At 38.1% G+C, this 72089-nt stretch overlaps 2 protein-coding genes across 8 annotated transcripts; both read right to left on the bottom strand.

Annotated features, from left to right (window-relative positions):
* Positions 1-13378: 13378 nt before the first annotated feature.
* LOC133788693 (nuclear cap-binding protein subunit 1) lies at positions 13379-39984 on the bottom strand. 7 transcript variants are annotated; one of them, XR_009873343.1, is made up of 20 exons: positions 39808-39984; positions 39562-39621; positions 39367-39423; positions 37909-37980; positions 37393-37455; positions 36669-36845; positions 36047-36178; positions 34767-34833; positions 21067-21266; positions 20532-20602; positions 18737-18821; positions 17844-17912; positions 17583-17701; positions 16876-17014; positions 15666-16157; positions 15256-15555; positions 14665-14843; positions 14463-14583; positions 13912-14027; positions 13691-13829 (listed from the first exon to the last, which is right to left on the bottom strand). XR_009873343.1 is itself a non-coding variant. In XM_062226256.1 (19 exons), exons 1-19 carry the CDS (start codon positions 39889-39891, stop codon positions 13716-13718), a joined length of 2601 nt encoding a protein of 866 aa, XP_062082240.1. In that variant the 5' UTR covers positions 39892-39983; the 3' UTR covers positions 13379-13715. The 7 variants fall into 7 exon arrangements, 5 of the variants coding, with proteins under 5 accessions (XP_062082240.1, XP_062082241.1, XP_062082242.1 ...); XR_009873344.1 differs by having other exon boundaries at positions 14463-14574; positions 39808-39983; XM_062226256.1 differs by lacking the exon at positions 13912-14027 and having other exon boundaries at positions 13379-13829; positions 39808-39983.
* A 29759-nt stretch (positions 39985-69743) lies between these two features.
* On the bottom strand, positions 69744-70064 carry LOC133792264 (uncharacterized). The gene has a single exon (XM_062230173.1). The coding sequence runs from the start codon at positions 70062-70064 to the stop codon at positions 69744-69746; it is 321 nt and encodes a 106-aa protein (XP_062086157.1).
* Between the last annotated feature and the right edge of the window lie 2025 nt (positions 70065-72089).

Below are 72089 nucleotides of genomic sequence, written 5' to 3'. Positions count from 1 at the left end.
AAATGGATTTCAATAACTTACACACCTTTTGATCTTCCCCATTCTTGATGAACATTTCTGGTTGTGCCATATAGATACTTTCATCAAGATATCCATTTAGAAGGATGTCTTGACGTACATTTGTCATGTCTCATAGTCATAGGTGGTAGTTATGGATAGGAGGATGCAAATGGATTTAAGCAAGGCCACAGGAGAAAATGTTTCTTCATAATCAACACCTTCTCTCTGAGTGTAGCCTTTGGCTACTAGCCTTGCTTCGAAAGTCTCCACTTTCCCATCTACACCTCTTTTTTTCTTGTATATCCATTTGCACCCAATGGGCGTGACATCTTCAGGTGGATCTACAAGTTCCTATACATAATTGGAATACATAGATTCCATTTCTTGGTTCATGGTTTCTTTCCATTTCTCCTTTTTAGGATCATCCATTGCCTCTTTCAAGGCTAATGGATCATCCTTGTTTATATCAGAAACAAGTACATGTGCCTCATGTTCGTAGCGAACAAGTTGTCTCACAATCCTCCCACTACGACGTTGCACTGGGATTTCCTTTTCAGGAATAGTGGTTTCCTCGATTTGTCGTTTATCATTTGATGATGAAGATGATGGTGATGGAATCTTATAAGCTGTGAGTACCTCCAATACTACCTTGCTCTGAGGTTTATAGTTATCCATATAGTCGTGTTCACGGAAGGTTTCATTTGTTGAAATAAATACATTTTGGTCCTTGGGACTATAGAAGTAACTGCCTCTTGTTTTTGGAGCATAGCCCACAAAAATGCACACTTCAAACCTTGAATCAAGTTTCCCTGATTTAGGTCTAAGAACATGAGCAGGACAGCCCCAAATGCAGAAATGGTGCAAACTAGGTTTGTTTCCATTCCACAGTTCCAGTGGCATTTTGTTTATGGTGTTAGATGGGACTACATTCAAAATGTAAGTCATTGTTTCAAGTTCATATCCCTAGAATGAGAGAGGAAATGAAGAGTATTTTAACATAGACCTGGCCATGTCTAACAAATTCATGTTTCTTCTTTCAGAAACACCATTTTGTTGTGGCGTTCCTAGTGTTGTGAGTTGGGATTGAATACCATGTTCCAGCAAGAAATCTTTGAATTCTAAATCCAAATATTCTCCACCTCATCAGATCGCACTGTCTTAAGAGTCTTACCTAATTTCTTTTCAACCTCAACTTTGAATTCTTGAAACTTACCAAAGGTTTCAGATTTCCTAAGCATTAAGTAAGTATGACAAAATCTTGAGTAATCGTCAATAAAAGCTACGAAGTACTCATACCCATCTCTTGCTTGTACATTGATTGGACCACATACATCATTGTGTACATGTTCCAAAGGTTCTTTAGCTCCATTTCCTTTCGTTGAGAAAAGGTGTTTGGTCATTTTTCCTTCTAGACAAGATTCACAAACCAGAAGAGTTCCAACTCCTAGTTCTCTCAAAGGTCCATCTTTTGCTAACCGGATTATCCTATCTAAACCTCTATGACCAAGTCTAAGATGCCAAAGATATGTGTCATCCTCATTTGAAACTTTTTGTCTTTTGTTTCCTTGCGGTTTTGATACTTTAAATAATTCTGAGTAATTAAGTGTTCGTTCATTAGGTTTGAGGATACACAGTCTGTTTGTATGTTCTCCTTGAAAAAATTTGAAACCATTCTTCGAAATAACAATCGCATTATTATTAAAAGAAATATCAAAAGATTGTTCATGCAACATAGATAAAGATACTAAATTTCTAGAAAATCCCATAATAAAATAAACATTGTTCAAAACAAGATAATTGTTCCCAAAATGTAAACAGATTATTCCTTTTGCCCAAGTTGAAACGAGCGATCCATTTCCAACTCACATGGTCACCTTGCCATCAGCCAGCTCCCCTGATGACTCAAGTATCTGGATAGAAGAACAAACATGATTAGTGGCTCCTGAATCTAAAACCCAAGATAACATATCGTCTTCCACTACACAGGTTCAAGTACAAGTAAATCATATTTACCTTTCTTTTTCAGCTCCGAGAGATACTTTTTATAGTTTTTCTTCCAATGACCTTCAACTCCACGGTGGAAAATTTTTCCTTTTGGTTCTTTCTTCTTGGAGTTATTGTCATTCTTATTCTCCTTGGCTTTTGGTGTCTTCTTGCTTTTCATTGACATCTTGCCCTTTCCTTTGTCCTTATCATTGTTCTACTTTCTCTTCTTGGATTTATCCTCAAAGGTTGAAGGTTTCTCCTCTACCACATTTGTCTCGGCCTCTTTTGTAATGGCTTTGTTAAGAGACTAAAATGTCTGCAGTTCATTCAACAGCTGGGTCATGTTGAATTCCAACTTATTCCTAATATAGTTGGTGGTGAACGCATAAAAGGCAGGAGTGAGCTATTCAAGTATGATGCTTACTTGTGTACGCTCATTAATGATGGCCCCATGTATTTCTACTTCATGCATCATGTTAATCATGCTCAAGACATATTCACGTACAGAAATACTTTTCTTCATCTTAGTAGTCACGTAGGTTCTAGTAGCCTCATGTCTACTTTGATCAGACTGCTGCCCAAACATGGCCTGCAGAGAATCCATTATCTCAAACGCAGTTTCCATGGGTTCATGCTTTGTTCTCAGAACATCATTCATGCGTTCATGCTCACAAGCATGTAACACTTTTCCTTGTTGTTGGATTGAATCCAGGCATCATACTTGTCCCAAACATTCTTCGGAGAAGTGGCAGCGGGCTCTTCAGGACATTCCTCAGTTAGGACAAATTTAAATTATCACCATTAAATTTTTCAAGTGAAAGTAATGTTGTTATAGGATTGTCACCATTCGACATTACTGAAAGAAATAAAATACAATAATATTACTATTGAAAAATATCAAATATTCGGAAAGTAAATATGATGCATGAATGCAACAATTAAAACACATAAATAAGCATTTACTATTCCACGATAAAACTACCCAACAAATAAAGTGTCGCCTTAGGGTCGGTCAAGTTAAATTGAGATAGATTATAAGACAATCTTATCTTTATAATTTAAAACTCAAAATAACTCTTTATTTTCTCTTTTAAAAATAAAGTACCGCTTATTTGGTCAAGATGCAATTATCTACTGCAAAAGCTTAATTGCATCTTTGTAAGTGTAACCCATTATTTCATAATTCATGACTTAACTTAGAGAGTGTCGCCTTAGGGTCGGTTAATCCTAAAATCCATCACTTCTTCCTATCTTCGTAAGAAGCCAACCTTAGTATTATTATGTCTACAAACCTTCCTTAGGGGGACAGAAACAAAGTTGCCTCGAGGCCCTATTCATATCTCACGGTGTTGTATTAATAATGGAGACCATAGGTCACATTGAGATGTTAACCTTCTCCCACTTACTATTTTAGAAATAATGTGTTTTATTAAAATAATCAATTAATTCCAAATTAATTACTAGTTTATTAATAACCTATGAATGTAATTAATTACAAAATATATTTAATTATAAAAGAGCATATTTCTACAATTAATTTTATCTAGATAATTACCCATTACATTCATCTACCTTGACTAAAAACACTTTTAAAATAAAGTCGATTATCTTAAAGGCCTATAAAAATTATTGTCTTTATTATGGTTTGAGTTACTAAGTTTTAACTAATTTAATACTTAGTAGTTTACATGCAATTGAATTTTCCAAAATAATTCACATAAACAATTAGGACAATCCTAAATAATCATGTTTCTAAAAGATGCTTGATTAATGAAAACTGTGTCGGGTTTCATGAATGGCATGTAATTGATTAATGCGTGATCATGTTATCAATAAACATTAATTAACATTTATTTAAATAAATCCAATTAATAAATAAACAATAAATGATTAACCGAGTACTATTGGGTATTTCTAAATTTACAACCCTTGAAAAAATAGAAATAAAATTTCAAAATAGCATTTAACTTGTTTTCAAGACTCCAAGAATGATTCTCCTCTCTTTTAGGCTATCTTGCTAATCTTTAGGAATTTAGTTATGTCCAACCAATTAATTAGAAACTAACTTTCTAACTAATTCATTTAATTAAAACTATCTTTTAATTAAATAACCATTTTGTCATCTTTTTAGTTTAATTGAATTTAAATAATTAAATAATCAAATTTAAATAATTAAATAATCAAATTCAAATAATTATTTAAACTTAACATAAAATCTTAACCAACTAAAAGATATTTTATTTTTCTAACAAAAATAAAATAAGATAATTAATCTTTTAAATTCAAACAATTTAAAAATTAATTAAATAAAAGATTAATTGCACAAAAAAAGGATCTACCTTTGGGCACCAAGATGGTGCCCTAGACCACTAGGGTCGGCGGCACCATGGAGCCTCAAGGGCTTGAGTTGGTGGCTGTCGCAGGCAGTGAGCACGGCACCTTGGGTACGCACTGCAGTGGCGCACGCAGTAGGAGCAGGGGCGCGGGCTCGCAGGTGCATGGGCACTGGTACGCAGGCATGGGCTCTCAAGCGCACGAGCGCAGGCTCGCAGGCGTGCGTGCGGTGTGCAAAGAGTCGCAACTCAAGTTGGTGTGTGCGGCTAGGGCTCGGGCCACAAGCTTGGGTCTTTCTTTCTTATTTGTGTACAGATTTTTAAAATACATATTTCAAAAATAAAATTTTACAAAAATCCTATGCCCTTTATGGCTTACACAAGATCTAGAAATTCAAATTCCTAACCCAATAGCACCATATAATTAACGATCCATCATTCAACCATACATTCAAAAAGCATATTCATCCATTCAATATTCATATCAACATACATATAACAAATGCAAAAAACTCACACAGCATTAAATATATATATAAATATATATGTAGCCTGCTCTGGTACCAATTTTCGGTATTAAAAGAGCAAATCAAAGATACGTAGCAGAGAATGGGCCATTTGAATAGTTATTAATACCAGCCAAGATCACACACACACACACACACACACACACACACACACACACACACATATATATATATATATATTAAATCACATACAATCAGATTAGAGATTACCTCTCATAGCGTCCTTGAATCTTTTTGTATAAAGTCAATGATCTTCCTATCCAAGTTTTGAAAGCTCACAACTTGATATTCCAGACCAATCCTCAAACACACAAGAACGTGTGTGGGAACGTAGCATTCAAAAGGTTGATTTATGACTCTCTAGATGTACTCAACACATGAGATTTAGAGAGGTTTGATATAGAGAAGAGGATTTGAATAGTTTTCAGGTTTAGGAAAACTATCGCTTCTTTTAAGAGAGAGAGACTCGAGAGAGAGAGAGAGAGAGAGTCTGACATTCTATGAAAATAATAAATTTTTTAAAAGTATCGCTTCTTTTCAGGTTTATAAAGATAATTAACTAATTTAATTAATCTTTATTTTATTAAAATAACACTAATCAGTTACAACCTTATTTAATTATTTAATTTAAATCATATTTAAAAATAATAATTAGATATAAATAATTAAATAAAACAAATTATTTGAAATTCAAAATTCAAATCCTGGGGATAGAAAATCCCTGTGTGTGGCACCACACTCACCATACAATGAGTGTGTCGACCACACCTGTAACGACTCAAATTCACTAATTAGGCTTAAGGGCCTTGATTAGTGTGCCTGGAGGGCATAATGGGAACTATGTGTGACTTCAATGATTAAGATGCATGACTATGATTTAAAGCATGTTATATGACTATGTGTATTATGTTATGTGATAATTATGCTATGTGATTTGTACCACGTGGGTGTGGTGATATCAATATGATGCACGTGCCGAGACGGTCCTAGAAAGCTAGATAATGGTAACTGGTGATTTGGTAACCTGTGTAGCTGTTAGTAACCATAGAGAGTAACAGGCTTTATTGGAAAAGTGGTAGAATTGTAATGTTAGTAAAAGGACAAGTGTGCCCTTGAGGTTTAGTTAGAAAGGGATATTTATGGAGGGATTAAGTGGTCTTTTGGCAGTGAATAGGTGAGTTTCAGCTGAAGGGAAATACAATTACGTATAACACTTTGGGAAATTAGTTTATGCTGAATTTTGGAGACCTAGAAATAGAGCAAAAGAAAGATAGAAGAGGGCAGCTGAATTTGGCTCTTGCAAGGAGAATCAAGGGGGTTTGAAGTTAGCAATCAAGCCTAGGCCAAGAATACTCAGAGGTAAGGATTTATCTATGATTTGTCTAAGTTTCAAGTCTAGTTTTAGAGGATAAGCATGAATTGAAACAAGTTGGTGGCTGGTTTTGTATGAATTCAGAATTGGAATAATCAAACGAGAAGGTGGTTTGAAGCTAGAGGTTGGACTCTCCATTCAAGGTAAGGATTCTGTGTAATTGTAAAGCTTATTTCTGTTATGGATTAGGGAATTTGAAGTGTGGGTTTGGGTTTAAGTTTTTAACTTTCTAGTTTGAGTTACTAAGGCATGGAACTCAAGAGTGAATTTTGGGAATGATTGTGTAATTAAGCTAGGGTATGATGTTCTAAGTTGTTGTGAGGTCTATTAGGGGTTTTGGGTTGGTTTTGGGGCTTAGGTATGAGTTTGGAATGATTTGGAATGGTTTGGGTTCGGGAAAAACGTAAGAGAAAACCCAGAATTCTGGGCTCGCGAAGGAGCGCCGCGGCGCTGTTCTTGCGCGCCGCGGCGCAAGGCTGTTTCTGGGCAAAGTGTGTTCTCTGACTTGCTGGGCGTCGCGGCGCTAGGCCAATTTCAGGACATGGGATTTTGGCAATTTTGAGCCTTTGCTCCGGGGGTTTGGGGGATGCCTTCGGTGCATTGTTTTAGGGATTTGGGGGTTCCGAGAGTGTGGGATTGGTTCCGGAAAGTAGTTTTGGATTGGTTAATGACAAAGGATGTTTCATTTATGTTGTGATTAGGTCTTTGGAGAGGCTCGGGGTAGTGGACCGTGCTCACGGCTTCGTGGCATCAGAAATTAGTGTATTGAAAGGTAAGAAAACTGCACCCGGTTGTATAGTTGTGATGGGACTAAGTGCTCCCGAAGGTTATATCGTGTCAACGTTGGTATTACGCCATGGGACATGTCATAACGGTCTAAGAGTGTCGTACATGAATTTAGCGCACAGGGCGCAGACTGGCCACTGGGAGCCAAGAACAAAGGGATAACAGAGGGAGCAGCCCTGGTTATCGTTTGTGAATTGTGTGTTATTGTGAACTGAAATGCCTAGTATGTGGAATACTTGATCGTACTGACTGATGATATATCTGAGTTTATGTGAAGCTATGTGAGATGTTGATTTGTTTGTTAGTTGTTCATGCTCTGCTGTTGTTATGTTTCTTGCTGGGCCTTGGCTCGCGGGTGCTACGTGGTGCAGGTAAAGGCAAGGGCAAGTTGGACCAAGCCTGAGGTGGAGAGCTCCGAGGTGGAATGTACATAGCCAGCGGTTCGACCACCACAGTCGAGGAGTGGACCAGGACAGGGATCTCCTAACTATTAGTTTTGCCTTAGCATGGCCGGTTGTTGTATATAAACCTTGAGTCTTTTGTAAACGGTCTTTAAACTTAATATTTTTGGGATCCCATGTAACAGATGATACTTTTTAATGAAAATGTGGCTTTTGAGACCAAAACGCTTTTAACCCTAGTTCCTTTATAGTTTCAATGACACGATTTTATTTAAATGACTTGATTAGTAAGTCTGGCACTTTATAAACACTCAGTGTAATGGTCTTGGCTAACCAGGGTGTTACAACACCATTAGGGTTACTCCTAATTTTCTCATTTGTTTACTTAATTAATATTTAAGACAATACATTTATCCCAAAATATCAGTTAATTCAAAATTAACTTTATCTTAAAATATCAGTTTTAAATAAATAAATATCTTATTCTAAATAAAATAATTATTAATAGTTAAATAATTAATTAATTCATAATTAATCAATTTCCTATAATTATCACATAATTATTTACTTGCCCTGGAAAATAAATTCTTTTGCAATTAAGGAATTCTCTCTACAAATCTTTATTTTGACATCCATACCCTTGATAGTGTATGACAAAGGTGATCCGGGGACTATGGACCAATAATACAAAGCTCCAATAAACCAGATTATTAATTAAACTCTTTAATCCAATGATCTTATTTATTAATTCCATGATTACTCTACTATAAATATGGAATTGCACTCTAAGTATTTATAGAATTATATTTACAGTTTTCTCTTGTAGTCCATTGATATAATCAATAAATGTAGTTTTGTCCTCCATTTATTGGTTCGTTAATTAGAGCTGGTCAAGATTACCGTTTTACCCTTCTAATTACCTCTTGATCCTTAATTACCATTAATTCATTAACGAATAATTAATCTATAATCAAATTATAGATTTAAGCTCAATAACTATTCAGTTCCAGAATTAACCCGTAAGGGAACCAATATTCGATTCGTTAGGAAATTATATGGATTCCATTATTGTAATTCATGTTCACAGTCATTCATGATATTGAATCTCATAAATAAAAGTCATTAGCCTCATTATACTAAGAAACCTTAACGAGTGAATCAAAAGATCCAATAAACACAAACAGGGTTTCATGAATACTCATGATTTATACTAATCTATAAATGATCATCTATTATGATAAGAAATAAATTTTATTATCAAACGGAAAGTTTATAAAGATAATTAATTCTTATCGGTCCAGTCATATATAATCTCTATTATATACAGCACATTTACTAAGATGTCTATCCACATTAGTAATCTGAATCTAGATCACTTGCATCTCATATGCTTAGTAAACTACACTAGTAACCATTCATTAAAGATTCCATACTTTAATATGTTACTAACTATTTTATTCATTATATATGATCTTAATTCTCTCGTACTAAAGCAAGATCATATTCTCATGAATGAATAAGGAATTTTCTTAATATTATCATATAATTAATTCAAACAATAATTATAATATTCAAATATAATAAAATTATTCTTTTATTTAATTCAATAAAATGTCTTTACATGTTTTTAGGACATTAATCCTTACAAATTATAATCCTCATATCACATAACCTTGATTCTAAACACACATATATCAACATAAACTCGAAGTTCACCATTAAACCCCATGAAAGCTATAAACTAAAGAAAACTCATTCTTGCCTTGTATGTAGAAATCCTAGTGATAAAAATGGTCTGAATGACTAACCCTAAGCAATAATATTATATTTATAGTTAATCCTCAAGACCACAATTACTAATATGCTCTCTTAATTCAATCCATGCTTCCTTAACCAAAGCCATTAATGGCTGTTTACAATCAAATTAGTAACCTCAACTAAATAATCAATAAATTCAATTAATCTGATCATTTTTAATGATTAACTTACCTGAGCCTTTAGTTATTGCTCGTTTAACTTATACTTAAGGGTATCCATGAGAGGCTTAAACTTTTAATTTCATTTAAACCATAGAATTAGCATTTCACATAAATAACATTAATGAATCATGATCATTAAAAAAAACAAAGACAAAAATAAAACTTATAGAGAAATTACCAAAACATCCTTTCAAAAAAATTACCATAATACCTTTATACAACGATGGGTATTACATCTCGTCATGTGAGTTCACAATGAGTAAGTGACTTTTAATGTATTCATTCCTATACACTCCCTAGAATGGTTCATCCAATCCAATCCACACTATTTTGCTCATAATCAATATGATATGCATTAACTGTGGATTATATATTTTGAATCCAATTCAATCCACACAACAACTCAAATCCAATCAAATCTGCAATAATAAGAATTGAGTTAATTATTTTAGATCGGTTACATTTTTAATATAAACTATTTAATAATTTTCACTAAAATTCATATTTTTTTTTTCTCATTACCAAAATTATTGACATAAACAATAACAACCATAATCCACATATTTGTCATAACAACAATATCAACAATAAGTTAAGCTCCAATGTCACATAACAACAAGCTTCTTGATTATCCAACAAAAAAAAAAGCAAGGTCCTAAGTCTTCAACAACTCAAATAAACAAAATCAGCAAGTTCTTAAATATCCACAACACAACAACAAACTCCATATTGTAATTTTATTAGATTTTGATTTTGTTTCTTTATTTTTTTTTTATTAATTTCATATGTCATATTTACAAAAAAGAGGTTTTAAGTTTATTATAATTGAAAATCTTATTCTTTAAAAAAAAAAAAATTAAATGTTAAAATATTAAGTTTATACATTTATAATTTTTTTAAAATATATATAAATGGGTGCGAATTGAATTGGATCGGTTACTTTTATGAATAAAAGTGTATCTAATTTGCACAAGTTCATATATCGGCGCTTTGCATATTAGATTTGAATGGAACGTGCATATTAGATTGAATCGGATTTTTTCTAAACACCCCTAACACTCCCCAAAGAAGGAAGTTTCCACTTGTTCATTCAAGTGTGCCTAATGATATTTCTTACTCTATTTTGTCCATCAATGACAAGTTAATTAGTGATTTCAATTTTGGAAAGATTAGAGTTTGTGGATTGTGTTTGAATGATACAGGTGCATGATTATTGTTAGATTGTGTTTAATGAATGGTATATAAATAAGTTATTTTCCTTGTCTCCTTCAGGCAAATTTGTTCTTAAATTATAATTGGCATAAGAATATGTTTAATTAGGTAAGAGAGCCCATATCATTAATAATTTGAAAAAAAAAAAAAATCTTATGAATAGATCTATAATTTTGGTTAACTCTAGGAATTTCGCTAAAACAATCTTGTAGCATTTCATGACAAATTTATGACTTAGGGGATTATTCTTACCTTAATTTTTAATTGAAATTCATTACAATTTTATTTCATCATTTTTAATTGTTTTGTAATTGATTTTTGCAACTAATTTCTAAATCACAATCACTGACGAGACGATAATCTATCTATTATTATATTACTTATGTTTGATCGTGTACACTTGCACATTTGAAATTACCACACCAAACATTTGCTTCTTCATAAATCTAGTTGATCCATTTTTGTTGGCACACAATTTGAACATGTGAAACTAAAAAAGACAATATAAATAGCAGTATGTCTAAAGCACAAAAAGGCATTGAAAGTTATCAAAATTACTATATGTTACAAATGAATGTTGATTGAAACACCATCAAATTAGCATAAGGAACATCAAAAAAATTATATGGCTTATTAGAAGTTATCACCGATAGTCATCAAATAAGCATCAAGGATCATTGGAATTTTTCATGCACATCATCAAAAGGGGAAAAAAAAAACCATTAAACACATCAATCATCGTCAAAATTCAAAACCCTAGAAAAATATCGAAACTAGATCATTATTGTATCATAAAATTTTACCAAGCTCTATTGAATTTACTATCAAAATTTATCGAATTGTATTGAAAATGTGTTTTACAAACAAACGTAACCAAAACTTAAATTTGATAAAATTTTAATAAATAAAATAGTCGCAATTAACACAAAAGTATGGACAAAACTACTCAAATTACATATATTTATACTTCAAAGCTATTCCCAAAACTACATCAAGTCGGTAAGAACTTACTCGTGATTTTGCTCTTTCAAACTTGAAATGTTGATATTTTCATCGGTTGAATGTTATAAACCTTTGCATTATTGAGGAAATGAGTGAGATTTAGAGTTGTGGATGAGAGAAGGATTTTGTGAGAGATGATGAGAATAAAAAATGAATGAGGGTAATTATGGTAAGAGTTATGGTCCAAAATCAAATTGTAAGCATAATTTCAAATTTTGGATACAGAGTAGCCTCATAAGTGAGGGCCTCTTGAAGTATAAAAGCTGAAAACCCCATTTGCAAAAAAGTGACCAAGAAGTTATAATTAAATTGGTTTAAGGAAAATTACTAGAGAAATTATAGGAAATGCCCCAAAACAATAGCATCAAGAAGCTATTGTCCTCATTTTTAAAATTGTTGAGAAATGATCATTTTACATTGTTGATTAACTAAATTGTCATTTCTATAATTTTTATTTATTTATTTATTTAGAAGCTAATGATTTTAATATAGTAGTATATGTATACTAGTTTTGTTTAATTTGTTTTTATTTTAAAGATATATTGATTTTTTAAGTTTTATGAGTTGTTGGTATATTATTTTGCAACTAGTGTATATGTTTTTTATGGTATGGTATATCATTTTTTTATGATATTTAGTTTCTATCTTATTATACATAGTGGTAGTATATAATTTTGTATCATGGTATATACATTTTAATGGTTGTATATAATTTTGTAAGCATAATATATATATTTTTTGGTAATAATTTTGTAAGTTTTGTTGGTATATTATTTGTCAACTCAGTTTATGTATTTTGTAGTATGATGTAGTATATTATTCAACAACCCACAAAAAAAAATTAAAATAACTTTAAAATAATAACTAATTAACAAAACTAATATACATATACCATAATATTAAAATATTTAAAATAAAATAGTAATTTGCTAAATGACTTATTTGATAATATGTAATATTAAAAAGGTAGTTAGGTTATTTTAATACAAAATTAAAATTATAGACATTTATTTCCACACATCATTAAGAGTTATTTTGTACCAAGTCCCAAATTAGAATGGCATAGAAAGACTAAGAGTCGATATAATATAGAATTAAGCAACCAAGGTCATTTTCTAAAGGAAAATTTGCGATGAAAATCAATAAGTAGTCTAAAAATTTGTCCTTAAGTCGCTAAATAGTTTTTTTTCAGCAAAAATCAGAAAATAATCTAAAATGTTGCACTTAAATCACTAAGTAATTTTTTTCTAGCTGAAATTAATAAATAGTCTGACATGTTACACTTAAATCACTTAATTTTTTGATTGCAAAAGCTATATTTTACATTAATTTTGTCTTAATTTTAATTAATTAATAAAAACCTAAAAATGTATATATTTCTAATATTAAAAAATTATTTGAAATTTATTCTAATTATTTAAATTTGAATAATTTTTTCATGTTAAACAGTTTTAAATTATTTTTTATTTTTAAAATAGATTTCAAATAATTTTTTTAAGTTAGAATTGTACTCTTTTTAGATTTTTATTAATTAATTAAAATTAAAATTAAATTAATATAAAATATAATTTTTACAACTAAAAATATACTTAGGACTTAAATATAACATTTCAAGCGCAAAAAGAACACAAGTATAACAATTTATACAACTTACCAAAAATAATACTTAGTAATTTATGTAAATTACCATTTTCTAAATCATTTTTTCTTCAAAATTATACAAGGAATTTTTTAAATGTCATTTTTATAAAGACTTCGTACCATGTGATTATGACAATCGAGAGCAATATCCCAAGTGGCGAGCAATTTAACATTGTAGAAAATAGCAAACGTTTCACATCTCTCGTTAAAAGAAAAAATTGTCACTTCTTGCCTAAAAATAAATGTCTTTTTTTTTCTAGAACTAAAAATAAATGTGTCTAGAGGTTAAGTTTACATAAGATACTGATCCTCACATAATTAACATGGTTACATATCGACAAGGTTGTACACTAAGGTGACAATATGGTTCCCATGTCGATTTATACACTCCCGCAGCTAACCTCAATTTTCACTACCTAATTTACATTTGACAGGAACCAGAAATTAACTTCAGGTCATCACAAAATCAGCAAAACTTACACCACGGCACTGATTGGACTACGCAATCCGCAATAAATTGCTTTACGAATAAGGGGATGCACATTTTCTGTTAGTACCTCTGCCTCCAATTTCTCAATGTGAAGCCATATCTGTGCAAGTTTAATCATAAAAATATATTAATATTGCCTAGTGCACCCTAATGGTAATAGATTTACAAAATTGCAAACGTACACTAAAAAGGGATATATGATTTTGCTGCATCCCACAAATACTATTCGGCCTTTGAAAAATTAATCTGGAACATCCTCCAACCTTACTTTGATTTTGAGTAAAATCACTATGATTACCTAGCACACATGTGATGCATACATGTACATAATTAGCTACCTAACTACATGCATACAAACATATCTATTATACTCTAGAATATGCAAGAACCCAAACCAAAGGAGAAACAATAACAATAATAAAAATAAAAAACTCTGTGTACATAAGTATGCCACTTTTAAAATTTACTATAGCCAGCCACATGAATTTCTGTACTCAGGTACTCCTTAGCCTGCCTGCATCAATTTACTTGTCACTTTATTTTTTTTTTAATTTTTATAAGAATCGAAACTACAATATCTATTAATAAAAAACCTTAAATTGACAAAGATCAGAAAAAGCAGGAACCCCTCCCACACAAAATGCAACCCCAAACCCCAACTTGAATATTTTTGACAGCAACCTAATTGAGAAAGTTGGATCACAGAAGTGTCAGGAGCTTCAAAAAAATTTACCTCAGAAGCATATTGCCTTGAAAAGGCCTTGAGATAACCCAAAGTTGATAAACACCATTGCTCTTTTTCGCCTATATTATATGCATTGCTTTTCGTCTCACCATTCAGTCGACTGCCAAAACTAACACACTTTTAATTGTGACATAGTTACAACTTAGAAAATAGCGAGCAACTTTTCTTTCTTATGTGATGGGTTAAAAACCTTGTTTTAGGCCTTCCATTTTCATCATCCACCTCCATTGTTGCTGATTCTTCAAGGTCAACAGCCATGGAATCTGCAGACATAGACTTCAGTTCCTGCAATGTTCTAACTCTGGATGCATCTGGCAGACGCTCCATTAGCAAACTGGAGAAGTTTTGATACAAAGAGAGGAACAATGCCTGGACATGCCAACAATAGTCAAGATGGAAAAACTAAAGGAACAACAAGGAAATGAAGAAACAAGACAACAATACTTGACTGAAGAACAAGAAAATCTAAATGAAAAACTGACAGGGGAAAAGAGAAGAAAAGCAAAATGCTAGCATGGAAAACGTTTACACTAGATAAAAAGACTTTTTTCAAAGATCTGAGCACCTCTGCCTCACAACCAAGGGAAATTTTAATTACATACGAAATATAGTAATGGTGAATATTAGTACAAACATTACTTCTATATATTCATAATAACATATAAATGCACACATATAGATACAGGTATGCATGCATATGCATTTGCATACATGCTTAGAGAGAGAAAAGGAAAGAGTGTTCAGAATCATTTTTTTACTTATTGACACAAAAAAAATGTACCTCAATTTCATCAAGAGCTCGAGCCAGAAGAGCCTCCTTAGCCTCTAAAGACTCACGAATTGACACTTCCTCCTCTTTAGCCTTCTCAGCATATGATTTTAAACGCTTTAACTTCATTGGGTTATCTCCAAGAACAGGTTCACCATCCACAAGTGTAAGCTTTGACTCAGCAGTCTCCAATTCTGCTTTCGCCTTCACTGCTGTTTCTTCTGCTGATACAATAGTCTTCTTCAGAGATAATATCTCTTTCCTCAGATCACAGATACGGTTGTACGTCTTGCTAACTGCATTTCTTAAGACCTACATGAACATCCATATTTATAACATTCTAAAATATCTTTATGAAACATCACTGCACAATTGGTATGTTTTTTTTTAAATAAAAAAAAATACATAGCATAGTACCGTACCTCCCATGGACGATCTGAAGTGTGAAATTGATCAATATTTTCTGGAGAGAATACCCATCTTACAATGGATAAATTAGATAAAAGCCGGTAACCCATCATTCTATCAATTGATATAGCTGTCATTTGCGCATTGTTCTTCCAGTAAGAACCTATTTCTGTGATTAACATGAGTTGCCTATCTTGATCAGGACAAAGTTTTGCAATAACTTGCCCATATCTCTCCAGAACCGTAATCAAATGAGTAAAACTTTTAGATCCTACATCAAGTAGAGTTTGCACCACCACTTTGAGAGTAACCTCCAATCCATGAACAGGAAAAATATTTTCTTCTATCCATAAAATCATTTCACGAGCGGTTGCTCTCCCTTTCACCAAGTTTTTTAGGTCTGCAGAAAGTCCGGATTTTTCACTACTTTCGTCAACTCTAAAATCAAAGTTTGGCCCCCCCTTGAGAGGAAGCAACTCTTCTAAACCAGGGGCATTATCAACACTCTAAACAAATAGTAAGGAAGAAACATGAGATCAGCAAAAACATGTCAGCAACAAGTTTGGAAGGAGATCAGAAAAATAAAGCTTTGATGGACCTCCTGCCATCGTATAAATATACAGTAAAATCTCTATAGTATTGGGACCAAACTAATTTTATTAGTATAAAGAGATTACGAGTTAATGGAGATGCGTTTATGTTAGCAAGTTGTTATCTACTCACAAATTTAAAGATTTGATAACAATTCTAAATAATAAATCAATGTCTAAAACAATTTGAGATCAATAATTTATTTTATCTTAAACTTTTAAGGTAGCATGACATATTATTTTACAATTTTCAGATAATTACTACTATGTGGAGGCGATTTTGTTAACATGGGACTTGAAAAAAAAACTTAGTATAATGTGGAGTTTATTCTTATTTATATCTGGCCCCAAGTTGGAACTAAAAAAATTTATGACTAAATGGAAGTTATTCCAATATAGAGTTATGCACGGCACCACTATACATAGGAAAGAAACAAACAAATGAAGCTGGATGTATGCAGAAAAGGACGGCAATTTCAGTTAGTGATACTGATGGTAGAAAACTGATTCTGCTTGCAGAAATGAAGGCTAAAAATTCACTATCAATGTTATTAATACTAATAACAATGCTGCTCTGGAAAACCAACCGACTATTTTATGCATGGAAACCAATTGACTTCAACATGATTCTTACCTGCTTAATTTTGTCCCAGTATGATAAACGAACTTCTCTTTCCAAAATTTCCTGAACAAACACACGTTGAGGGGCCCATTTTGGCAGGTCTAAAACATAAGCCCACTCTTCCCAGTGCCAAATGAACTGAAAGTTTGATCTGCATGGTCAGGAATCCATTACTAGATGCAGTTTACCAAACAACCAACCTTTCTTTACCAGAAAGATCAATCATGCAGATAACAAGATTAAAATATTTTACTCCTGTCTAAATTTTGACACCTGACACCTCATATTATCCAGATAAAACATATCAAAAAAAAAAAAAAACTACTGCATGCAAGGAAAAGTAAAAGTATGTCCTCTCCCAAGCAAAGCTGACATTGATATGCATCTGCCCACATTTCCAAATATAGCCAACTACTCCAATAAAAAAGAAATCAAAACAACGAAGTACATATAGTACGATAACTTGCCTAGATAAAAATATGAAATTCCAAAACTGCATTATAAAAAATAAAAACTGACTTTTTTGTTCTGAAGCACATCTCATACTTACTCTGAAACTCATACAAAATCTTTTCTTCTGAAAATATGTAAAGTCAGCACTGAATATTCATTTATCCTTTATTCTCGTAAACTTTATGTCATCTCTTAGTCTAGAAGATTTTTCAGTCCAAACTCCAGTTAAAGTTATAAGCAAGTAACTATATGCTGCTGGTACTTACAAATGGTGAGAAAACCAGAGAATTAGTCGGGTCCGACATTCCATATCTAAATCAGCTATTTTTTCAAAAAGAGCACGAACAGCACCAGCTACTACTGCAGGAAAGGCCCCAGGGAGAGCCTGAAAGTATAGCCATTTAATCAGAATCCTTAAAATTACAACAGGATTGGACTTGTTATTGTAGCTGTGTATTACTCCTAGAGGAATATAAGTAAACAGAAGATATTGACACATATTCTCTACCAATAAATTTTGATGTTACCTTGCAAAGGTCGATGATAACCAGTGTGTAGTATGTTGGCTTGAATGGAGGTTCTGGTAGCATAAGCAACTGGAAAAAGATGTAAATATATCTTTGTGAAAGGAAAAAAAAAAGTAACAAATCCAACAGCCAAAATAATTCAAGCAATATAGTTATTCTAAAGAACAATTGGGATCTTTCATTATAAAATTTTACTAGATAAAAGTAGACTTCACAGTATAAGTTAGGTGGAATTCCAGCAAATCTACAACCTTGTTGAACTCAGTGTGTTGACCACCAAATTCCAGCAACTCAAGTGGTTGGGTGTGTGTGAGGGGGGGGGTGGTTCAGTCACATAAATGTATCTTTTAAAAATAAAAAACTACTATGTTTCAACAATAAAAATGAAAAATATAATTTGAACAATACACAATTTTAAAGGCAACACTAAAATGGCAAGAGGTTTCTCTAGTCACCCAAAAAAGAAAAGGCATCACCAGAGATCCCCAACTCCAGATATAGTGGGACCATTTAAATTGTCACAGCTAGTTCCCTGTCTATTTAAATTGATTTACAGTGCATAATCATTAATCTGTTTATGGATTGTAATCTTATTTGTGATTGTGCTTTCTCTTCAAGTGGATTTTATTTTTATTACTCAAAAATCCTGCAAACTCGCTTTACATACCCAGGTTTGAAACTAGTGCTCTCTGTCTAACCTTACAATATTTGGAAAGTAGAAAATTATAGTACCAGTAGGGACTCAAAGCTCGAAACCTTGTGAAAGCAAACCATAGACCTAATGTCTGAGCCATCACTCTTTGGTGAGTATATGTTTTTTCTTAATAATACAAGTTTAGTTTCCTATCACATTAAAGCTTATACATGGAATTGAGGCTTCATAAAATATATACCTGAGAAAAAATAGTCTCTGCCATAATATACTCGTATCTGAAGGGCACGGGCAGACCAGCCATGAATGAAGCACATTCTTTACGACTAGCTTTGCATGAATGAAGAAACAAAAGGGAGGAAACATATTAAGATTAATAAGAAATGAAAATTTCGGATAATGTAAATTGATGAAGATCATAAAGAATGTAAATATGTACTTGGCAAAACAAAATATTTAACAAATAAACTGGATGAGAAATATCATATATTACACTATATCAAAACATTTTTCGTTTGAATCCAGTCAGAAGCCTCTTAAATATGCTGCCTAGCTAGCTAGTTACAAAGTTTCACATGGACATATCGTTAAAGCTTACACGGACAATTGTGTAGTTAATATACTAATTAATCTTCCTATTTCCCTCGCCTCACTTTTCCTTCCCCTTCTCTCTCCTTCTCCATCATCTTCCTTGTTCTTATTTGTCTGCGGTCAGTAAGATTCTAGTGACTTTCTGTGACTCTACCATACTTTTGAAGAATTACAGTCAAGAATTTTTATTACCCAAACATGCCCAAGGATTCAAGAAACACTAGTTATGGCTGTCTTCCCGAGAGTTTAATAAAAGAATAAATAATATTTTTGCCCCCCCCCCGAACTATAACACAATTATATGATCGTGCACCTGAATGATTCGCAATGTTAAAAATTTGCCCCAAACTATGCACGTTACTGAACTATGGAACTTCTGTTAGATTTCGTCCCAAGTGGCTAGCGGATTAATGACGTGGCATTTTGTCTATTGATGTGGCACTGCCATGTGTAGAATAATTAGCAATTTGCTCCCCGAACTTTGACTGCTACCAAATAATACCCCTTTAATTAAAAAAATCTAATTTTTTTTCTAAAAATAATAATTAAATCCTTAATAAATTAAAATTTTAATTAATAACAAATAACAATTTTTTACTTTTATTTTCTCTTTTCTTTTATAATGTAAAATAAATCTATTTTATAATGAAAATTTAAAATAAATATTAAAACAAAGAAAAAATATTTAATTAAAGAGGCGGACGAATGATGAAGGGCTTAAATAAAAAAAAAATTTAATTTAAGAGGAGAATGAAGGGGAACAAATTTTGTTTTAGAATTTAATTTCAATTTTTATTTTAAGATATATTTATTTTATATATTAAAAGAAAAGAAAAAGTAAAAAAAAATATTTGTTATTAATTAGATTTTTAATTTTTGAGTATTTGAAAATTTATTTAATTAATTTGAAACTTTTAGTGTTGTTTATTTTATTAATCTTTTAAAATAATTTTTTTTAATTTTTAAGAATATAATTATTATTTTTAAGAAGAAAAAAATTAGGTTTTTTAAAAAAAAAAAAAAATTAGTTTTAATAAAAAATGCACAATGTGGTAGTGGTCAAAGTTTGGATGGTAAAATTACTAATTATTCTACACATACAGAACCACATCAACATACAAAATATCACATCATCAATCTTTTAGCCACCTAGGATAAAATCTAACAGAATTCTCATATTTCAGTAATGTACATAGTTCGAGGAGAAATTTCAACATCGCGAATCATTCAAGGACCACAATCATATAGTGGTCATAGTTCAGGGGGCAAAAATGTTATTTATTCTTAATAAAATAAAGAAAAATATAAAAATTTTACCATTATTCACCCATAAGTAGTTATAAGTTGTATAAGAACATTCAATTTTTCTTATTACGCATAAGACAGGAAACAATAACAATTTTGATTATAAAAAAGAACAAAAAAAAATTGATGAAGGTTCGAACCAGCCATTGAAGAAAAACAGCACATCCAGCAAATACTCTTCCATGACAAAGCGATCTATGGGTTGTATATCCTGTAATTCACAAAAAGAGGCCAGCTTTAAGGTTGAGTTTGTGAAGGTATATTGTTTGTCTCAATATAAAATAATGCGGTAGTATCATTTCTTAAAAGACATTAGTATTCCTTAACAAAGCAAAATATTAAATAATGACTATATTAATTTCTAGATAGAACCGAAAAACAAGGCTACTAACTTTTATTTCTTCATTAGTCATAAAAATGGAAAACAATTGCAATCGACATCTACAAAATCTTCAAGTACAAGAAGAAAACATTCTCATTCAAACAATAAAAACAAAAGAAAATTGTTAAGAAACAAAACCATGAGAAATTTATATTGAAGATTAAAAAATATCAATTACTCGTGCAGTAATTTTTAAATGAATAATTGTGATTTCTAGAAAAGAGTATCGACAGAAACATAAGTTTGTGAGGGACAATTAACATGTATAACTTGATGAGGAGTTAGATTACTACCTCAGTTTTACTTGCAGGAAATATATTAAGCCTGCGTATCCTTTGAGGATATCTCAACTCTGCATCATGCTTTTGTTTACCATAACTTATACCAGAAGTTGATGATGGGGGATCAGGATGATCAGGACAGTTGATGGCCCCCAACTCATGAGACTTTCCAGCAACTAACTGTGCTTCAAATGAGAGGTGTGGCCTAGGCACTATAGCACCAAACCATAAGAATAAAACTAATCAAGGAGGAGGAAAAAATATCAATGTAAAGCATCACTGACATAATGAAAACTAGAATTCAATTAACTCAAAATAGCAAGAGAAAATGATGAATTAGGTAAGAAATAGTTGGGAGTTTATATTATTATTTATCAGTTAGAATATTTTAGGATTAATATTAGGTTTTAGCCCTTCCTATTCTGCATCAGAAAGGCATTTCAACTTTCAAGTTTCATCAAGGAATATGCTGTCCTATTCAGCAAAAAAAAAAAGGAATATGCTATCCAGTAGTTATTACAATTGTTAAGTTTGGCAGCTGATTGTCTGGCAATTTAGTTGGAAGTAGATATTTTCTGTTTCTGCTCAGGGTACTAACTGTTGTGTTAGTAAGTTGTTAGCTCTTCACGCTGTTGATAGTTGGTATTGCTGTTTGAGCTGTCTCAATAAAGCTAAACTGAGCATTTCAATCGCTTGTAAGTTGTAATCTTTTACTGTTATTTTTCTAATATGGTATAGAGTGCATTTGCACCTCTCTTTGTCTTCTTCCTCTGTTTTTTTACTGCCATTGCTGGATCTTGCTTCAAGCTTCTTTTCTTTTCCTCTGTTATTCACGTCAGTTTTTTTTCTTCATGGCTCGTGGTACTGCATCTCAGAACAACACCAATAATATCAATTGATTTGTATCTTTGGATGGATCTTCACAATCACCAGCTGAGGACTCAAACAATCCTTTCTTCCTCAGCAACAGTGATCATCCTGGCCAGAACTTGGTAGCTTTAACTGCCAAGAACAAGCTTGGTTTTATTGACAGTACATACATTTGACCATCACCTAATGATAACTTGTTTTCTGCTTGGTCTAAATGCAAAAGTATGGCACTATCTAGGAATATTCATGCTTTGTCTAGACAGAGCTGATAGTTTTATGTAGATCAATGACGCTTTTGATGTTTGGCAAGATCTTCATCAACATTTTTGCCAAAGCAATGGCCCAAATGTCTTTCAAATTAAAAGACTTTCCACTGGTTTTCCTCAAGGATCTCTAGACATTAGTGCCTGCTATACTGAACTTGAAACACATTTGGATGAACTTCAAGATTTCGGCTTATTTGTACTTGTGATTGTGGTGATATTAAAGGCTTTAATTATTACCAACGGCAAGAGCATGTGTGCAATTCTTACTTGGTCTCGATGAATCCTATGCTGCTATTGGGGCTCAAATCCTTCTTTATGCAAGGATAAAAAACTCAACAAAGTCAATCAATATGTTGGAGATATATCAAAAAAAAATGGAGGGTCCAATATATCTTAACTCAGGTGGGAAATTTTTTCTGGCGGGAAATTTTTTCTGGCAAAATATCCATCAAATATGCAAAAAATATCGGGGTAAAATCAATATTGTTAAAGTTTTCGCATCAAAGCCATTAATGATTCTTAGATGTCTGAAGAAAAATCAGTCTATCATCTATATTATCAATTGTGTTTTTGCATATAAAAAAATAAAATAAAAGCACATGATATTTAAAGTTGTCTGAAGAGGGAATCACTAAAATATCTGTAACAAACAACAATCAGAAAAACAATCTTCTTTCTATAAACATAGATAAAACAAAAAATTAAAATGCGCATATTATTTTGTATTTCTTACAGTTTTATTAAGAGTTTTTATATTTTTAAACAAATATCTATGATATTCTAGAAGTTTGTTTTGGTATTAATATATTCTTAAATTATGAAAAATTATTGAATATTTTAATATTTTTATTATATTTTTAGACAAATATCTATGATATCTGTGAATTTTTACAAAAATTCTATCGATATAAAGAAAAACCCCAATATTTTCTACCTTGTCTTTATGATCCATTACCCCCAATCAACAAAGTTTTTTCCTTGGTAATTCAAGAAGAAAGACATATGAGCCTTACTATCCATGCTTCAGATTTGAATGAACCTTCTGCTGCTACTGGCATCTCCAATTATATACGATAATAAGCCTAAAGGTAGTCATTGTCATCCATTGATAGATGCACCAAAAACAAAAGCTATAGCAACAAACGGAGCTCGAAACCGCTGGTGAAGAAAAAAATAACAACCAGAGAAGAAAATGCAATCAGAAAACAACGCACGTGCATTCAAGCGTGGGGACGACAGCAGCAGCGGTCGGGCTTTTGGGCACCGGACTGTGGAGATCGACTGATATGAGGCTGGGCTTCCTTTCTAGGCGGGCTTCCTTTCCAGGCGAGCGGTGTGAACAAAAGGCCACATCAAATATGGTTGCCGAAGTGGAACCCTAAAAGACACTAAACCCTAATTTGTGTTTATACAAGAGATCCAAAACAAAACCCTAATTCTGAAACCCTAAGGCTTTCATAACATGTTATTTTTTTTCAGAGGCCTTAGTCAGAGATTGATCCCCTCTCAATAAAATTGGGAGCTCTCACTTATGGCGAAGGAATACCGTGGTTATAAAACAAAAACAAACCACCAAAACCCCACAACAGGCACCCACCCCCAAAAATTACCCCAATCTCTAATAAGATTGGAAAAGGAAACCCCGCAAAACACTTGGTTTTATACACCCAAGTAGCAACCCAAAACTTTATCTTATCCCAAATAGTCTCAACTGAGTTAAAGACACCTTCGAAAATTCTACTATTCCTTTCAAGCCATAAGGCCCAATAAGTGACTAACAAGGTGGTCTGCCACAAACGAGACACCCTTTTGCCTTCCCCTAAATGACTCAGAAACAATTGAGAACAGTTAGAGAGCATACACCAGAGGACACCAAACTCAACTAAGACCTTCCCCCACACCTCCCTAGCAAAATGACTCCATGAATAAGTGTCTAGTTGATTCCCCTGCATTCTTACAACAAACGCACCAACTAGGGGATAAACAATGATAGGGTCTCCTCCTCTGCAAGTTGTCATGAACATTTAGTCTATTCTTGAAGACCAGCCAACCAAACACTTTAACTTTTAAAGGAGAGACATTTTTCCACAAAGACTTTGCCCACTTCTCTTCCGAACCCAAGTGAGCATAACTTAACCTCCAAAAGGTTGACCTGCAAGAGAATATCTCACTAGCGTCAGGGGTCCACGCCCTCCTGTCCTCTAAAATTGCCGGCAGAGCCACCGTCTCTAACAACTGTAGCAACTGAGTGAGACTGGGAACCTCCCTATCAAACAAATTCCTTCTGAAACGCAAATCCCACCCCAGGATTTCCAAACCTTCCTCACCCCCGGAAACCACCAAATCCTTAATCAAACAGTTACCGGCCATGGAAATCATAAATAAGTCTGAAAATTGAAGCTTTAAAGGAACGTCGTTAATCAAACATCCTCCCAAAACCGAATTCGGTCCCCCTTCCCAACCTTGAACCTGACCAACTGAAAGTACTCTTCATAAAGAGACGAAATATCTTTCTAGGGACCACGACCAGACAACCTCCCCCCTCTACCAGCATCCCAAAATCCTCCATCCCCCATACCTACTCTTCACCACTCTATGCCACAAAGAATTGTTTTCCAACGGAAACCGCTACAACCATTTCATGAGCAGCGCCTTGTTTTTCAAAACCAAGTTACCAATGCCAAGCCCCCCGTGACCTCGAGATTTACAAACTTCTTTCCAAGAGACTAGGTGATCGGAACCAGAGTGATCCGCACCTTCCCAAAGAAAATCTCACATCAACTTTTCCAAAACTTCCACCACCCCCTTGGGAATACGAAAAAGCGACAAATAGTACACCAGAATAAAAGATAAGATCAATTGAATAAGAGTCAATCTACCACCCCTAAATAGGAAAGCACACTTCCACCCATCCAAACGTTTGGCACAACTCGAAACCACGGGCTCCCAGAAACCTTTGGAGCGAGGGGAGGCCCCCAAAGGTAACCCCAGATACTTCATAAGCCACTGACCCGCCTCGCACCCAATCTCCTTGGCACGAAGCTTCACTATCTCCTCATCCATGTTAATCCCAACAACTGACATTTTTGCAGATTAATAGATAATCCAGAAACATCACTAAAAGCTTTCAAAATATCCAAAAGAACTAACAAACTCATTATCATCAACAAAGATCATATCATCTGCGAACTGAAAATGACTGACCTCCACATAATCTTTTCCTACTTTGAAACCTCTCAAAGCCGATACACTCTTAGCCTTATCCACCATCCTACCCAAAACATCTATGTAAAATATGGTGAATGAATTGTGATTTTTTATTCAATAGAATAGTATGTATTTATATATAAAATTAGAGACTAAATAGGAAACTAACTAAATACAATTAACTCTAATTTCTACAACTAATATACAGCTAATATATTCTAACACTCCCCCTCAAGCTGGAACATAAATGTTAATCATGCCCAGCTTGTTACAAAGATAATCAACCCGCACCCCATTCAAAGCCTTTGTAAAAATATCTCCTAATTGTTCTCCAGTCTTCACATATCCTGTGGAGATCAGGCCTTGTTGAATTTTCTCACGAATAAAATGACAATCAATCTCAATGTGCTTAGTTCGCTCGTGGAACACAGGATTTGAAGCAATATGAAGAGCAGCTTGATTATCACACCACAATTCTGCTGGAACTAAAGTCTAAAACCCGAATTCAGTCAAAAGCTGATAAATCCATACTATCTCACACACAGACTGTGTCATAGCTCTATATTCTGATTCTACACTGGATCTGGACACAACATTTTGCTTCTTACTCTTCCAAGAGATTAGATTGCCCCCAACAAAGACACAATAACCTGAAGTGGATCGTCTATCTACCTTGGAGTCTGCCCAATCTGCATCAGAGAAACACTCAATCTGGGTGTGTCTATGATCCTTGTAAACAATACCTCGTCCTGGTGCTCCTTTCAAGTAACACAAAATTTATTCTAATGCTGCCCAATGATGAATTGTTGGAGAAGACATAAACTGACTAACAACACTAACTGAGAATGCAATATCTGGACGAGTCACAGTTAGATAATTCAACTTTCCAACCAATCTGCGATATTTCTCAGGATCTTCAAATGGTTCCCCATCACGTGTAAGATGCACAGCTGGATTCATTGGAGTACTACAAGGTTTTGCTCCCAATTTTCCTGTCTCAGTTAACAAATCAAGTACATACTTCCTTTGAGACAGAAAAATTCCTTGTTTACTCCGAGTAACTTCAACTCCCAAGAAATACTTGAGGACCCCAAAATTCTTCGTGTGAAACTAGGTATGAATGAAAGATTTAAGGGATGAGATGCCTCCAGTATCATTTCTAGTGATAACGATGTCATCCACATACACAACTAACAAAATGATACCAGCAGTTGATCTTTTATAGAACACAGAATGATCTGACTTACTTTTCAACAAACCAAATTTCTCAACAGCCTGACTAAATTTACCAAACCAAGCACGAAGACTTTGTTTCAACCCATATAAAGATTTGCGAAGACGACAAACTCGCCCTAACTCCTCCTGAGCAACAAACCCAGGAGGTTGCTCCAAATGAACAGTCGAACAGATGTGAGTTTAGCAACAGGAGAAAAAGTATCACAATAGTCCACTCCATAAGTTTGAGCATAACCCTTGGCAACAAGACGGGCCTTTAAGCGAGCAATTGTTCCATCTGGATTGACTTTAACCGTAAACACTCATTTTCACCCTATGGCCCGTTTTCCTGAAGGTAAATTAACCAAGTCCCAAGTACCATTCGCAACTAAAGCATTCATCTCTTCTATTATTGCAGCAAGCCAACTAGGATGAGACATGGCTTCACGAACAGTTTTAGGAATAGTGATGGAATCAAAAGAAGCAAGAAAAGAGCAAGAAGAAGAGGACAGATGATTATAAGAAACAAAAGAAGAAATAGGATATGTACACTGGCGTTTACCTTTACGTAGTGCAATGGGAAGATCATCGTTGAGTTCCGAATCTGATGATGAAGATGCAGGTGCAGGACATGAAACGGGAGGTGGAGGAGGTGGACGCCTGGAGTACACTATAATAGGAGGCTTAGGAGGTGGTGGAGGTGTAGGCATTGCGAGAGCTATGACAGAGGCAGGTGAAGGAACAAGAGACTCGTCAGAACATGTATCAGGCGCAGAGGATGTAACAGAATATAGACGAGTAGGAGTAGGTGAAGATGAAAAATAAGGTGTATTTTCCACAAAAATAACATCAATAGACACGAGATATTTGTTAAGATCAGGACAATAACACTTATACCCTTTCTGAAGACGAGAGTAACCAAGAAATACACACTTTAATGACTTAGCATCTAATTTAGTGACATGTGGACGGACATCTCGAGCAAAACAAATACTGCCAAATACCCGAGGAGCAACTGGAAACAATGACTTACCAGGAAAAAGAATTTTAAATGGGATCTCACCATTAAGTACTGAGGATGGCATGCGATTAATAAGAAAGCATGCTGTGGAAACTACATCGGCCCAAAAAGGTTTACGAACTTTCATTGGAAACAAGAGGGCACGTGCAGTTTCAAGAAGATGTCTGTTTTTACGTTCTGCTACACCATTTTGGGGTGCAATATCAACGCAAGAAGTTTTATAAAGCATGCCATTAGAGATCATATAAGATTGAAATTGAGCAGATATGTATTCCTTGGCATTATCACTTCGCAAAGTACAAACAGACACATTAAATTGATTTTGAATCTCAGCACAAAATATAGAAAACTCAAAACGATTTTTCATTAAATATAACCAAGTTACACGAGAATAATCATCCACAAAAGTTACAAAATACCTGAATCCAGATTTACACAAAATAGGAGAAAGACCCCAAACATCATAATGAACTAACTCAAAAGGAACACTAGCACGTTTATTGACTCGAGGACTCAAACTAACACAATGATGTTTGGCAAACTGACATGACTCACAATCTAATGAAGACACCTTACTATATTGGGGACAAAGCTTCTTGAGCAAAAGACAGGATGGATGGCCCAAACGACAATGAGCCTCAAAAGCGGAAGCGACACTCGGACAAGCAGTAGGAGTTGAGGACAGTGGATCAAGAACATACAGGTCGCCAGATTCATGTCATTTACCAATAATTTTCTTCGTCATAAGATCTTGAAATAAACAATGATCGGAAAAGAACGAGATGCAACAATTCAAATTACGAGTGAGTTGACTAACAGAAAGCAAATTAAAGGATAAATTAGGTAAATGTAAGACTGATGACAAAGTAAGCAAAGGTGTAGGAGTAATAGTGCCACATCCAAGAATAGAAGATGGTGATCCATCAGAAGAAGTGGGACTATAAGACTGAATAGTGGAAAAGAGACTGGAATTACCTGTCATGTGATCTATGGCACCAGAATCAATGACCCATTTTGAGGATGTGGAAAGAAGGCATGCATTAGATTTACCTGAATCAGCAATTGCAGTGACAGAAACAGAAAGAGATGAAGACTTGAGTGATTCCTGGTACCTTAAGAACTTGGCAAATTCATCCACAGAAATAACGACCGATTTGTCAGATGCATCACTAGTGCTTGTAACATTAGCATAGTATCTTTGCTGATTTTTAAACTGTAGCTTCTTACACTCGAACTTGGTATGGCCTGGTTTCTTACAATAGTTGCACACAATGCTCCCGGATTCCGGTGTTCGATTGTCAGGCCTTTGTGAATTGTCTCCTTTGGAACCATTTGGAGTAGAGTTTCTCCATGGTGCATGATTATTATGACCAACCAAAGCACTATTAAGAGAAACAGTTGGGGTAGTTTCTGTACGAAGAACACGGCTAAAGACATCTTGTAAAGAGGAGACATCAGACCCAGAAAGAACTTGTGACTTTGCAAAGTCAAAGTCAGATGCGAGTCCTGCTAGAAAGCTCATGATAGCCATCTGCTCTCGCTGGCGCTGTTGAACCTTCACATCGGGACTAAACGGCAACACATTAAGCTCTTCGTATGTCCTCTTAAATGTCATAAAGTAGTTCATAAGAGACTGATCTTGTTTCTCCGCGCGATAAAAGGCTTTGCAAACATCATACATACGCGATAGATTGTTTTTTCCAGAATACAAAAACTCCAAGTAATCCATTAGTTCTTTAACCAATTCACAATGATTAATTAAATTGATTACCTCATTATCAATAGAATTTCAAATTTGAAGAAACAAGCGAGCATCCTCACGTAGCCACACTTTTCTTTAATCGTCTTTTTCTTTGGGAGGATCATCAGTCAAGTGATCATCTTTGAAAATACTCCTTAGATAAAGTCGAATCGTCTTACTCCATTCCAAATAATTCGAACCAATCAATTTATGGTCCGTGATTTTAGACATCACGGGGAACCACATCAGAAATAACTAGTGGTTTTCGATCTGATTTCATCTCTGCCATAACCTCAAAAACAAATATCGAAAGAGACAAAACAGAATCGAACAACGAAGAACAAGTAAAGAACACCCAGGTACAAAGAAGTGAGAAATACCAAACTACAACCTGAGACAGATGCGAGTAGGCTCAAGAGGAGTCGAGAAACGAACCAGAGATGATTCGCCGTCGAAATCCCCGTCACACGCGCCTCCACGCGCCGGCGCGTGGGGTAGGTGGCAGAAGGAACAAGCAGCGCGTGAGCCACGCGCGAGGAATCCGGCGACCGGACTTTGGGGTTTGGCAGATCGACGACTGGGCAATCTTTCTGAGTGGGCGGTGAGAACAAATGATCCCTCTAAAGATGGTTTTCGAAAAGAAAAAAATAACCCTAATTGAAAAACCCAAATTTGTGATGAACCCTAATTGAAAACCCCAATTTGTAATGAACCCTAATTTCGAATTTCGAATTCCCAATCCCAAAATCAGCTCTGATACCATGTAAAATATGGTGAATGAATTGTGATTTTTTATTCAATAAAATAGTATGTATTTATATACAAAATTAGAGACTAAATAGGAAACTAACTAAATACAATTAACTCTAATTTCTACAACTAATATACAGCTAATATATTCTAACAATCTACAAGCAAGGTAAACAAGAAAGGTGACAGGGAATCCCCTTGGCGAAGACCTCTAGAACCCTTAAATTTCCCCCTTGGTCTCCCATTTAAAAACACAGAGAATGATGTAGAAGACAAACATCCCAACATCCACTTCCTCCAAACTTCACCAAAACCTTTCTTATCCAGAACAAAGTCCAAAAAGTCCCAATCTACACAATCGTAAACTTTAGGAATCCCCTTGGTGAAGACCTCTAGAACCCTTAAATTTCCCCCTTGGTCTCCCATTTAAAAACACAGAGAATGATGTAGAAGACAAACATCCCAACATCCACTTCCTCCAAACTTCACCAAAACCTTTCTTATCCAGAACAAAGTCCAAAAAGTCCCAATCTACACAATCGTAAACTTTAGCAAAATCAATTTTAAACACCCATCCCTTTTTACCTTACTCCGATACTCCTTCACTACCTCATTAGCCACCAACACTGTATCCAAAATCTGTCTACCCTCCATAAAAGCTTCTTGTGTCTCTGCTATCGTATCAGAGAGAACTCCTAGAAGACGACCAGACAGCACCTTCGAAATAATTTTGTACAGACTTGTGACCAAACTGATAGGCCTGAAATCCCGCACCCGACAACTATCCAACTGCTTCAGAATAAGGCAAATGTAGGTCTCATTGGTCTTCCCGTGAATAACTCCATCGTTAAAGAAACCATCGAACACTGCTTGAAGATCATTCTTAACCGTATCCCAATTCTCCTGGTAAAAGGCCATGGAAAAACCATCCGGACCCGGAGCCTTAGACCCATCACAATCAAACACAAAACGACAAATTTCCTCTTCAGCAAAAGGCCTCTCAATGAGAGAAGCCAAAAATGAAGGAATAGGCTCCCAAGATATACCTTCCACACCAATCCACTTCCTATGAACTGAAGAATACAACAAAGAGAAAAAACCAACAATAGCCTTTTCAATATCGACATCTTTATCAAGGATTGTTCCGTCCTCTTGCTCAATTCTAGATATAAAATTCCTAACTTTTCGAGCACTGAGAATACTATGAAAAAGCTTGAAATTAGAATCCCCTTGTTTAGCCCATTGACATTTCTACTTAAACCAAACTCCTCTTTCCTCTTCGAAGACAATCTGCTACCACTCTTTCTTAATCTTCCCTCTCTCCAAAAGAAGTTGATCATTCCACTGGCCCCCCTCCTCTATTCTGTCCAACTCGTACATCTATCTTTCCAAGGATTGTTTAAGCAAAGTTCTCGACCCAAAAACCTCCAGACTCCACCCTTGACTTTGTCATTAACCAAAGACAATTTTTCCATGAAACCATACCCCAGCCACCCCGTCAACTTAGTGTTCGATGAATTCCACCACTTCTGACAAAGGACGGGGCAATCTTTATGCTCAAGCCAAGAGTTATCAAATCTGAACGGACTAAGGCCCCACGAGGGGGGTTAGAATCTAACACAATGGGACAATGATCGGAAACAATACGAACCACCACCTCCTGGCGAACGAAAGGATAAAAATCTATCCATAAGGGCGAAAATGAAAATCTATCGAGCCTACAGCAAATAGGCCTTTGTCTGAAATTAGACCACGTAAATCGACCATTATGGAGTTTAGGATCCACCAGACTCATCTCTCTGATCAACGCATCAAATTTCTTCATGCTTCTAGTATTAGACACATTGTTAAGTTTCTCATCTCCTCTCCTGACCACATTAAAATCTCCCCCCACACACCAATGACTACCACAAATGACACTCAAACCAGCTAACTCATCCCAAAAGCTATCCCGTTTACCATAAGCCACGGGACCATAAATGCCAGAAAACCACCAAGAATCCTTACCTTCGGCTTCAATGCGAACGGAAACCGAGAACTCCCCCACCAAAGAATCCGTAACCGTGACACTTCGAGTATCCCAAACCACTAAGGTTCCTCCTGATCTTCCTGAAGCCTGCTGAAAAATCCAAGCTTTAAATCTGGACCTCCAAATACTCCCTACAAAACTCCTACCTACTTTAACCTTTTTCACCTCTTAAAGGACAACTAAGTCAGGATTGACCTTGCAAATAGATTCTTTAATCGCCTTCCGCTTCTCTTTATTACCACTACCCCTCACATTCCAGGATAAAATCTTCACGAGTATTTACGAAACCCAATCTCTCTCTTTTTCTCGTAATTAACATTAAACTTTAGTTTCCTTAGTTCACAGAGACTCTTTTCAGACAGAGAAGAAGAGCTTCCAGCCTGTTCCTCCCCTTGATTACTAATCAGTAATGAAATTCCCATTGATTCCATGACCGAAAATATCCTAGAAGAATCATCTGGCCTGTCCACCTCTTCCAAAATATTCTCCTCTGTACCTACATCCTCTTTCCCAAGTCCGGGTTCATGGTAAACCTCAATTCCTTCCGCCTCATCTCCTTCACTCCACAACCTTCTAGCATGGACCATGATGTCTTCAATTTCCTCCCTATCTGCTTCAGAATCCATGTCTATATCCTCCTCTTCAAAGTTGCACGTTTCCGATTGACCTTCTACCAAAGGAAAGATGAAATCATCCTCTTCCATTTCTTTCCCTGTAAACGTCAATCTCTCTTCCTGCTCTTCTAAAAAAAAAGTGCTCTCTGGACCTGAAGCTTTAGGCTTGCGGTGACACACTTTCAGACTATTAGTCGTATACTCTAGTTTCGACTCCTTTCCCAAATTATGGAGAGAAACGACTCGTCTTCTAGGAAGAATATCTTTTGGGTCAGTCCAGAGAAGGACGCTACCTTTGCAAAAGGCCTCACGGTCCTTGGGGCAGCCAGTCCATCGAAGAGGCTGAATCGGATCTGTAGTATCTTGATCAAACTTCAACCCCCAAAAGCCCACTTCTATTTCCTTGAAAGTTGGATTGAAGAGAGCCCTAATGGAGGATAAGACCACTTTCAAAGAACAAGCCCTATTCTCCAAATTCAAGGCCCAGCCCAAACTACTTTCAGAAAAAACAACCTGGAATTTCAACTTTGGGCACATGGAATTTTTAAGATCATGAAGACCTAGCCACGTGCTATCCTTCTTTGTATAACATGTTATTTGAGGTGAAAAAAATTATAAACTACTATATTATATTGAAAAATGATGCACATATATTATATATATACAAAGCTAGGAAACCATATTAGAAATTAGATCCTTAGAATTAAGCTAATTAGCCAGCTATATACACCTAATTACAGTCCATAACAAAACTAATATTTGTTCAGTTATTTATTTCCATTGCAATTATTCATCATTAGCCTTTACATCAACTCGATATCAAGAATGTTTTTCTTCATGATGAGCTTTAGAAAGAGTTGTATATGGAGCAACCTTCTGGTTTTGTGATGTACCCCACTAGTACACAAACCAGCATATAAAGAAAATATAGCAGTAGCAAAGACTGAGAATTACTATTGAAAATGGCAAAACACTGACAAATTCCTTAGGTGTTCGAGAGACTTGGGCTCTCCATGATGCTGGGACTCGATACTAAATTCATGCATACCCCACACCTCTCTCACAACACTCATAAATTCCATTTTCTAACTAACCAGAAAATTACCAAACTACCCAACTCAATACAATAATACATGTCCAAACTACCCCTGCCTATAATGACCTATATACCCTTTTAGGGGAAGTCTTAGGCAAGTTTGTCTTCTTCGAAAATCTTTATATGGTTTGAGACAGTCGTTGTGCTTGGTTTGGAAAATTTAGTCAAGTTGTTGAAAAGTTTGTTATGATCAAAAGCAAGTCTTGATCATTTTGTGTTCTACAAATAATCTAATATCATTCTTTTAGTTGTGTATATGGATGACATTGTCATTATTGGAAGTGATACTACAAGAATCTCATGTCTTAAGTCTTTCCTTCATACTCAATTTTGCACTAGGGACTTAGGAAGGCTAAAGTATTTATTGAGTGTTGAAGTCACAAGGAGTAAAAAGTGTATACTGGCATTTTAGAAAAAATATGTTCTTGATTATTTAACTCATATAGGAAAATAAGGGGCAAAGCCTAGTAGTGCTCCATATAGAAGGTTGGTTGGACAACTAAATTAACTAACAATGACTTCCAAATATTGCATATTTTGTTAGTGTTATTAGTCGGTTAATGTCATCACTAACAATTCATCATTTCATCATTGGGCGATATTTTGTGTTATTTGAAAGGAGCACCTGAACATGATATCTTATATGCACATTATAGGCACACTCATATTGAATGTTTTTCAGATGCAGATTGGGCAGGTTCCAAAATGGATAGAAGATCCACTTCAGGTTATTGTGTTTTAGTTGGATAAAATTTAGTCTCATGAAAAATTAAGAAGCAAAACATTGTGTCAAGATCCAGTGCATAGTCAAAATATAGGGCACAAGACAAATGCAACCAAGTTTCCATTCCATCCCAAGCCTAACAAAGAAGTATGTAAAGAAACCAAGAATTAGGCATTTACCACTATCAAGTTTCCATCCATTACTAGATAGAGCTTGTATTCGGTCCCATAGATCCTCCAAAAAATCCTGAAAGAAAAATAACAATAAATTAATTGTTTCTAAAAAATGGTAATCAATAAATCGTAATTAACATTACAAAGTTATTTTGTCTAACTTGAATGTCATACAAGGTGACCCATGCCATAACTCTAAACCGCCTACTGTATCGAAAGAGAAAAAAAAAAGTAGCAAAAAAATTCATCAAATATTATAAAATGAAGTGTAAAAAAGCAAGGATCCTCAGTCTTGCTCTTTATCCAAACAATGAAAGTTTACCAGCACATTAATTCACTTCTTTCTTTACAATGATTCACTTCTTTCGTTGATATTAACATTTGAGCTATCCGTTAATAAACAACAAATCTTTAGTTTTAATAAAATGAAAAGTTAAGAAAAACTCACCAGACTACTACTCTATCTCAATATCATCTATATTGTTTTTCTCCTCCAAACCTAGGGTATCAATTTGATGGATTGATGCTTTAATGGCCAGAATATTAAGTTGCCTAAATTGATGCATTTATGACCTAGTAAAAGGTAAAAGTCCATTTAGATTAACCCAATTCCGATTTGAGAGGTATATGCTTGAGCTGGAAACTATCTAAGTTTCACTCCTGTAAAGGGCTAAATACCTGGATCATTGCCCATTTAATACCTGGTTTCCCCAGAAAAAGGGGTACAAGCATTGGATCTAGTTTTTTTTCCACAGAAAAAACTTGCTGACTTAGAAATTCTAATGTTTGAAAAGCATGAAAGGTAATAATAATTAGTGTTTTGTCATAACTGAAGCTTCAAACTGAATTTTCCTTATCACGGAAAAACTATAAATATATGTATTTTATAAAAAAATAAAAAAAAATCATAAAGACTCTTGGCGTGTATTTAGGAAAAAAATACGAAAGAAAAGCCAAAAGTCTAGATTGGCAGAGTGGAGAACCAAAACAAAATGGCAAAAGAGAGAAAGGAGAATAACATTTGTACCTATTCCTTTTTTAGTTACTCCAGTAGTAAATGACATTAATGATAGTTAGATACATTGATTAAGTAATGTGTTGGCAAACCTAAAATAGTTAGACAGATAGCAGGACAGAGGAATCCTAGTCTGTAAAAAAGGTTATCAAGGTTCCACCTCAATAAAGAGAACAGCACAATGCCGGAGATAAGAAAACTATGTACACAAAATGTTAATAATAAAAGCAATTTTCATATGGGCATATAGTTAATAACTTTTTTTATGTACCTTATCATTATTTGCTTTTTCACTTTCATCATCATCTTCAAAAAAAGATAAACCAGCTTCAAAATTATGTCTTCTAATACTCAAATAAGCTTCTATCCCAACCATAACTCTTTCAATTTCCTCAGGAACTTGCTGCAAATTAATATTACATCTCATCAACCAGTAAAAGGAAAAGAAGAAAATAGATACTATCAGATGTACCCAAAAAATGAAGCAGTAAAAAGAAAAAACAACAAGATAAGAAAGACACGTTATGTTACAAACAAACTTTACCAGCAACAAGAATTTTAGTTTTCTTTTGTTTTTAATATTAAAGGGGCAGGAGAAGACTGAAATAGAACAAATGACAATGCTAAAGAATTAAAGGACACAGATATCACAAGGCAACAGTACATCTGTTGCTAGAAAGACAAAACATCTTGTTGGCTTAAAATAGAGATAAACCATTGAGTACATATATATATGTAACTATAAAGAGAAAGAACAAAAATGAGTGCAGAATATGAATGTTAAGGGTGATGACCAATCTCTGCAGATTTTTATACAGCAAAGCAAACAATGCCAATAAACTGCAAACTGTCACCCATATAAAAAAAATTGTCAAGCACCATTATCATAATACCTCAACTAGTTCTGCTCCTCCCCATGGGAGACAAGATAAGATACATGCAATATAAAAGTCAGCTTGGGCCTGCCAGGATGGATTCCCCTTCTCCTCATCAACTGTTGTAGCAGCTGATGATAATAATGTTTCGAAAGTAACAACCAGAGAGCTGGGCTGGAGAACTTTGCTGCACATCTACAGAAGAGAGAACAATAATGATAAGAAAGATAGAAAATATTTAAACATACATCAAAAAACCACAATAAGTAAATAGGATTAAAATAATTATTCATATCAAAAGGATTAAAAAATAATTTTGATCTCTTAACAAAAAAGACCAGGAGACACAAACATAAGTAACTTATTGGAAGTAAAACTAATGGTTTCCCTTCAATATATAAAAGACCAGAAGATGCAAAGTAAAAATTTCCCAAATTTTCATAAATATAGTGTATGTGAACAAATCAGAATTATTATGATTCATCCAACTAATCCTCATATGAACTGCAGTAGCCGTACAAATGTTATTAACATAAGATTCAAGGTGAATTATTGAAATAACTAGTTATTGTCCTTGGTCATGGTACTATGAATTAAATTTGAAGTCCACAACCATCCATATAAGTTTGGATTAATTGCAGCGTTTCTTGTACATTAAAAGTTAAATTATCAAATAGGAGAACTGCCACTAACCAATTATTGTTAGAATCAAATAAGTTATGAACAAATGCAATGTACATACCATAACAGTCAAGAACCTCATTAGGATACGAATTCTGTTGCAATTTCCAGAGTATAACGCCTCCTGAAAGATTAATTTATTATTAAGAGAACACAAGTATAATCAAATAGTTAAAAAAAATTGTTAACTATCAGTACATACAAAAAGACTATATATTTAAAAGTAGCAGCAACGTGCAAATCTATAGTTGCACAGTTGGTGGTCATCACCTTATGAAATAAGTTCTCCCCACATCTAATAAAGGCATTGACTACGGTAAAATTTATTTTTATGTGACATGATACAGGCAATCCAAGTACATCAGATTGGATGTCAGCCATTTCAATGCCAATTAAGATTAGTGATTTGATTGACGATTGTTGGCCTTAATAAACACAGCACAAATCATTAAGAATAAAAGAGCACACATTAAATCAAATCAAACCAAAAAGGACAATTTCAATTGACATACTTCATTAAATCTGTCAAATTGCTTCAGTCATACTAACAGCCTGCTCTAGCAAAAAACAGACTTACCTGAAAGTTGGCTTGAGTACTCTCAACTATTTTCCTACCAAAGTCTTCATTATCCAAGTTCATCAAGCCAATCTAAAGAAGGAGAGAAAGAAAACCATTAGAGCTCATCAAGTATCATTTTCAAGGTATCAACATGCCCAAGACTCATCCACTCTTTGAAAAATTAAACAATTAAAAAGTCACAAACACACACCCCATTCAAAATTTTCACACGATTTGTTCTTGTTCGTACTTCAATTTTAATGAGTTTCTTGAATGTTATGTGTGCATAACACTTTTCCTATCATTTTCACTTCTCTTTTACTGGAATAAGTCTACTCCTATTCAAGGACTAACTGGTGATAATGATATCAATGACTACAAGAAAAGGAAAAAAGAAAAAACTTCTAATGAATATTTTTTTATAATAATTTAAGGAACTAAGATGATTTCTAGTGGTAAATTTAGTTTAATCAAATTTGATTTATAGCATTTAAATTAGATAATAACATTATTCCCTAATTCCACTCGGCTGGAAAATGATATGATCTAGCGTCAATTTTTAGTTTTCAGATTTTGTTGTTTCTAGATTATGTTTTGTTTATTTACAAGGATACCTTGTCCTCTTTTTTGTAATACCTATCAACAAAGGTTTTGTCTCTTTTAAAAAAAAGAAGAATAAGAAGAAATTAAACAATGGTGACATAATCATACTGCTTCAATTCTGTTTATAAAAACAAATAAATAAAGATGAAATAAGTAAAATCAATATCATATAATCTTCTTCACAATATACATATAATAAGTTAATAACTACTAACGCATTACATGTAATTCCCAAAATAAAACAGAACCAAAATACCAAATATGATACAAGGTAGAAAAGTGATAAAACATTGAAGAATTCTTAATAAGTCTTAAAAGATCTCTCAATATTAAACTAAAAAATGAACATCAAATGTCCTATGAACCCGCATATGTAATACACAGTTAAAAAGTCCAAATCCGAAATGCTTCTGTCACAAATAACCCTCCTAGAAAAAGAAAAAGAAAAACCTTGTACAAGAAAGAGATTATTCCTTCTCCTAGAAATACATGCACATAAAAGTCCAATGTACATACCCTTACAGTATCAAATTTTATATTTTAAAGGGTTCCGTCATCTATACACAAATAACCCTCCTAGAAAAAGAAAAAGAAAAAGAAAAACCTTGTACAAGAAAGAGATTATTCCTTCTCCTAGAAATACATGCACATAAAAGTCCAATGTACATACCCTTACAGTATCAAATTTTATATTTTAACGGGTTCCGTCATCTATACACAAATAAAATTATTCACTTTGTACTACTACTAAGTACGTCTAAAGACATATGAAAAATTAAGCTCTGTCCATGTGCATTTACAAATAATAGCATGATATAACCATATATAAAAGATAAAACAGCATTGGTTCAATAAAACAACTGTAAAGCCTACCAGTGTTCCATATGAAGGAATCTTGTGAGGCAGCTGTTCAGCACACTGGATAAGAAACTGCCACATTAAACAAATTCAGTAAAATGCCTATAAACCCTTCCTCAACCCAATATATATACATATACACAATTAAAAAAAATGCATAATCCATTGAAAAAAATGTGTATGTGATAAAAAGCGAGAGAGAGAATTTACGGCCAAAACATCATTGGAATAATGCTCCAACTCACGTCGAAGCACCCCAGAGCAAGTGTCCTGCAAGTTCAAGTTCAAGTTCAAGTTCAAGTTCAAATTCAAATTCAAATATATATTAAGTCCACGCTTGTAAACAACAGTGAAACAAATTAGGGTTTTCGAACGAGAATGAAGACGATCAGAACTATACACATATGTATCGATACATGAACTAAAATTGAGAGGGTGAGATAAAAAGGTACAGACAATATGGTCTTTGAAGTCTGAGGAAGTGCCGTACTCCGGGCACTTGTCGCCGATTCGGAGGAGAAAACTCTTCCAAGCGGTCATATTGAGTGAATGAATTGAAGTGAAGAGAGTGAGTATAGGAATAGAAAGGGTTTATTTAAATATTTTATGGGTTTTTGTTTCAGGTCGGAGCCAGCCAACCTTATGCCCGTGTTGATTTAGTACTTATAATAACCCTAACTGAGGCCCGCCCGTCTTTGAACGGGTCATTACAAAATTAAACGTGTCCCGTCGTTGAAAGTTACTTAAGAGGATTTTTTTTTTATTATTATTTTTTACAAACTACCATAACTTTCTCATAACCCAAAAAAAAAAAAAAAAAACCTACCATAACTTTCTATTAAAATGAAAGAACTACCCTAACTTTTTATTAAGAATAAGAATTGTTATAAAAAATAACTAAATTAAATTAAAAATTGCCCAATTTAATGCTTAAAAAAATTGTCTAAGTTAATAAATAAGTGATGAACAATGTAAAAAAACATATATATTTGTGGTGAATATACATGTTATCCTTGTTTTCACCAGGTAACATGTGCCATACATTAAGAGTAATTAGATCTTCATAAAAGCTAAGAGTAATTAGATCTTCATAAAAGCTGATTAAGGCCCTTACAGTTCGCCTAAAGTTCCCCTGAAGGAAAGTCTTGCCTTTTGTTCCCCCTTCACTACCTCTGGAGAAGTATGTCCTCGAGGAAGGCTACTTCTCGAGAACCACATGCAGAATGTCCTCTCCAAATCACACTTCCTCCAGGCCTGTGAGATTCCTCCTCCGGACCTGGAGTAGAGTGCTAGGTGTTAAGCACAGCGCCCTTGGACCACAAGTAGTCGTCTGACATTTACTGTTACACAAATTGTGGTGTCGAGTCTGTACAAGAAACAAACAAGATGTCTCACGAAGCCGCCTTGTTGGTATTTGTTATCCTTGTTTACATGTGGCATGACCCAGTGGGTTCGGGGGCCCTCTTAAAGAGGCCCAGTCCAATGAACAGGGAAGAAGAAAGTCTTGATAGCCCAATCATCAATGAGCCCAACAACGCTCAATGGGCGTGACCATAACAAGGGAACCCGGACCAAGATGCAGGCCCAACTCATATTCCTAGTCCCAACCTACCTGTATCCTCCAGGATGCCGATATTGACAGTGGCAGACTAACTAGTCGATGGAAATAGACCTTGTCGAGAATCCAGGGGAGATATTCAATGTCACAATGTCCGTCTTGGTGAACAAACCCGAGTCCTGGTGAATAAATCAGGACTCTGGTAAATAAACCAGGACATTATTAAATGAACCCGAACCAGACTTCCAAATAGGGAGAGTCTGATCTTCCCTGACGCTGACATGTCCCCAAGAAACACGTAAGTTGGTCTCCTCAACAAACCTGTAGAAGAGGTTACGCACGGAACGTACGCTGCTCCTAGGAAACAGTACTGTCACTACTCTGACAGATCATGTCCCCAGGATCCCCTTAGAAGCCCAATCAGGCCAGTCTAAAATTACGTACTATTGGCAACTATAAGACTTGGCCATACCCAAGCCGGCCCAATGGGCCCTGATTACTGTATTTTATTATGCAACTTTCTTTGTATTATGACTCCATTAGAGAGCAAAACGTGATTACATCCCTATTGGGTCCGGATTAGTCCGGCCCAAACCCATTGCACCTGACTGCCTATAAATAGGACCAATTGTGCACTGTAGCAAGGATCCCAAATTTTCTCTTGTAAGCAATTACTCTGCTAAAAATTGCAGAAAACTCCATTGTCAAAAGCTCCCTAAAATCTAATACAATAAACTCATGGAGTAAGGCTCATTAGCGCCCCAACCACGTAAAAACTATGTTTGTATATCTTTGATCATTTCTTTCTAGCTCTTATTTCTTAATATATTTCTAGTTTCTGAAAAACTCGGTAAACATATTGGTGCTTTCACTGAGAGCTGAAGGAAGCTTGAATCAATCTCGACCATCTGTGAAAATGGTGAACACCAGGCATACCGTGTTTGATCCTACTCACCAGCAACAAGGCAATGAAGAACCATTGCCCAATCAACCATTTCCTCAAGACCAACTCGAGGATATGCCTTATCAGGGGCCTCTGCCTGACGACTCCCAAAACTTTAGGGACGGGGGTGACTACGACGAAGGCTATTACAAGGAAGATGAAGGGAAATATGAGGATCACGAGGGCGAAAACCTTGTTGATCATGAAGAAAAAGATATAAAACCTGAACAGAAGGATCCAAAAGTGGTCCACCTGAGACAACAAGTCTTGGATCAAGAAGCCAAGATAGCTGAACAAAAAGAGGCCACCTCTCAGATGCAAGAGTCCCTCCTGGCTCTTCAGGCCTTCATTGCTGCCCAAGGTAGTGTTGGAACACGCCATTAGTGCCGCTTTAGTGCGAGAAGAGGGAAATGTCCAGCTCTCGGTCTATTACGTGAGCAAAAGGTTGCTGGGCGCAGAGTCCAGATATCCATTAATTGAAAAGTTGATATTTTGCTTACTGGTCGTATCCAGGAAGTTGAGACCTTACTTTCAGGCCCACGACATTAAGGTATTGACAAACCATCCCCTACGACAAGTATTACAGAAACCCGAATCATCAGGAAGACTCTTGAAGTGGGCCATGGAGCTTAGCCAGTTTGACATAGCATATGTCCCCAGGATTTCTATCAAGGGACAGGCCCTGGCCGACTTCATCTTAGAATGTACCGGGATAACCGAAGATGAAGAACCCGTCGACCTCGTAATTCCTCTATGGAAAGTCTGTTGGGGTTTTATGCCCTAATTAAAACCCAATTTCTTTGTAATCTCATTTAATATCAATAAAAGAATAGAAATCATTCTTTAACTTGGTCAATCACTTTGCTCATATGTTTTATTTTCATGATTATTTGTTTGTGTTTACCCAAAATGGCTCATGATGACGTGGCAAGAACTTATTACACGTAATTGGCACGTGGCAGCGTCAAAGTGAAGAGGTGTTGTTCGCCTATCGACCAGCTTCTTGTTGCTCCACCAGACCTCGTGATTAGATACGACCAGTCTGGTCGCATGCTCTTAGTTATTTCCTTCAAGATATGTAATCTTGTAATAATTACATTTATTATTTCCTCTTTATTGCCTTGATACGCTCATATTAAGGATTGTACGCCCTAAATATCCACGGGTTATTAATGAGCTGGAAAAGGGCATAATCCTACCTGCCACGTGGAAGCCACCTACCCGGAGCTGCTGTTATGAGTCTCTACCCCTTTTGCTCGAGGTAGCCAAAGGTTTAGTAAGAATAATCAAAGGCATCGGATCAACAGTATGGACACCATGAGCTGAGACTACATCAAGTCGAGGTACGACCTGGAGCTGACACCTCCGATCCTTTATAAAGTCAACCACGCAATGTAAACGTGCGCATATCAGACATCATGTGTCTACTCCATTCCTGAATTCTCGGACACGCAGCATAAACGTGCGTGTTTAGGCACCCCACGACTGGTTTGGGCCATGCGGCCCATTATCCCCCTTACCTATTGATTAGACCACACTTCATTGTCAGGCTTTAGGAATTAATCATGAATGTCACAGAAGTGACATGATGGGTAAGAAGGTCACGGGATGACCCCCTTCGCCAACACCCAGGTGTCCTCTCCCTATAAATATGGAGACCCTGGGTGTTGCAAAGGGTTGGCTTCTAAATTGTAAAGAAACACCCCTGTAAGGAATACCAGAGATATATCAATAATATTGACTAGTGGAATAGAGGGATTTTAACCTTCGAACCACCTAAAAAGAGTAAACAAGTTATAACCTTCCTTTGAGATTATTCACATATTACGGTTCATCATTTAGCACTAATCCACCCCATTTATTCATACAATTATCTGTTGTCGAAGAACCACGTCAACAAGGATAATTAAGGCCCATTGGCCCATGTAATCCCCTTGAGCCTATAAATATGCACGAGAGGGCTCAAGGAAGGGACTTTTGAATCTTTTCTCTGAATACTCATTAGGAAGAGCGTAAGTGTGATTATCCACCGTTTTGTTGTAATTCTCCTAAGGCTTGTGAAACTCAAGAACCCTAGTTCTTTGATCACGACATTGGGATTCAATATCAATAATAACACTAAGTGGACGTAGGTCATTACCATTCATTGGGGCCGAACCACTATAAATCGTCTGTATCATTTCTTTACCATTTGATTCCATTCTTGACTATCATCTCATTTCTTGTTGTAATTCTGACTCCGTGTCGTTGGCCAAATCAAGGATCAACATTCTGGTGCTTTCATTGAGAGTTTGATCAAGAAGCTTTAAGAAAATCAAATGGCAAAGACATCCAAGAGAGCTGGATAGGCCGCTGGCTCTGCATCATCTCAACCTCCTCCTCCAAATGTGGCGGAGAATGAACCACATTTAGAGTTTGAAGAGGAGGAGTTGGATACGGAAACGCTGAGGGCGACACTGGGGGTGTTGCAGGATGAGTTGACCAATCAAGAGAACACAGCGGAGACCATGGCGCTGCAGCAGAGGGAGATTGAGCGTCAGCGCCAGGAGTTGAATGAGCGGCAGGCGGACATGGACCGTCGGCAGAGGGATTCCATGGCCGCTCTTGAAGTAGCCATTCAGTTGGCTCGAGAACAGGCTGTGCCGGCCTCTCAACCAGATCAGCCACAGAGTGCGCCACCACAACGGGCTCCCAATCCAAGTCCTTTTTCCAGCCAGCATGCCCTCAAAGGCCGGAGTAGCCACCTGTGGCTCGGGATGATGTCCCAGTTCGGGATCTTGAGCAGCAGCCTCCATCTCAAGCTGGTCGAGGAAATCCCCAGCGCCAGTGGCAGAATAGGGCTGGGCAGCCGCCCCGCAGCTCTAGACGCCTAGGGGACGAAGAGACAAATCCATCAAGCAGGGGGCAGCGTCCTTCTACCAACAGAAGGAACAACGAGTCAGGCTCTGCGGTTAGGGGCCCCCCATGGCATAATAATGCACAGGGACCTAACGACCAGCGCAGGTCCCCCCTGACGCTCGAGAAATGCCAGCCCGAGGAGCAAACAGCATGAACAGCCGATTGTGTCATAGTCGGCCACAGTTTAGAGACGGTTATGACTATAATGAGGCCGATTCTGGCAGGGGGAATTTTGGTCGAAGGAATGAAGAAAGAGGTGGAGACAGAAACCCCCCACCTAGAGAAAATAGGCCGACAAGCCATAACGCTGGGGGGCAACCCCGACAAAATAATGTCTTTGATCGGCTATGAGTTAGCGAACAGAGGCGTAGAGAGGATGATTTGAGGGACGTGCTCAACGACGGTCGCGAGAGGCACGATGAATACGCTCCCCCGGCGCCAGTCACCCCAGCAATCCCAGACGCGGTTTAGGCACAAATTGATGCCTTGAACCAAACAGTACAACAGCTAGTTGGGAGTCGAACATCCCACATAGAGTACGATCGGAGGAGAGGCACTCCGTTTGTGCAAAGGATTATTGTGGCAGAAACACCCAGTAAATTCAAAATGTCAGTACTGCCAAACTTTGATGGGTACGGAGACCTAGTATCTCATGTTAACAAATTTGAGATACAAATGGATGTACAGAAAGTGTCAGACGATGCCTGCAGCAAGATCTTCCCTGCAACACTATCTGACACCGCCCAGGAGTGGTTCTTTAAGTTCCCTCCTGCTAGCATAGTATCGAGGGAGATGTTTGTGAAGGAATTTTATGGACAATTCTATGCGGGTCGCGTACACCCCACTAAGGCCAACCAGCTGGTCGAGATACGCCAGAAGGAGGGAAAGCCCTTGAAAGAGTATGTCCAGTGCTTTATGCGAGCAGCGGCTGGAGCCAAAACTGTGGGCGACGAAGGCAAGATGATGGCCCTAACTGCTGGGGTTAGGCATCATTCCCCTCTTTGGAGCAGCCTGAGGAAAAATGGGGTAAAGAGTACCCAGGAGTTTTTAGATCGAGCTGATCCATATATCAAGCTCGAGGACGCGATTGCCAACGAGGGGAAATTGCCTACGAAGGACAAGGGACCGAAGGAAGAACCCGCCAAGGCTGCCAACGAGTCGGATAAACCCAATGGCAACGGCAACGGAAATGGCAGAAATGGTGGAAAACGGGCAAGCAATGAGCCGTCAACATCTGAGAATAAATGCCCCAAAGGCAATAGATATGAGCCGAGATTCACCAACTATACGGCCCTTGTCGAAAGTCGAGCAGAGGTCTACTAGGCGACTAACTCTAATGTTCCTTATAAGCGACCCACACCTATAAGGAAGGATATCTCCAAGAGAGATACAACAAAATTCTATCGTTTTCACAATGACTACGGACATGACACTAATGAGTGCAACCAGTTGAAGGACGAGATTGAGTTCCTGATCAGACAAGGACATCTAAGGAGATATGTGCGAGCCGCAGGACGGTCTCAGCGAGAGGCTCAAGGTGGCAATGAGCAGGCGCCTGCACGCCAATGCTCGCAACCTTTACAGCCAGCTCCTGTGGCAGGCACATTACTCACCATCTGTGGTGGCCCACACCTTGTAGGGGACAGTGGGAAGGTAAGGGAATGATACGCTCGAACCCTACGCCACGACCAAGACATCGAGATGATGAATGTGGAGGATCGAGCACCAAAGAAGGCTCAAACAGAGGAGGAATTAATAACCTTCTCTGAGGACGATGCCCAGCACGTACGATTCCCACACTCCGATCTGCTGGTCGTTACTGTTCAAATCGCCAACATGATGGTTAAGAGGGTGTTGATTGGCACAGGAAGCTCAGTCAACATCCTATACAAGTCTTCACTGGAAATAATGAAATTATTCGTCAAGGACTTGGAGCCATGCAACCAAACCATTTATGGTTTTTTTGGCGAAGGGCTCGCCCCAACTGGGTCGATTAGGCTCCCAGTTACAGCAAGTACTGCACCTGCAAATAGGACATTACTGTAACGACCCAAATTTCCTAATAAGGTTTAGGACCTTGATTAGGAGGCCGGGAGGGCCATAATTGGTTTACTGTACTATTATGTGATTATATGCATGATTGTGTGGGTCATATTATTATATGATGATAAAGGCATGCATGGGACTATATACTCTACTGTGAGGGTATTTTGGTAATTTGGCTCATTGAGAGCGTAATTGCATACTTGTGTTTATTTTGGTAAGCTAATGTTGAGACCACATTATTATGTGGATATATTTGTGATCTGTGACTCGAGACGTTCCTAGCGAGCAAGGTGGCGAAAATTCATGGCGGGGATTTATACCTGGCTCGGGGTGAGCTTAGGGGTATAAATGGGAATTTAGCGAATATATTGGAGTCTATTATGACGTTGAGGAATAATATTGATAACTAATTAGGTATCGGGAATTAAGCGGGAAATATTAGAGACACTCGAGGAATTAGCGGAAATTGGGTAAAATGACTAAAATGCCCTTAAGTGGATTAAAGGGTTTAGACTTATTGGGGGAGGGCATATTAGTCATTTAGCTTACAGAAGTTGATTGGCCCCGGGGCTAGGTTTTGAACTTGGGGATTTATAATGACTTTGGCCATGATTGTGATTAGGTAAGCGCTAGGGCTCGAGGGGGATCGTGCTCAAGGAGTCAAGTGATCAAAGCTAGTGAAAAAGGTAAGAAAGCTGCACCCGATTATGTGGTTAGGTTGGGACTAAGTGTTCCCTATGCTTGTATACATTGTTATGTGAATGTGATTAACCATGTGAACACGATGGGACTAAGAGCTCCCTCCACTTGTATATCATGTCGTGAGATGGTGTTATTATGCCATGGGACATGCGATTACCGGCCTAAGGGTGTCGGAATCAATATTTGCGCACTGGGGCGCGGCTCGGCCACTGGTAGCTGAGTCAGCTTATTTATCACTGAGCTCAGTTAAGCTGGCCGGAGTCAGTGAGTATTACACTGGGGGCGGCCCTAATGAGCCGAAGACAGTGTGTTAAATAGAGGGTGCGACTAAGGGCGCCAACCCTGAATGTTATTTGATGGTTGTGACAATCTATTGGCTATGAATGTGAATACTGTGTTATGAATATAGTTGGTTGACTGTTTGGATGACAAACTGTTATTACTGCTTGGATAAATGTTATGAAATATCGGATTCTTAGTTGAGCATTGTGAAATATTAGATAAGTGTTGCTGATCTTGCTATGTTATTATGCTTTCTTGCTGGGCCTTGGCTCACGGGTGCTACGTGGTGCAGGTAAAGGCAAGGGTAGGCTGAATCAACCATGGGTTGGAGAGCTCTGGGGGCGAGGTGTACATCGTCAGCTGCTCGGCTGCCACGGTCGAGAGATTGTACAGGAACATAAACCTAAAATGTATATTTTGCCATTAGAGTGGCTTGAACTATTTGTAACTTCTAGAATTTGTTGTATCTAAGACACCTAAACCCTATTTTGAGTCTCCATGTATTAAACCGTCATTTTTAATGGAAATAGCCTGTTTGTGACCGAAATCTTTTTATTCTTACTTTGATAATGGTATAGAGTTTACACTTTGTCTGAATGACTTGATTAGCAAGTCTTGCACTATTTTAAACACACAGTGTAACGGTCTTGGTTATCCAGGGCGTTACAATTACTCACCACTTTCATAGTAGTTGATTATCCTTCAGCATATAATGCTGTAATTGGGAGGCCAATTCTGGTCGACCTGCGAGCCATTACCTCGATATGGCACCTGGCCATGAAATTCCCTACCGACGCAGGGATAGGATGCGTGTTGGGAAATCAGTGGGAAGAGAGGGAGTGCTACAACGCCTCGATATCTAAGGCGAAGAAAGGTGTATCGGGGGAAGTTGCCGGAGAAGAGTTGCAAATGGCGACTGATGTGCAAGCCCAATCAGGTGATGATGTCACCAAATAGGGCGTTGCCCAAAGTGAGGACAGAGATTTAGATCCTCTCTTTGGGAATTTGGATGAAGAGATAGGACCATTCGAGGACCTTGAAGAGGTCCAACTCGATGAAGAAAATCCGACCAGGGTTGTGAAAGTCGGTAAAAGCTTAGAGACAACAACGAAGCAAGCACTGGTGGAATTTTTTAGGAAAAACCAGGAAGTCTTTGCCTAGTTGCACAAAGACATGGTGGGAATAGACCCTGTAGTCATTAGCCATGTCCTGAACATAGACAAGAGTTTTCCACCAATACAGAGATAGATCGAAGGCTCTAAAGGAAGAAGTCGATAAGCTTAAGGAGAATGGATTCATCAGGGTAGCGTTTTATCCATCATGAGTCTCTAATCCCGTGCTTGTTCCCAAGCCGAATGGCAAATGGTGAACATGCGTAGATTTCACAGACCTTAATAAAGCCTGCCCTAAAGATTGTTTCCCACTCCCTAGAATCGACCAACTGGTCGATGCCACTGCAGGGCACGAGATTCTCTCATTCATGGATGCATACTCTAGATATAATCAGATCAGTATGCATCCTCCTAGTGAGGATCACACTAGCTTTCGGACTGATACATGGCTTTATTGTTACAAAGTGATGCCCTTCGGTTTGAAAAATGCTGGTGCGACTTACCAGCGACTGGTCAACCACATGTTTAATGAGCTGATCAACACAAACATGGAGGTATATGTCGATGACATGCTGGTTAAGTCAAAGAAGTCAGAAGGGAATATAGGGGACTTGCAAGAATGCTTCAACGTCTTGAACAAATATCAGATGAAGCTAAATCCCCTCAAGTGCTCCTTCGGAGTAGGATCAGGGAAGTTCTTGGGATTTATAGTAAACTCGCAAGGAATTGAGGCTAATTCGGATAAGATCAAAGCCCTGGTCGATATGAAATCGCCAACAAAGATCAAGAATGCTCAAAGCTTAACCGAAAGAATTGCTGCTCTCAGTAGATTTATTTCCAAGTCTACGGACAAATGCATCCCATTTTTTAATCTACTCAGAGGCAGCAAGAGATTCGAATGGACGGAGGAATGCGAACATGCCTTTCAAGCTTTGAAGACGCATATGTCGCAACCACCGATTCTATCAAAGCCAGTTGATAAAGAAACTTTATTCATATACTTGGCGATCACAAAATACGCTGCTATTGTTGTCCCAGTAAGAGAAGAAGAAGGCATGCAGAAGGTTGTTTATTATGTAAGCAAGAGGCTAAAAGGAGCGGAGCTGCGATATCCACCTATTGAAAAATTAGCCTATTGTTTAATCTTATCCTCTAGGAAGTTGCGGCCTTACTTCCAAGCTCACCAAATCACGGTTTTAACCGACCAACCTCTACGGCAAGTTCTACAGAAGCCAGAAGCCGCAGGCAGGTTGTTGAAATGGGCGGTCGAACTTGGGCAATTTGATATCTCCTACTTACCACGAGCAGCGATAAAAGGGCAAGCCCTAGCAGACTTCGTTGCAGAACTTACTGGGCTTCCAGATAGTGAGCAACCAGAAGCACCTAAAGAGCCTGAGCCTCAAAACCAAACTCTAGGGATGTTCATTGGTCGGTTTGGGTGGGTTTGGTAGATTTTTGATAAACCCAAACTTATAATCGGGTTGGTATTTTTCAGCCCGTAACCCACCCAATTAAAAAAAAATGAAGTTCAACCCAACCATCGGTTTGCCCGCCCAAACCGCCAAAACTTTTTTTCTAAAAAAAATCATTTTCACTAATTTTTTTTATTATTTTCTCTATTTTTAGTTTGTATTTGTAACTAAAATAATTGTTACTTTAAAATATAGGATTTTTATAAAAAAAATAATTTGAATTTAGTTTTATATATGTATAATTAATAATTAAATAAATATAAAATGAAAAAAATAGACTAATTCTTAATTAGGCGGGTCGGGTTACATTGGGCAGGTTGCCAAAAATTTCAACCTGCCCAATATAGTAATTGGGCAGTTTGAAATGAAAGTCGAGTTTTTCGGGTTGCATTTTTTGTCGGTTTTTTCAGGTTGGTTTGGGCGGGTTGCAAATTTTTTTGCACAGCCCTACCAAACTCCCTCATGGAATTTGTTCACAGACGGCTCTTCTAATGAACATCACGCAGGAGCAGGAGTGATTTTGATAACGCCTGAAGGGCATCGATTTCACTACGCAATCAGGTTTGACTCCACTGTTTCTAACAACGAAGCCGAGTATGAAGCACTGCTCGCTGGATTACGGTTAGCCAGAAGCATGAACATAAAGGCACTTGACATCTACAATGACTCTCAGCTAGTAGTCAATCAGATCATGGGAGAGTACCAGGCCCGAGGCTTAAAAATGGTTGCTTACTTAATTAAAGCGAAGGATTTATTGACGCAGTTTGATAAGTACACGATCCAGCAAGTACCTCGTGACCAGAACTCAAATGTTGATGCTCTGGCCAAGTTAGCAAGTGCCAAGGATGCTGACACCCTAAACATAGTGCCAGTTGAGCGACTATCTGCACCAAGCATCCAAGCAGAAGAGACCTCTTTGGTGATCCAGGCGGGGGATACATGGATGGTACCTTACATAGAGTACCTGACGCAAAGCGTGTTACCGACGGACAGAAACAAAGCTAGGACCCTTCAGCGGCAGGCTGCTAGGTATATCCTGGTCGATGGAATCTTGTACCGAAGGGGATACTCAATGCCACTCCTCAGATGTATTTCGAAAGATAAGGCCAAAGAATTAATGAAAGAGGTCCACGAAGGCTTTTGTGGGGACCATGCTGGGGGGCAGAGATTATAAAAAAAGATCCTAAGGCAAGGGTACTTTTGGCCATCAATGAATGAAGACTCGATGGAATTCGTGCGGAGATGTGCAAATGCCAGAGGTTCTCAAAACTTCCACGAGTAGGCCCTAATGAGCTAAAACAGATGCAAAGCCTGTGGCCGTTCCCAGTCTGGGGTATAGATTTAATCGGATCTCTACCCACAGGAACGGGCGGCGTAAAGTACGCTGTTGTAGCCATTGATTAATCACAAAATGGGCCAAAGCCGAGCCACTTGCAGCCATAATGACCAAGAAAGTGCTGGATTTCGTGGTCAAAAACATCGTGTGTCGCTATGGATTGCCAAGAAAAATTGTCTCAGACAATGGCACGCAGTTTGATAGTGATCTGTTCATGGATTTTTGCGAACAACATGGAATTATCAAGAGCTTTTCTTCAGTCGCTCATCCTCAAGCAAATGGACAAGTCAAAGCAGTCAATAAAACGCTAAAGGATACTCTGAAGAAAAGGCTTGAGGAAGCAAAGGGGGCATGGCCAGAGAAATTTTCTGAAGTCCTTTGGTCGTATAGAACTTCCCATCGAACAACAACAGGCCATACTCCATTTTCCTTAGCTTATGGATATGAGGCTATGCTGCCTGTTGAGTTAGATCCCCCATTGCATCGGAGAATGACGTACGATCAATGTAACGCCCTAATCTCTAGGGACCGTTACGGTGCACATTGCAAACAGTGTTAAACTCGCTAATCGAGTCATTTGGCCATAAACGTGTAACTAAGTATGATTAGCAGTTTAGGGATTAAAAATTTCGATTAAGATATAACGTTTCACTAGAACGTTTACTGTATACATTGGGATCCCAAAAATATAATTTAAAGGTTTATTACAGCAAAATATTTACAACCAGCCGATCTAAGCGGCAAAATAGGGTTTAACCCTAGTTCCTCTCCTTCCAACCTCGGCCGTGGCGGTCGAGCAGCTGCATATGTACACATCATCACCTAAGCTCTCCAACTCAAGGATGGTCCAGCTTTCTTTTGCCTTTACCTGCACCACATAGCACCCGTGAGCCGAAGCCCAGCAAGAAAACTCAATATGCTCATGAATAATCATATCATGATATCAAATCATATATGCCATGCCTAGCAAACATAGCTTTATTCAAGCATGCAAATAAATTCAAACAATGCTAGGGAATCAAGGATAAGAAATCCTGCCCTTCTGATTGGAGGACTATCAAGTCAATCCTAATCAGATGAATGATTTAACACTAGAGGTTCTGGTAAACCATACTGAGTGACCAATAAGCAAGTCACTATGGGGCTTAGCACCCAAAGCCATGAAAATGATGATTAGAATGATCATACAGAGCTTATAGCTCTGAACAGATGAGTGAATATCACTTTGAGGTTCTGTAAAACCATAATGAGTGACTGGCAAACAAGTCACTATGGGGCTCGGTGCGCATAGCCGTGTAACGAAACCATTACCTGGGCTTTCCTGCAATGGCTCTAATCAGATGAGTGACTGATGGGTAGTCACTAGCTTAAACAGATGAGTGATTGATGGGTAGTCACTAGCTTAAACAGATGAGTGATTGATGGGTAGTCACACAAGCGCTTTTAGTTTTCATCGAACTTTAGGTCGATCCAACATTAATGCTCTTGTTGAGTCATCTAATGCAGATGTTGATTAGATCTAATCTTTTATCGGCCCTGCGTTCATGTCGCTTATGCCGTTTCTGGCTCCCAGGTCGGTAACACACGACCAATGCCAAATCTGAATGATCAGGGCCATGCACAAGTAAGCAATGCTACCAAACATCCATCATAGGTCAAATATCCAAATACAGGGCATTCAACATGCTTACTTAACAATTGCTAGCATAATTAAGATCATGCATAAACACAGAGACTCAAGCTCTGAACAATCTCATATTCAATATCCATAGCATGCCCTAATCACATGTTTCTCGTACATCACATGCAACACATTTAAACATCCAATATGCATAAAAAATAACCATGCATGTCACATATGGGGTGTAGTTTTCTTACCTTTGGTCCAAACACAGGTTACCAATAAACAAGCCACAAGCACGTTCCCGATTCCGAGCCTCTAGTGATAACCTAGTCACAACCACAAATGGTAATCCAATGAGTTCAAGTTCTAAAACCAATCTCGGAACCAAAACCTAGCCTCCAAGACATCAAACCCCACTAATCTGGGTAGTAGGAATGATCCTGAGACCTAAGGTTGGAGTTCCCAAGCTTAAAACATCATTTCGGCCTTAAATGCCCTCAAGCGCCGCGGCCCCAACTCCTTGAGCCGCGGCCCCCAGCCAAAACAGAACCAGCAGGGGCAAGTGCTGCAACGCCCTATACCCAAGGCCGCGGCCCCTAGAGTCCCCAAAGTCTTCCACCTGCTTCTTCGAGCCTGGGCCGCGGCGCCCAAGAACAGGGCCGCGGCCCAACCTCAGACCAGCCATTTTTCCTTGTTTCCAACCTTTTAAAACCTCCCAAAAACATATCCAAACATCCCCAAACTCAAAAATCAAACTTCCCAAACATCCCCATGATCCAAAACCTATAAAACCCAAGCTTTAATTCAATAAAAAACTCATCAAAACACAAAGTCCAATTCAAGCTTAAAAAATTTAAAAACTTAAAACTTGAATTACCTTCAATTGAGTTGTTTCCAACTAAATCCTCCAGCTAATAAGCCTCTAATCTTCCCTAGGATTGCTATGCCTCGATCCTCGCTTGAACCCGAGTCCTAGAACTCAAGTTACCTTCGAAAATACGACCGGGAGACGAAAATGGAACTTAGAGGGAGAGAGAACATACAGAACGTTCTTTTTATTTCTTAAAAGGTTACTTCAAGCTTAAGTAGCCTCAGCCAAATCTCAACGTTCGGGGTCCCGAAAACACTCCCCGAGGGCAAAATAGTCAAAACCTCCATAATTCCCCCCTGATCTTACTAACTCCCAATTTGTCACCAAATATTAATTCCCATTACCCAATAACCCGGTAATGCTCTAAATATCCCTTGACTCACTCCAAGTCAAGAGTAAATCTCGTTGTGACTTTCCCACTAGCTTACCTCCTAGGATCGTCTTGTGCTGAGTAACCCTAGCATAACCAAATAATAATAAAGCACCACACACATATCACATATATGCCAAATATGCCCGAAATGGGCAAAATATGAAAATCACCCAATTACTTAGAAATGGGTTCACATGCATATTTAATACACCTAAACATGCATATTATAATTTAATAACACAATAAATCAATTATGGCCCTCCCGGCCTCCTAATCAAGGTCCTAAGCCTTATTAGGAAATTTGGGGCATTGTAATCAAGGCTCTAATAGGCAGCTATTGATGGAGTCCCTGGATTTGATCGATGAAAAGCGTGAGCAAGCCCAACTCCGAGTAGCAGCTTACCAGCAAAAGGTCGCCCGATATTTCAATTCTAAAGTACGCGAAAGGAAATTCAATGTCGGAGATCTAGTACTTTGAAGGGTTTTCCTTAACACCTGCAACCAGGCTGCTGGAGTACTCGAACCTAATTGGGAAGGACCATACCAGATTGAAGAATTCCTCCATCCAGGCACCTATAAACTTGCTCGCTTAAATAGAGATCACATTCCTCGCTATTGGAATGGAGAACACCTGTGCAAGTACTATCAATAAACAATTCTTTTTAAAGAATTGGCCTGTATTAATTTTATTTTTTACAAGTTATGAAAAAGGGTTGGTCATTTTATGTTACTGATCGCTTATAAGTGTAAGATCATTTCAATGATCACTCGTACAGACACGATTTGTCCATTTATTACGAGAAATATAAGGGACTGTGTGCAGCCAGTCATTCTTGCCAATTATTGTATTTATTACAAGTATTTGCTCATTACATGTGTTGTTTTGCTGTATTATCATTTTAAATTCTTTGCTACGAGCAGTAATGTTCGAACAGGTTTTGGTCAAGGCAAGTGACCAAGGACCTAAAGCTCCTCAATCACTTGGGGGGTATATAAGGCATCTAGTAAAGCAAAGCATATCGAAAGGTATGTAAACACACGAGCAAAATAAGTGAAAGCATGCTAGGGTACTTAGAGTTTTTTTTCAAAATTTTGTTATTTTGTTAAATCAAGCCAAAGTACTAGGCTAAGTTCGGTCATGCGAACAGATGTTATAATAGAACACAAATATTATAATATCAAAAGTGAATCCCTTTACACCGCGAGCAGTCACTGCTCGGATGTAAATGTCTAATTAAAAGTAAAAGCTGCCCATGCAGCAATAAAAATTAAAAAAGAAACTTGTCTTTACATTTTGACCCGTAGGTCGTATATTGAAAAATTAAAAATAAAATCAGTATAATTATAGACAGGAGGGTCTTGTGGATTTTCTTGGTTGACTGCAGCAGCGACTTCATCGTCCACGCCTTCAACGTCGATGGCCAAGGAGATTTCGGGCGAAGCTGGGATCTTCACTTTTTCTTCTTCTGCCAAACAAGCAACGCATCAGGCTATCTCAGTGTGCCTCATGCGCTCGGGAAGATAGCTGAAGTCGACCCCTTGATTGTGTTTCCAGAAGTCATAGAAACACTTAGCCGTGGCACCCTTGTACCTCTCCAAATTGCTAGCATTGGCTTTCTCAAGTTTGTTGACCCGAGACTCCAACTTGTCGGCCTCTTGCCTGCTCGCGATCAAGCCCGCCTCGAGCTTTTTGGCCTCACGGTAATTAATAAGGATAGACTCCTTATACTGGTCCCTTGATTTGACGGCTTTGTCCATGGCAGTCTGCTTCTCCCTCAGCTCCTCAGCCAGCTTATTTTTCTCCTCGAGCAATGCTGCGTTTGTCTTCTGAGCCGCCTCAAGCTGTTCAGTATGTTTTGCTTCAGCGGCCTTGAGCTCCTCGGCGTGTCGTTGCTCGGACGCCTTGGATTGCTCGGTGATAACCCCCGAGCGGAGCCGACCAGCAGTAACGGTCAACATTGCCAGCGATCAGAACAAAAGTTAAAATGACTATAATAGATAAAAGGATTGAGTCTCAACAGGAAAAGACAACTTACACTTGCGAGCTCGTTTAGTGCGCGGGTTAAGATCTGGTCCACGTCCATTGACTCTGTCCCAACCATGGCTTCTCAGCAACACTCGTGCCTCAAGATCTTTGCCATCCTGTCCTTGGTCGATCTTAGGGAGCGACTCGATATGTCGCCCCGTGTTGGAGCAGGGGCAGCTAGCTGAGTCTGGTCAGCTGGAATCGGTGGGGAAGGGGTCGACCCAACTGGCAGGCAGAGTCTACTGCTCAAGGGGAGAAGGAGGTGGTGTTACATTTTTTGAAGGTCCGTCTGCTAGAGGGTCCGCAGTGTGGGTTTTCTTGGCCGGAGGCGCTTTGTTGCATTTCTCGTGATGCCGCCTGCTCGCTTTCTTCTTGCTCGCAGGAGCTTCGGGTGCACTGTACATATCGAACATGTCTTCGGATGCCACGTTTGCAAGAAAGCAAGTACATGAACAGTGAGATAGTAAAAATAACTGAGTGTGCTATGTCAGAAAAAGAAACAAAGAAAATTGCAAGTAAAATACCCAAGCTATCATTACTCGTCACTACATTATATACTTTACTAGTGTTACACTCACTCTCTGGCATGAAGAAGTCTAAATCTAAATTGGGAGTGTACTTAAAGTTGTCGTCCCCATCAAATAAGTGATAGGGAATTGGCAAACTATCTAAGAGCGAGAGATTAGTACTGTTCTCATCCGAAGACTCATCGAGAGGCTCAAGGGGTTCATAGGCTTTCTTTTTTCCCTTTCTCGAAGGGGCAGGGGGCATGGGCGCTCGCGGGGTGCTAGAGGGTTCCCTGATTGTCACGCCAGTTGTTCTCCTCCTTTGAGGTTGCGACACATCTGGGTGCTGCTCGGGAATCTCCTCGGCGGTGGCATTCCCCCCCGTGGACTCCCTCACGTCCTGGTGAGGCGCCAGAAGCCCGACCAGCCTTAGGTTTGCCTCAGTGACCAGCTGTTTGACGCTCTTCTCTACGTCAGACATGCTGGCCAGTAGAGCTTCTAGAAGCTCCATCTCTGGAGTAGGAATTGGTCGCCGCCATGGACCTGAAGAAAGCTAAATTTCTAAGGAAAACGTAGAAAAAATAAAGGAAAATAAACGACCATGAGTGCGAAGGTGTTACCTCCTTGGGTGAAGGCTAAGTTGTTGGCGACCAAGTCGGTAGTCAAAAAGTACTCCAGATGGTACTTCCTCACATTGGATTTGAAGGTGGTTTCACTCAGGAAAGTGCGGGTCGTTTCTTGGTGGCATAGATGAAAAAACCCCGTATTTTCTTGGTTGGGATTGGATTTGAGGTCGAATAGATAGTTGACCTCATGTGGCGTAGGAACAGGCCACTTCTTATGACTATATAGGATACAGAGTGTGGAGAGCATTCTATACCCGTTAGGGGTTATTTGGAAAGGAGTGACCCCGAAATAGTTGGCCACTCCTTGGAAAAAAGGATGGAGAGGCAGGATCGCTCCTGCCTCGATGTGAAACTGCGCCAGGCGCTGAAGGCGCCTCCAGGCAGGTTTGCCCATTGGTCTCTGGTGGGAAGGAATAAAGTAACCCTGGAAAGTCCATACTTTCTAAGGAAGTTATTTATCATCCTAGCAGTGATTGTGCTAGGAGGAGCAAGATACCATTCAACGTCTGGTCGAATGGTGTTTTGGAGTTGGGCTTGAGTTTGGATTTCTGGCTCGGGGGTATTTTTTTCTCGACCACTAGTCGAAGGAATTTCAGCCCGAGGAGCAGGCTGATTTGAAAAAGGATTGGATGGTTTCTTTTTCTGGACTTTGGACTTTACTTGACCCATGTTTTGAGGTGGGGTCGGTGGATTGTTTGGGGCGATACGAGAAAAGGGGATCTCCAGAATTAGCTGTGACGGTTGTTCTTCGTCCTCGAGCAATTGGGCCAGTAGATCATCGTCGATAGGCCTCTCACCTCCCCACGAATCTTGCATGAAAATCTGCAAATAGAGAAGGGGAGATGAGAATCTATGGCCTAAAAACTTATGTTTAAAAGTTGGAATAACGCTACTCGTGTATAAAAGTTAAGCTTTTATTTTTCAAGAATAGTCGAGAATGCTCAAGAACCCAGGATACGAAACAGGTAAAAAATAGTTTTGCATGGCATCTTAAATGACTGAAGAGGTTGATAAACTTACTTGAGTAAAGGATGAAGCAAGTCTCTGAAACACTAAGTCGAGTGGGTGGGCAAAAACTTCTTGAAACGCTGGAACACTGGAACCGTTTGGGTTTTCTGGGCTCTGAGTGTAGAGTTCTTGAAGAAGAGAAGATAAGTGAAAAGTAAAAAGTAAAAATGGGGAGTTATTTATATTGATCGCGGCATTGTAAAAGAGGTAATCATGGAATTACTTTTTTCAAAGCATGGGGAAAGGCAATAGCCATCAGACAATTTTTTGGGAAACCAAAAAGACTTGATTGGACATGATTGGTTACCTTTTTCGAGAAGGCATGGGCAGCTCTGACAGATTTGGTGGTGTAATGCCCTGGTTACCCCAGAACAGTTATGATGATCGGTGAACTGGAAATTTAACTCGCTACCCGAGTCCTTTGGTTAAAAACGTGCTTCTAGGTATTATTAACAGGCTAAGGTGGAAAACCAATCAAAAGGAAATGATATATTTTATTTAAAACATAAAACTGTTCATGGGCCCATCAAAAACATTTACAAGTTATTTACAACTCAAAATGGTCATTACAGTTTCAAGTTTACAAACCCGCCGACCTAAGCGACAGAAATAGGGTAAACCCCCTAGTTCCTTTGAGAACTCCTTGGTCGTGGTGGTCAAGCCACCGCATATGTACACAGCACCACCTAAGCTATCCACTCAAGGCTGGGTGAGCTTTTATTTCCCTTTACCTACACCACATAGCACCCATGAGCCAAAGCTCAGCAAGAAAACACAATATAGCATGAATATAATATCAACAATGATCATAATAATCATTCAGGACTTTTAGTCCAAAACAGATGAGTGACAATCGCAAAAGTCACTAAGATGGGTTATGTTCCCATTAGCCATGTGACGTTAGGGTCACCGGGGCTTTACAAATAAGTGATCCTTTCACCAGCTTAAACAAGATAGGTGCTTGATGAACTAGTCACCAACATAACCTACCTTGTGACCATAGAGTCACAACCATGGGATTCCGCTCCCTAGCCATGTGACAAGCTGTCACCTAGGCCTTTGGCCCTGGCTTTGAGTAACTAGTCCTAGAATAGTCAAGCGCTTATAATTTCGTCAACCTTAGGGTCGGTCCAGCATCAATTCTCTCAGAGTCATTCAACGCTGATATCGATTAGATCTAATCTTTTATCGACCCTGCGTTCAGGACGTTTCTGACTCTCAGGTCAGTAATATGCGACCAGTGCCGTCCCTGACTAATCAGTGCCATACACAAGTAAGCAAGCTCTGCTAAGCATTTAATATGCAATCAATGTCCACATTTAACAACCAACATGCCTAAAAAACAACCATGCATATCATATACACAGGGTACAGTTTTCTTACCTCTGATTCGAGCGAGAATGAATAAAAGAACAACCCTTGAGAATGATCAACCTTTAAGCCTTTAACGGTCACCTAGTCATAACCAAATATGGGATACCATCAATAAAATGAACAACAAAGGTTCCCGAACCAAGATCTAGCCTCTGGGACATCAATTCCCACTAATCCGGGTAGTAGGAACAATCCCTAGGCCTAAAACCAAGTTCCCGAGGTCAAAACACTCAAACAGCCTCAAAACCTTGCTTGAGCCACGGCCCTAGCACCTTGAGCCGCGACCCCTAGCCACACCAGGAGCAAGGGCCACGACGCCCACTACCCAGGGCCGCGACGCCCAGCACGCCCAAAGCACCTCCAGCTGCTTCTTCGAGCTTGGGTCGCGGTGCCCAAGAATAGGGCCGTGGCCCCCCACCCAGAACTAGCCATGAACCCGATTTTCTTCATCCCAAACCTTCCAAAAACATACCTAAACACTTCCAAATCCAAAAATAAAAGTTCCCAAACATCCCCAGTGACCCAAAATCATCAAATCTCGAGGCTCAAACGAACCAAAAACTCAATGATTCACAAAATCCAATTCAAAGCTTAGAAACTCTAAAAACTCAAAAATTAAAACTTAGATTACCTTTGATAGGGTTGTTTCTCGTCAAATCCTTCGGTCAAGAAGCTTCTAATCTTTCCTAGGATCGCTATGCCTCGATCCTCGATTGATTCCGACTCCTAGAACTCAAGGTTTCTTCGAAATTGCCTCGAACGGTAAAAGAAACTAACGGGAAGAGAGAAAGTATTTTCTAACGTATGGTTCTATCTGACAAGCTACTTCAAGCTTAAGTAACCTCAAATAAAACCTAGTGCTCGGGGTCCCGAAAACACCCTCGGGGACATTATAGTCAAAACTCCCAGAATTTCCTCCTGATCTCAATAACTCCCAATTTATCATCAAATAAACATTCTCATTACTCAATATCCCAATAAATGACCCCGTTATGACAAAACCGCTAATCTGTAATATAAGACCGTCTCATGCCGAATAGCTGGAATATATTTCCATAATAATGGGATCTCATTCATAAATCACAATATGCACCCAAAATACATAAATATGCCCTCAACGGGCTAAATTATCAAAACACCCTAATAATCAAATGTGGACCCACATGCATGCATATAATATCATATTATAATATAATTCACATAACACATGCATATAATTAGTTAATGGCATAGTTAAACAATTATGGCCCTCTCGGCCTACTAATCCAGCCTTAAACCGCATTAGGGATTCCGGGGCATTACATGTGGGGTACGCGAAGAGTCAGTTTCCTAAGTTTACTTTATGTTGGCCGCAATACAATAAACTTGGGGGGCAAATGTTTACCCAAAAGTGGCTCCTGATGACATGGCAAGAACTTATTACACGTGATTGGCACGTGGCAGCGTCAAAGTGAAGAGGTGTTGTTCACCTATCGACCAGCTTCTTGTTGCTCCATCAGACCTCGTGATTAGATACGACCAGTCTGGTCGCATGCTCTTAGTTATTTCCTTAAAGATATGTAATCTCGTAATAATTACATTTATTATTTCCTCTTTATTGCCTTGATACGCTGATATTAAGGATAATTAAGGCCCATTGGCCCATGTAACCCCCTTGAGCCTATAAATATGCATGAGAGGGCTCAAGGAAGGGACTTTTGAATCTTTTCTCTGAATACTCATTAGGAAGAGCATAAGTGTGATTATCCATTGTTTTGTTGTAATTCTCCTAAGGCTTGTGAAACTCAAGAACCCTAGTTCTTTGATCACGACATTGGGATTCAATATCAATAATAACACTAAGTGGACGTAGGTCATTACCATTCATTGGGGCTGAACCACTATAAATCGTCTGTGTCATTTCTTTACCATTTGATTCCATTCTTGACTATCATCTCATTTCTTGTCGTAATTCTGACTCCGTGTCATTGGCCAAATCGAGGGTCAACAGTTTGATATAAACTTCTATTAAATCCCAAGCATATAGCTAATCATATTTATAGTGACGTAATCGCAGTGGAATATAAATATTATTATATGTTCAAAATAAGTTAGTTCTAAGATTAGTTAGTGCACTGGATTTACACTAACTTGCCAATCTACGATATGATCTACTTACACATTACATTATTATGTTCTTTCCAGAACATTAGCAAAGTAGATAAGATCGGGTGTATTTGTTACATCAGACTGGACCGATATTGACAGTAGATAGGATAAGTAAACATGTCGTTATTATCTATTCTAGTCATATCATATAGTTGACCACAAGTCAATTCAATCTCAATTCTGAGTGGTTAGTATTCTAACTTATTGTATTATTTGAGTTCTTTGACTTGTTCGTTACCAGCTTACCCTACAGACTAGCCCTTACTTACATTTTGGAACTCGGTAGTATAATTGAGTTGGAGTGTTAATCATAGATATGAACATATATAGCTTTTGATGAAGAAGTGAAATGATGGTTTCCTTTTAGTTTGGTTCAAGGTGCTAAATGATAGAGACCTCATTTCAGAAATTAATATTAGTTTATTGAAATATCATTTACAAGGAACTAAGTGTTTTAAGGATAAAATACAATGAGGAGTAAAACAGTATTTTAGTCCCATCTCATTGTAGACCGTCTATAGAGGATTGAGTGACAATTATGGTTGTAACAATGGATAATTAATAACGTATCTATATTTGTTATAGAGCGTTCTATGAATTCAAGAGTGCAATTCTGAGTCTTTAGTGGAGTCACGAGGAATTAATAAGTTAGTAAATGTAATTGTTAGATTTATGATAACTTGTTTGTAACGACCCAAAATTACTAATAAGGCTTAAGGGCCTTGATTAGAGTGCCTGTTATCCCAAAAATCAGAAGTGAATGACATGGCAGGCATTAATTACACGTGCCTAACACCTGGCAGAATCTATGCTCGACTATCGACCAGGGGGATATTCGGTATCATGCGATCGGTTTCTTTATGCGACCAGACTGGTCGTATGCACATTTTACGCGGAGAAAATCTTAGGCAGTTATGATGGAATCCAAAATTATCTCCCATGATTTCCTGAGTATCTGATTATTTAGGAAAGAATATCTGTAACAAATCAATGCAAATCTTCCCTGAGCTTATAAATAGAAGAAGAGGGCTCAGGGAAGAGGATCTTTTTTTTCTCTTCTTTGGAGACCACTTGAGATTAGAGTAATCAAACTAGCTATATTGTATTGTTCTTCAGAGGTGGGTGAAACTCATTGAACCCGAGTTCTTGGATCACTCCTTTGGATCTTATATCAATAACAATCTAAGTGGACGTAGGTTATTACCAGATCCTGGGGCCGAACCACTATAAAATCTTGTGTTCTTATTACTTTCGTCATCGCATTCTTTTCAACGTGTTCATCCACGTCAAGCGTATTTTGATTCCGTGTTAGTTGCCCAAAATCTGGGTCAACATTCTGGTGCTTTCATTGAGAGCTTGATATAACATCGTTGAGAAAACCAATGGCGAAAACTACCAGGAAAACTGGACAGGCGGCCGGCGTTGCACCATCTAACCCGCCTCCTCCTCCTCCTCCCAATGTGGCTAAGGATGAGCCACATTTGGAATTTGATGAGGAAGAAATGGATGATGCGACGCTGAAAAGTACCCTAGGGGCATTGCATGAGGAGCTGGCCAATCTGAGGGCCGGCCAGGAAAGTGCTACTGAAATCATGGCGCGGCAGCAACAAGAAATTGAACGACAGCGCGTGGAGCTGAGTGAAAGGCAGGCGGAGATGGACCGTCGCCAAAGCGAGGCTATGGCAACCCTCGAAGCAGCCTTGCAATTGGCTAGGAATCAGGTTGCACCTGTCTCGCAGCCTGATCAACCCGCGAATGGGCCACCCCATAGGGGTCCCAATCCTAGCCCGCCTATCCAACCCTCGAGTCCACAAAGGCTCGAGCAGCCACCGGCGCCTTAGGACGATGTCTCGCTAGGGGACCCTGAGGCACATCCTCCATCCGAAGCTGGTCGCGGAAATCCCCCGCAGCAGAGGCAGAATAGGACTGGGCAGCAGCCTCGCAGTCCTAGACGCCATAGGGGTGACGAGCCAAACCCTCCGAGCAGAGGACAACATCATCCTGACAACAGGAGGAACTCAGAGTTAGGCTCTGCGGTCCGAGGCCCCCCACGGCATGGTAATGCACAGGGACCTAACGACCAATGCAGACCACCCTCTAACGCTTGGGAGTTTCCAGCCCGGGAGGGCAATCGAGGGAATAGTCGATCCCACCATAGCCAATCAAGGTTCAGAGATGGCCATGGTTATAATGAGGCAGACTCAGGCAAAGGGAATGTCGGTCGGAGGAATGAAGAAAGAGGTGGAGGCAGGAGCCAGCCACCTCAAGATGACCAACCCGACAGACGGGATGCTGGGGGGCAGCCTGATAACTCTATGATTTAGAGTTATTTTTGTGATCTTTGAACTTGTTTTTTAGGTTGAAAAGAGTAATGAAAGTGTGTTAATTGTAAATTTGTTCAACTTTAACCTTTGTGTTTTAAGTAGTGAGTCCATTTAAGAGTCTATGAGTTGTTGTTAGTAATTATAAATATTTATGTAAATTTGTGTGTTTTGTCATTCAGGAAAGGAACCTTCAAAGCGCCAAGGGGAATTAAAGGAATCAAAAGACAAAGGGGACAGAAAGGGAGCATTGCTGCTCGGATGTTGTTGGCTAGACTCGTAGCAATTCTGGGAAAAGAAGGATGACGTGGACAAAAGCCAGCTGCACTTAAGTAATTACCTCAGCGCCTATGTGGCACCCATTTTTATGAATGAAGTCAGCTGGCTGAGGTGGCAAGAAGAAATGGACCAAAGATGGAAAGGGGCTTTCTAATTAGGGTAAGGAAAAGTACCCATAAGAGGAGACAGCCGAAATCATCAAGGGGGGGATAGAAAACACAGTACAGTTTTTTTTCTCAACAAGAAACAGAGAGAGAAAAGTTGATACAGAGAGATATACACAGAAAAAGGCAGTACCCATAAGAGGAGACCCACGGCCAAGGAAGGAGGAGGACTCTAGAACGCGATTCTACTTCTTCTCTTTCTTCTATATTTCCTTTTCTCTAGTGTATACTCTTGATTCTATAATTTGTGAACTGAATATTTGCTATGGATGAACTATTTTTACATGGGTTTGTAACCTTGATTTTAGACATGAACTAATCACCTTGAGATTTGGGTGGCTATGAATCCTATGTGATGAAGTATTAATGCAATGCACGAGTTTAGTAATTTGCCTTTGTTCATTCAAGTGAAATTAATGTTTAATGATTGTTGATTACTGGCCATAACTAACAATTAAACTAGCTAGATCTGATTTTGGAAAGAATCTATCTAGTGGAATCAACTTGAATGATGCAAGAGAAATGCCATGTTTAGGTAGTTCTTAGTAGTGAAATAGGAATATTTTGCTACCTTGTATAACCTGAGATTTGATGATTAAATGCGTGTTTTACAACCTGATTTAATATAGGAATATGTTGAATTAAGTTGTGGAATTATATCAGTGGGTTTTGGAAAAAGCTTACTGGCGTATTGTGAAATCTGTTAACTCTGTGCATAATTGCTGAACGATTGCTATAACAACTGGGCAGATTAACATAGGGGGAAATAGCCATCCAGATCTACTTATTCACATATATTTTTCCTGAATTAAATTTTGCTGACATCTTAGCTATATTTTAATTAGAATTAATTGCAACCATTTAATTTCATATCCATATTACATTCATTCTCATAATTCCTTTTTCTTTTACTTTTAAATTGTTATTTAGTTGGTTTTGCATTTGCTTAATTTGAAATCCCTGTGGAGACGATACTCACTTACTACTATATTACTCGTTGCCGACTGTGTATACTTGCACATTTTAATTGTTTAAATTTACGCAACAAGTTTTTGACACCCCAAACTTGGCATATTGCTCGTCCTCGAGTAATGAAGAAAACAGAAATAAAACAACACCACAAAAACTCAGATAGCAACAACACAGATTTGTACATGAGAGAGTCCTGAATAATCAAATGTGGCTTAGTGAAGAAATTTTGCTCTCAGAAGTACGTGGAATGGAATGATGTGCTGGTAGTGATTATGCCCTGACTTTATATGTCTCATTTCCCATTTTCAGTGCTAAAGATATCATTAATGCCTCCCTAAAGTCACCCAGTCAATAGTGTGTACAAATGCTTCCCACCAACACCTTGAATTCCTCTAACAACTACTCTTGATCCTCAAGTTTAACTATCTGCTCCCATAGGTTGAATTAATGCACTCCTCTCCACTAATGTAGTCTAGTTTTACCCCTAGATCAAAAGGACTTTACTCGGCTTGTAATGTGGGGCTTAGGTTAGGGTAAGGTAAAAGATAATATTTCTACTAGCTTATAACCTAACCACCTCACTTATCAAGAACCTTTCTTATTATTATTATTATTATGTTTCTCAAGCTCTCACCCCAAAATGTATGTGTAACTCACAATGACTCATTGCTTTACTCTAATTCCCTTGCTACTATTATTTGCATTTCTTTACTATTACTTTTCTTTTTTTTAATTATACTTTTTTTCTGTTTTTTTTTTGTCAGTATTTTTTTCTACACAAAACAGTTTCATTGAAACAGATAACAATATATATATATATATGTATAGCAAGAGAATTTTGTTTATGTGTTGACTTGTGAGCTAATTCCCCCACCCCAAACTTACATCCCATCATTGTCCCCAATGTGGCTAATATATGAATCTCGGAATAGCTCACCACATGGCTAACACTCACCCCACTCACCCCAATCTTACTGCAAAGAGTCAGTTCTGGATAAGTTTCAGCAGTTAGGTTAGGGAATGAAAGTTAAGAACATCAATTGAAGCAAAGGGTAGCATTAATGACAGGTATTAAGAAAAAGAAATAGGCTCATTAGCTCAAACTAAGGGTGACTAAGGGAATTAATAATATGGGGAAAGCTTGAAAGGCCCAAACGTCCAAAGATGGCCTAAATCATTTCTAAAAGGGTAAAACTAGCTAGGATTTCGCCTCGAGGGGTGCACTAAACAATTCTAGAAGCTTAAAATTTCACAAGAAGTTTGTTATTCGAAAAATTCAAAGTGTGGTGGGATAACACAAGTACACATCTATTGACAAGGCACTAAAAGAGGGCATTAATGATAGCACTAGCACCTACACGAGCACATTTAACATATAAAATTCGGGCAACACACAAATGGAATGAGGTGGAATATCTCATCATCGAGCAGGACACTAAGCCAGATTAAATCACAATATCTCTCATGCACAAATACAACTAACACAGCAACACAACTAAAACAATTAAAAGCTAAAATAGAAACTAAACAACCTAGACAAACAACATACTAAAAACAGTCACAGAAACAATAATTAACAGACATTAATAGAAAACAAAACAAAAGGGAAAGGAAACCCCCTTTACTCGGAGTCCTCGCCATGGAACTCCTCTTTGTCGCCAACATTGTCAGTCCAGGTATTCAAAATTTGATCAGGGAACGCGGGGAATTGCGGACCAGATTTGGGCATAGCCTTTTGCAGCACATTTCTCATGGCTGCATCCCTTTGTTGCTCATAAGTCCACAAAGTCTGCAGACGCTCACAGATTTGCTCCTGCCGCATATGCATTTGCTGCTGCATTTGGCCAAACTGGGTCAATCTCTCCATGATGGGGTCACCGGAGGTAGAAGAGGACGCTACAGTGGCCTTAGGTGCTCGGGCAGGACCAAAACTAATGAGCCCTTTTGGTAAGACCGGCCCTTCTTTAGGCCACACAGGGACACCCGCGTCTCGACATATGGCAGTGACGGTGGATGGCAAGAATAGTTTTCCCTTGACTCGATGGGCACAGTCAAAGATTTCTTGAGCCAAGACAGACCTAACATCAACGACCATCCCTTTCATTAGGCAATAAAGCATCCAGGCACGGTCCCTACTGACAGTGGAATCATGGGACGTAGGGCACAAGGTAGACTGCATGAAGCTGTAGAGGCACTTGGCCTCGTGTTGCAGGTCGGTGCGGCGGAAACGAAACACGCCGTACTCATCAATGTCCCATTCAGCCTCATCCTTGGCTAATGCTGGCATAATATCTTGCAACAATTCATCAGACACTTGCCCCTTGTTTTTGGTAAACTGACATTCCACCGGTTCTAAGAAGAAAATATTGTTAATGACTTTGGCGGAAAAAGGGACTTCTACTCCTCTAACAACGAATTCGGTGGGCCATTGATCGGCCAAGAAATTGCTATAGAACTCCTTGACGAGCTCAGAAACGGCAGGCTCGGGTTGTGTACAAAAAGGCTCCCAGTGTCTGTCTTGTATAGTATAGGCCAACCACTCCGGCAAATCACTGAAGGTTGTATTTTTGGCGATCAGCCCTCTTTCCATGTAAAAGTCTTTTGGGGAGATGGAGGCATAATATTTTACCTTTGCCGCCTGGGATGCAAATTTCGGCACTTTAGTAAAATCCTTTTTCTTGGGTTTTCGAGCAATTTGCTTGACTTTAGGCATTTTTCAAAGCAGAAGAAATGACAATGGTGGCTCGGCTGGGCTTGGAGAAGTCGGAGATGGTGGCGCGGCTGTGAGTATGAGGTTCAGGGGGGAGTCGATGGGTGAAATGCCGCGGGTCGACGGGTTGTGATGGAGTGGTGAGCCTTGGTCCGGTTTGGGTCGCAGGTGGTGGGGCGGAGAAAGAAAGGGGAGGCGACTGGGTCGAGGTGCTTGCCGTGGGTCGATGGGTGGCTCGGGTTCATGGCTGGTTACGTGGGTGGTTCTCAGCTTGGGGTCACCGTGGGGTCGGTGGCTAGGTGGATCGGCTGCGTTGATGGCAGGGAGGTGGCTCGGCGGCGGCTGAGGGAATTCTGGGAGGGTTTCAGGGGCTGGGGTCGACGAGGGGTCTGGGTATTGTGTGGGAATATACAAACTTAATATATATATAAAATAAAAGCAATATACTAATATATATATATAATAAAAGTAATATACTAATATATATATAATAAGAAAATAAAAGTAAAATATACCTATACAGTAAATATATAATATATATATTAAATTGATGTATATAATTTTCCTCTTCCCTGTCTTTTTTTTTTTTTTTATAAAAGGCTTCAAAATTTCTCAGAATAAAATGCTCCCAGTTGATATAGCAAAGCTCATAGCATAGCATTTTTTCTCCTGCGACCTTGGTAAATGCTGAAGCAATGCTATAACAACTGGGACTTCCAGTTTCTTTTTTTTTTTTTTGAAAATTTTCTGCCTTTCACCAAACTTGCCCAGCTTCCCATATTACAGCTTCCTGTCTTCCACCTGCAATAAATCATTACAAACACCAACAAACACACTTAGTAACCTCAAGAAAACACAAGTCTATCTATATAGTATATATTTTTCTCTTTTTTTTTCTATTTATTTATATATATATTTCTTTAAAAAGGGTGATACACCCCAAACTTAGTTACATATATTATTTATTTACAATCTGCCTTTTACTCTTGGGTTGCCCAAATGTGTTACATTAAATACATGGCAACCCATAATTCCTCTCCTTCAAGCATCCTTCAAACTAATGGAGGTCTTTTCTCTGTCGACCTCCCCACCCCAGTAATGTTTTAGCCTCTGCCCATTCACTTTAAACTCCCTTCCAGACTGATCTTCACGAACTATAACAACTCCGAAAGGGTAGACTTCCACCACTGTAAATGGGCCAGACCAGCGGGACTTCAGCTTCCTAGGAAACAGCTTCAAACGCGAGTTGAACAGCAAAACTTTCTGACCTTTCTCAAACACTCGCTCATGAATTTTCTGGTCATGCCACCGCTTAGTTTTTTCTTTGTACAACTTGGCATTTTCATAGGAGAATAGCCTCATCTCCTCCAGCTCATTGAGCTGCGTTTTCTAGCTTCTCCAGCAGCTTGGAGATCCATATTCAACTTTTTCAACGCCCAAAAGGCCTTGTTCTCCAATTCCATGGGAAGGTGACAAGCTTTCCCAAAAACTAGGCGATAGGGTGACATGCCCAAAGGGGTTTTGAAGGCCGTTCGATAAGCCCAAAGAGCATCATCCAGTCGCTGTGACCAGTCTTTTCGACTAGGATTCACCACCTTCTCCAAAATCCCCTTGATCTCTCTGTTAGAGATTTTCGCTTGCCCGTTTGTTTGAGGGTGGTAAGCGGTGGCAACCTTGTGCGTGACACTGTATTTGGCTAACAAAGCAGCCAATATCTTGTTGACAAAATGGGTTCCTTCATCACTAATAAGAGCCCTTGGGGTCCCAAAACGTGTGAACACATGTTTATGTAAAAATTTCATTACCACTTTAGAATCATTGGTAGGACTCGCCACTGCCTCCACCCATTTAGACACATAGTCTACTACCACCAAGATATACATATTTCCAAATGACTGTGGAAATGGCCCCATAAAGTCAATTCCCCATACGTCAAACAACTCAACTTCCAGGATGCAGTTAAGAGGCATTTCGTTTCTTGCTGAAATGCTTCCCACACACTGGCAGCGATCACACTTCTTAGCAAACTCATGGGCGTCTTTAAAAATAGATGGCCAATAATATCCAGATTGAAACACTTTAGCTGCTGTCCGCTGTCCACCGAAATGGCCACCATATGGAGCTGAGTGGCAGTGTTTTAAGATGCTGGACACTTCATTTTCAGGCACACAACGCCTCATTATCCGGTCGGGACATTGTTTATACAGGTATGGCTTGTCCCAATAATAAAATCTGACATCGTGAAAGAACTTTTTTAGCTGCTGCTTGTTTAAATCTGGGGCTGTAATCCACTCACCAAATAGTTCACCACATCAGCGTACCATGGAATATTCTCCTGGGTTATAACCAGCAGCTGTTCGTCTGGGAATGAGTCTTGAATTTGCATTTCTTCCTTGCTGTCAACACTTGTTTCCAGCCAAGACAAGTGATCAGCCACTTGGTTCTCGGTGCCCTTGCGGTCGTGGATTTCGAGATCAAATTCTTGTAGCAACAATACCCAGCGAATGAGTCTCGGTTTGGAATCTTTCTTTGCTATGAGGTACTTAATTGCTGAATGGTCAGTGTACACGATCACCTTTGTTCCCACTAGATAAGATCTGAATTTTTCAAATGCAAATACCACAGCCAGCAGCTCCTTTTCAGTGGTGGAGTAGTTTATTTGAGCATCAATCAACGTCTTACTCGCATAATAAATTGAATGGAAAATCTTTCCTCTTCACTGCCCAAGGACTGCCCCAATGGCAAAATCACTCGCGTCACACATGAGTTCAAATGGTAAAGACCAGTCGGGAGCCACAATCATTGGAGCAGTTATTAATGCCTTTTTCAACTTCACAAATGCCTCATGACAATCATCATTAAAATCAAACTGGCGGTTTTGTTCCAGCAGTGAACAAAGAGGCTTTGAGACCTTTGCAAAATCCTTAATAAACCGCCTATAGAACCCCGCGCGTCCCAAAAAGCTTCGAATGCCTTTAACAGTTGTCGGTGGTGGCAATTTTTCAATTACTTCCAGCTTCACTTTGTCTACCTCAATGCCTTTATTAGAGACTTTATGACCCAACACTATGCCCTCTTTCACCATAAAATGGCATTTTTCCCAGTTGAGGACTAAATGGGTCTCTTCACACCTCGATAAAACCTACTCCAAATTGGCCAAGCAACTGTCAAAAGATTCCCCATAAACTGAGAAATCGTCCATAAAAATTTCCAGTATACTTTCTGCCATGTCTGAGAAGATCGCCATCATACACCTTTGAAAGGTGGCTGGGGCATTGCATAAGCCAAACGACATCCTCCTAAAGGCAAAGGTGCCGTAGGGACACGTAAATGTTGTTTTCTCCTGGTCTTCCGGAGCTATAGAAATCTGGTTGTAACCGGAATATC

The sequence above is a fragment of the Humulus lupulus genome, chromosome 7 (assembly GCF_963169125.1).
Source record: "Humulus lupulus chromosome 7, drHumLupu1.1, whole genome shotgun sequence".
In the NCBI taxonomy this organism is placed as follows: domain Eukaryota; kingdom Viridiplantae; phylum Streptophyta; class Magnoliopsida; order Rosales; family Cannabaceae; genus Humulus; species Humulus lupulus.
This window is presented reverse-complemented; position numbering and strand designations above follow the sequence as displayed.

Bases quoted from the DNA above. Each gene is read 5' to 3' on its own strand.
- LOC133792264 (XM_062230173.1), bottom strand. From the start codon at position 70,064: ATGAGGCTATTCTCCTATGAAAATGCCAAGTTGTACAAAGAAAAAACT.
- LOC133788693 (XM_062226256.1), bottom strand. From the start codon at position 39,891: ATGACCGCTTGGAAGAGTTTTCTCCTCCGAATCGGCGACAAGTGCCCG. The intron at 34,834-36,046 runs GTACATAAAAAA...TTTTTCTTTCAG, and splicing joins AAAAAGCAAATAATGATAAG to GATTTTTTGGAGGATCTATG. The intron at 21,267-34,766 runs GTAAATGCCTAA...TTGGTGCTATAG, and splicing joins TGGATGGAAACTTGATAGTG to TGCCTAGGCCACACCTCTCA.